The sequence below is a fragment of the Telopea speciosissima genome, chromosome 6 (genome assembly GCF_018873765.1).
Source record: "Telopea speciosissima isolate NSW1024214 ecotype Mountain lineage chromosome 6, Tspe_v1, whole genome shotgun sequence".
NCBI classification, from domain to species: domain Eukaryota; kingdom Viridiplantae; phylum Streptophyta; class Magnoliopsida; order Proteales; family Proteaceae; genus Telopea; species Telopea speciosissima.
In genome coordinates, this window is record NC_057921.1 from 64482815 (window position 1) to 64554351 (window position 71537).

At 39.3% G+C, this 71537-nt stretch overlaps 4 protein-coding genes across 6 annotated transcripts; 3 read left to right on the forward strand and 1 right to left on the reverse strand.

The window, feature by feature from the left end:
* The first annotated feature begins 8202 nt into the window (after nt 1–8202).
* LOC122664664 lies at nt 8203–24076 on the forward strand. The gene is made up of 4 exons (XM_043860594.1): nt 8203–9122; nt 19648–20752; nt 23620–23810; nt 23868–24076. Exons 1-3 carry the CDS (start codon nt 8288–8290, stop codon nt 23801–23803), a joined length of 2124 nt encoding a protein of 707 aa, XP_043716529.1. The 5' UTR covers nt 8203–8287; the 3' UTR covers nt 23804–23810; nt 23868–24076.
* Nucleotides 24077–29288: 5212 nt separating this feature from the next.
* Nucleotides 29289–43406, forward strand: LOC122664912 (protein SPA1-RELATED 2-like). 2 transcript variants are annotated; one of them, XM_043860942.1, is made up of 7 exons: nt 29293–31306; nt 34337–34488; nt 38206–39052; nt 40246–40392; nt 41507–41824; nt 41913–41972; nt 42398–43406. In XM_043860942.1, exons 1-7 carry the CDS (start codon nt 29801–29803, stop codon nt 42587–42589), a joined length of 3222 nt encoding a protein of 1073 aa, XP_043716877.1. In that variant the 5' UTR covers nt 29293–29800; the 3' UTR covers nt 42590–43406. The 2 variants fall into 2 exon arrangements, with proteins under 2 accessions (XP_043716879.1, XP_043716877.1); XM_043860944.1 differs by lacking the exons at nt 41507–41824; nt 41913–41972; nt 42398–43406 and adding an exon at nt 41361–41456 and having other exon boundaries at nt 29289–31306.
* Nucleotides 43407–44246: 840 nt separating this feature from the next.
* LOC122664913 (cyclin-dependent kinase 8-like) lies at nt 44247–47539 on the reverse strand. The gene is made up of 2 exons (XM_043860945.1): nt 45611–47539; nt 44247–44685 (listed from the first exon to the last, which is right to left on the reverse strand). The coding sequence occupies exons 1-2, from the start codon at nt 47508–47510 to the stop codon at nt 44534–44536; spliced, it is 2052 nt and encodes a 683-aa protein (XP_043716880.1). The 5' UTR covers nt 47511–47539; the 3' UTR covers nt 44247–44533.
* A 13969-nt stretch (nt 47540–61508) lies between these two features.
* On the forward strand, nt 61509–71335 carry LOC122664914 (CMP-sialic acid transporter 1-like). Of its 2 annotated transcripts, XM_043860946.1 has the most exons (8): nt 61509–61635; nt 63460–63543; nt 63898–64112; nt 64273–64351; nt 65910–66079; nt 67066–67252; nt 70805–70882; nt 71147–71335. In XM_043860946.1, exons 1-8 carry the CDS (start codon nt 61585–61587, stop codon nt 71288–71290), a joined length of 1008 nt encoding a protein of 335 aa, XP_043716881.1. In that variant the 5' UTR covers nt 61509–61584; the 3' UTR covers nt 71291–71335. The 2 variants fall into 2 exon arrangements, with proteins under 2 accessions (XP_043716881.1, XP_043716882.1); XM_043860947.1 differs by lacking the exons at nt 70805–70882; nt 71147–71335 and adding an exon at nt 70446–70538 and having other exon boundaries at nt 61561–61635.
* The last annotated feature ends 202 nt before the right edge of the window (nt 71336–71537 follow it).

Below are 71537 nucleotides of genomic sequence, written 5' to 3' on the forward strand. Positions count from 1 at the left end.
ATCATTTCCCAATTCCCAAATTGGACGATATGCTCAATATGATGGCTGGCTCAGAGATATTTTCCAAAATAGATTAGAGAAGTGGGTATCATCGGCCTGGGGATGAATGGAAAACTGCCTTCAAAACAAAGGACGGTTTATATGAGTGGCTAGTCATGCCATTTGGCCTTACGAATGCACCAAGTACATTTATGAGACATATGACTCAGGTGCCAAGGACTTTCATCGAGAGGTTTCTGATAGTCTATTTTGATGACATTCTCATAGAAGAAGCTGGATGCAAGAAGTGTTGATCGCCAAAAGATTAAAAAATAACTTAGTGCCAATGCCCTATCATTTGGAGATGTCACCAGATATGGGCATCAGCCCCATTTTTTATGTTGAAGACCTTGTGCCTTACAAAGGATCAACCACCATTCCAAACCCCTTCGAGTCTTCCACTTCAACTACCCAGACCACACCCATACCTGCCACGTCATTTTCTCGTGGATCAGTCCCTATTTCTAGCCCAAACCCAAGAGGCATTCGTATTTCTCATCTTCTGCCCCTCCTTTGCCACCATTACCAACTATGCCAAGAAGAAGAGAAGTAGAGGACACTTTAGATGAGAAGACAGTGTCAACTCGTGCAGGGGGATATAACAAGTTCCTAGTCAACTGGAGAGACGGACCTAGAACAGATTGCACATGGATCATTGAAGACGAGCTTCAGGGTTAGTTCAGTTAGTCACTTCGTTTCTTCAGTTATTAAATATTTTATAAGAAGTACATATTGAAAAACTGTTAATATGGCCATGTTCAACGGTGGCCTGAGGATACCCTAGTACGGAAGAGTGATCTGATCTCTGATTGAAGGAGCTAAAAGAGCTAGGGGCAGGCCAAAAATGACCATAGGAGAGGTTGTGAGGAATGACATGAGTAGTCTGGGTCTTGTACCAAGTATGACCTCGGATAGAGCCTATTGGAGGGCAAGGAGCCATGTTGCCAACCCCATCTAGCTGAGATTTTCCTGACTTCTGGGCTGTGCTTCTTTCCTCTTACTTTCTTCTCTCATTTCGCACTTCTCATCTCTTTTGTCTTCATATCTTCATTCATCTTACTTTCAGTCAGTTTCCCCTACTTTGTTTTGAAAGGACCCATGTAACTGACCCCATTCGGTTGGGATAAGGCTGAGTTTGTTGTTATTGTTGTAACTGTTTTTTTTTTTTTTTGGTAATGTTATGAGGCCCTTTGTACTCATTATGGGAAGACAATGAATGAAAGTATTTAGAATTTGTGAGATTACTCTCTGCAGCATGAATAACTCTATACAATTCATGGAGTAAATCCAAGATACAAATATTTCTTCTGCTTCTATGTACTCCCTGTAGAGTTAAGATGGTGGAGAAGAGTGCTTTCCCCCCTTATTTTATCGGGAACAATTTCCTTCAAATTATTTCAGAAAACAAAAAACAAAAAACTAGTCATTACTTGTCATTCCAAATCCGTTCTCTGACCCATAACTAATAAAATTGCCAAATTTAGTTTTTGTTTCAAAAAACAATTATCAAACACTTTTTTTTGGATATTAAAAATAAACGAAAAACCCTCTGAGTAGTTCTTGATCAGCTCCTGCCAGTCCATACTACGTATTGTAGACTATTTTCCTTCCATTATGCTTATGTGCTTTTCTTTCTTTAGGATGTTTCAAATTTTAGTGTTTCTTGTTTTTTTTTTCATCAACTATGTACTTTGTTAAACTTTCAGTTTACCAATGAAACTTATGTAGTGGCTTGGTCACAGTTATCTTTTATTTAATGGAAATTATGCACCTTTTATTTAATTATAACTACCTCCCCTGTAGCTTTTAATTATTAAATATTTATTATTTCAAACTTGTTAGTCCTAGTCTGCACTCCATGAATGTAAGAAGAGTTTCACGCTCTGATACCAAGCTCTGTTACACCCCAAACCACCCCCTAGGAGGATTGGGTAGGTGACCCGAATTAAATAACGACAATCCACCAAATCCCACTGATCTAGAAGCTGTGCTTACATTCACGGAACCACATTTATCTTATTACCATAAGTAAGATCAGAGTGCTACAGATAAACTATAATTTCAATAAGAAAAAAGAAGCATAGCGATACGGGGAAATAATGATAATATAAACATAAGATAGTTTGTACATTTCCCACCACCCACAAACAAAGGAACCAAACTGATAAGTACAGAACTACATACATAGAAATATACAAGGTGAGCATACTCAACCCCAAAAAGAATTAAAAAGAAACTACAACTGATCCACAGTTAAAACGGGAAAAACTCCTAGCAAAACAAAAAGGAGTTCCCACAACAAAACATCAGAAGCACTCTTCAACGGTCTTCATCCACGACCATTGAGAAGGTATGCATGATCGGTATGGCCTCCGTCGGAGTTCACACCGACATCATCGTAACAACCAAGATTCTCCTCCTCGAGATAAGCCTACATGCCACACTGGCATCGATCTGCAAAATCATCTAAGAAAACATTGTACAACAGAGTGTGAGCCCCACCGAGCTCGTGAGCAAATAACATCATCATGCATGTACATGCAATCACAATTCCCAGTTCATATGATCCTACATGATATGCAAGTCCAATTTATTATTAGCCACCTAACAATACAACTAAATCATGTTAGTGCTACTACAATCCCCAATACATGTATCCCTGGTGCGGACTTCTAACCCCTTCCCGTGATACACCCATTGAGTTGTCGAAGAGGACTAGTCAGCTCCCACATCAGTCACCAAGGTCAGCCCGACCAGCCCTCTGTGACTAACCCGTGGGACAATCCATTTCTTTTCTAGCTTATAGCCCTGCATATAGCTCAATATCACCATTTCGGTGTTCTTTCATTCATTTTTCTCTTTTCTCATTTTCTGATGGTCGCCCCCACAGGCATCCAACACCTAAACCCCTGTTGGCAAGAGTGCGTAGCACAGGTGATGAAACTCTAGCCCCATGTCTATATGGCATCGTATGAGTCAGGTGGTGTCAACCGTATCCCATACTACGGGCTACCACGGGCCTCATTTTCAAGCTGACTACGGTATCTAGTTTAACACTCACAATCATTATATAAGAATTCACAGTGTTGATCAATAGACAGTTACTATGCAGTGATTTGAGTAATTTGAACAAGAATAAATAACACAACATATATGATTCAAGTTTTAACTTCTTCAACCATTTCAGTTTGATCTACAACTAATTATGGGACCTAAACTTTATATGACTTGTAGGTCTCATTATTAATATGTTAATGTAGAAACCCTTTTACCCGAAAAAAAAAAAAACCTCACCTCTCTTACGAATTTTTATCACCTCCAATTCGTTGCCCGCTCCAATTCCCTCCAATTCCTCACATAGGAGCTGAAATGACCACCCTACCTCACCTTGGGCAGTGTGCTCGGATAGGGGGTAGGGTGGTCATTTCTGCTCCTATGTGAGGAATTGGAGGGAATTGGAGCGGGCAGGAATTGGAGGTGATAACGATTCCCTCTCTTAACCTACCATAACCTAATTTAGGTGTGCATTAGTTCAAAGCTCCCCCTGGTTAAAAAAAAATGTAATAGGGTATTTAATACAATGGTGGAGAGTTTGATCACCACATGATATTAAACCGTTGTATGCAGCCTTACATATTTGAATTTAGAGTCTTCAACGTGGCAAGACAATGTAAGATAATGTGAGCTAGTTCTAACTCATATAAAGTTGTGTTTGGTATGCATTCTCATAATAGATTATAGGTCTAAGACGCATTTTGCAACCAATTCTTCTCTATTTTCTAGCTCCAGCATGCATTCTAGACTCGAAGTCTATTCTAAGAATGCATACAAAACACAACTTAAATATTCATTTGTTTCGTTTCAAATTAATATTCATATTTTGGCATCTTCCCTCCCCCTCCATTCTAACCTACAAAAAAGAAGAAGATGGATCTCTCTAAACATGTGCATTCGCATCACATCTACAATTTTCCCAATTATAAGTATATAAATGGCAGTAACTAAAGCATATTCTTGGCAATCACTCGAGTCTGCTTTCATTCCGACTAAATATTTGGAATTTGTGGTCATCTTTTAGTTTTTTATCATTTTATTTGGGAAAACAATTGCCATGACACCAATGTGTAGATTCATGTGCATGCCCTCTCACATCCCACTCGTGGACCCCACCCTCTCTCTCATCGTTGAAACCCATATTTAACGATTTGATTTCCCACCCCCTTTTTGGGTGGGAAACTACATTCTGCCATCGTAGCAATCCCTCTCCCTTTTCTTTTATACCTAGAAACACATACTTAGGAAGTACATAGCCTGGCAAATTGATTATTGGGAACAAGCTGGGATTATGTACCCCCAATGGTGTCTATCCTAGTTGGCTAAACCAATCTTATTTTGATTCAATTTGAGTAAAGTTGAATGGATATTACATACATTGTCTAATAGCGATGAAAGAAATATGACAATCGTTTCTTTATCCCCCCACCCCTAAAAAAAAGGCAGAATAGAATGAACATGCGGCGATTCCATAACTCAAATAGGATCTATAATGCATTAGTTATCATTGCCTTTCAAACAAACAATGTACACAAATTTCCAAATCTCCAAACAAACAATGTACCAAAAAAAAAGATTGTTTTGAGTTTCCTCACGACTCAAGTCCACATAATAGCATACATAAAATTTGGTTGTAGAGCTTTACATCCAATCCTCGATGCCATTTAGATGACCATCTTCTTATGGCATATAGATATGTACTATTTCTCTTAATACGAAATATAAAATCATACAATAATTATAAAATAAATGTAGGATATTAACGCAAAATTTTTTTTCTTCTCTATAGGACTGTTAAAATTATTTTGAGACTAAAGGCAAAAGAAAAGAAACAAGACGGCGATGCAAAGTTTTCTATGAAGTATTGAAAGAAGTACATTGCTCCTTGCTCTCTGTGTGCTCCTCTCCTCCTTTGATTTAGTTGCTATCAATTGACATTCTTTCTCACATTCTTCTACAATGCCTGGCATTATTGATGGGAATCCATATTGATCTTCAATTAGTTTCTACAAAATCTATTGAAAATAAATAAAATAAAAATCATTATACTAAAAGAATAAAAAAAAGTTATCATCATTAGGAAGAAAAAATATATATTAAATAAAAAAAATAAAAAAATAAAGTTATAAATTATTCGACACCTTAAGTATATCCTGTATGTAGAAGAAAACTTTTAAGTAAAATCTATAGAATAAAATTTGTTTAAAATTATTCTTTTGCATTTTACAAAGGAGAAAAGGAAACGTACTCCATGTTTTTCATTCTAGGTTGAAACCTTGGCCTTCTTTGTCCAACAACTTTAAATTCTTTTTTCTCTCGCCTTCGAGTGGTTGTTCTTTCTATTGAAGCATTTCCTTCGCATCTACCACTGCCTCTTGTCTCCTCGTTCTTCTCATCAAATTGTAAGAATTCTCCCGAGGATGATGAAACAGCATAAAGAACCATAAGTAAATTTAGTTCAGGAAGAACAGGATGAACATGCGACGATCTACGAGTGTCATCACCACTTCCCTCTTCCTCTTCTTCCTCTTTATTTGTATTTTCAATTTCTTCTTTTGTTTCTATTGCCTTTGTACCACCATCTGCAACAAGAAAAAAACATTAATTGACCTTCACTAATATTCTGTTCTTGAGATCATTCAAATGGGAAATTTATTTGAATCTTAAATATATAGATCTATACAAATAAAACTCTAGTGATCATCATATATAATACTGCAATATAATCTCAATAAATTAATCAAAACCAGAAAAATTTTAGGAGGAGAAGAATACACGGATAATAGAATGAGGAAACTCACCCATTGAATTAACACCCACGGATGGATTTGCCATAGCAACAACTTCAACTTAGAAATTTTATAATGGAAAATTGCAAAAAAAAAACTAACATTTCCGAGTAATGATTTAATATATCTGTAAATTTATTTATTTTTTGGTTGTTGATTCAGGTTCAGCCGTTAAGTTAGTTTCTATTGTGTTGCATTGACAAAGTCATCAATCATTGGATTGGGCTTTGGATGGTACTCCATGGCCCAAACTCAACAAGCGGACGCGGTTGATATTAAAAGTAGGGCAAGAGATCGCTATTTGGTTGTGTAGCATTTGCACCAGTGTGTATTTAGGGAGGGGTCAATAAAAGCGCATGTAGTAACATTTGACTGAATGGGATTTTGTAGATTTACTGGGGCCTGGGGGTTAAGCGATAATTTTGTGCCATCCTGTGTCTAGCCATAGGAACCATGTGATATGTTAGTGTTATTTTTTCCTTAACAATACAAAGAAAATAAATAATTAAACTAAATATATATGTTTAAAATGAGATTGGACCAATTGAACTGATTGAATTCCTTCTCAGTTCGGTAACAGTTTTAGTTTTTAGAAACCGTTATAAGACTGAAATAGTCCAGACCGACCGATAAGACCATTGAAACCTAGAGAATGTGATAAAACTAATAAAATTCAAGGAAAAAAGAATGATAACCGGTTGTGTGGTTCTTGCACCCAGACACAGGACCGCATAAAATTACTACTTAGCCCCCAGTGAACTAAAAAATCTCATCCAATCAATTAAATGCTCTTGCACACACTCTTATTGGCCACCACACTAGTGTAGGAGTTACACAACCAGACAACGATCTCTTGCCCATAATTTAATATCTTTAATATTTTGTTTTTAGGGGAGAGAACGCTATTTGGTCGCATAGTCCTGTGCCAGCATGGGGACCAATGAGAGTGCATGCCCCAACATCAAATATGGGGGTAGGATAGTCATTTCACCAGTCATGTGTCTGGGCGTAGGGCTACGACCAAGTAGCCTTCTTTTTCCCTTTTTTTTTTTTTATATATATGAAAAACTCAGATCACACAGATAATAGACCGACAAGGGACCATTAAAATAAACTAGGGAAGTAGTTTTCTGTACAGGGGTGTGGCCTACGCCAGCTCTCCCATTTTTCTTTCTCTCTCCTCCTTAAAACAAGGGAGCAGAGGTGTCTTTTCACATGGAAAGGAGAGAGATAGACTCATGGGAGTGCTGGCGTAGGCCACACTCCCGGACTGAGAACTTTTTCCCAATAAACTAATAATGAGCCAATTGCTATCAATTTCGGTTTACTTTTTGTAGATCAAACAATGTATCGATCCGGTTTCAGTCTGATATGGTTATGTAAAAATCCAAAAAGTCGGCCAAGCCAATCTTTTGTCACTCATAGGGAAACCTGTTCATAATAAAATCCAAATCATTTGAAATACCATGGACCCGTATGCGAAATCACGACCCTGCCCCTTTTGAAATAAAATAATTTCATTGGCTCTGCTCTAGTGTTGATACCCTTACGTGCTATCTCATTGACTCTGCTCTAGTGCAGGGCTAAAAATATGGGAAGTGATTTTCTGTCTGGTAGTGTACTCCCATGTGTGTCTCTCTCTCTTCTCCTCAAAACAAGGGGTGGAGGTATCTTTTCATCTAGAAATTAACGGTTCAACTAACTGGAATCCATTCAATGGACCCACCCAATGGACCCAGTGTTTTTGTTTTCCAGAACTCGGAACTCGGAACTCGGAAGGACTAATAGGGTAATAGCCGTTTCCGGGAGCGGGGTAGTATAGTAGTAGTCTTTGGTGGCATTCGACCGTTCCTCTATGGTTTTCGCGCTAAATGGTCGACCGTTCTTCTTCTGTGTCTCCAAGTAATTCCATTAAATGTTCAATCCATGAGAGTTGAGGAGGTTCTACCGTGATTCTGTTGACTAGGTACGATGAATTTTCACAGAGTGGTGTTGGTAAGAAAGTCCCTTCTCCCAAGCATTTTTTTGGTTCTTTTCTTCCTGTATTTTAGCCGAATGGTAGAAGCTGTGTAATCCAAGTGTGAGTTTTCTCATATTCGATTCTATTAGCCTGTGAAGAAAAGATATGGTGTTAGGGTATGCTTGTTCTTCTTGCTCGCTTTGATTTTCCTTGTTTTGCTTCTATTTATGTTTGTTTCTTATTGAATTTCTAAGGAAATCTGTTTCCGTGAAATGGTTGAAACTAGGGTTTTAGAACCTGGAACTCCCGTCGGAGCTGATGAGAATGTGGGGAAGAACAAAGATTGGTGTATCTAATTTCGTTTTTGAAGACGGCTTTCCGACCTGTCCATGAAGTTTTGAAAAATCGAAACATCTTAGATTTTGATGAGTTGGAACGGAACTTGATGTTGAGAGAGCAAACGTTGAAACTTGATATGGAAGCTTTGGAGGCCAAGATGGAACATGCAGTTAAACGTGAGGTTGAACTAGAAGAAGAGTTGAAGGCTTGTCGAACTAGGTGTATGGAGTTGGAAGAGAAAAGTAGGATAGCTGAACAAGGCAGCAGGGTTTTGTTAGTTGAACTTGAGTGTGTGAAGAAAGATTGCATCTCTTTTGAAGATAAGTTAGGTGCGTTAGAAATCGATAAAATCTCCATTGAAGATGACCTCAAGAAACACAAGAGATTGTGCGATGAGCTCAAAGAGAAGTTCACTTGTCTCCAAGAAGATTGTAAAGTTGTATGTGAAAGAGAGAAAAGGGCACAGGAAAGGGTCTCCATTTTGTCAGAAGAGCTTAAGAAGGTGGAGAATGAAACAAGAGAGAAGTATGTTCAGCTGAAGGTCGAGAATATAGATTTAATGCGCGCAAAGAAGAAAGCTGAGGATGAGATTGAGACTTGGAAGAAGAGGTTTGTGGAGTTAGAGTCTCGAGTCATTAGGTTGGAAGAAGATACCTTGGTCTTAACAGTGAAGGATCCACCGTTGTCCTTGTCCATGAAGCTAGATGCAGAGTCCAGAGATATGTTGAACACCATTTCTCATGTTGACAAAGAGAAGAACGAAGCAAGTAATGCAACCAAAAGTCCAGAAGAAGCAAATGGCTTGGGCAACTGTGCCAGTTTGGTCCATCCAAAAGTCAAAAACAAAAGGTTGAATTGTGATGCAGGGGCAAATTTACATGCGAATGTGGGGTCTCCTTGCCTTTCACTGGACAAAGAAAGCAGAGATGTGCAGGCCACAGGTATTAAATAAATCATTTTCGTTCTTTACTTTGTAGTAAAATTAGTTTCTATCTATTGATTTTCCCTGGACATTGAATAATCTTTAGTTGGATTAGACAGACTTAATAGTAATATATTAGTATTGGTAGGAATAACAGTTGCCATTGTTGTTTTCTCAAGATGGTTAATATTAGGGGTTTAGTAATGCGCCAGGGTTTCTTTGTTGTGTGCTTACATGTGATCTCTACTTGCATACATGCCATTCAATATGAAACTGTGGGCCACCAATTCAAAGAATTTTGTTTAGCTTATCTCCTAACTTAAAGAAACCAGTCCATCTGGTAGTAATATTATGATGGTTGGTGATACATGTGGTAGTAATATTAGCTTATCTCCTAACCTAAAGAAACCAGTCCAACCAGATGGTTATAACAATCCAATCAATTCTGTCTTTATTCTCTACCTCCACATAAAGAATGGGCAATATGAAATCCTACGATCGGATGATATAAAATCCTATGATTTCTTTAACACTTGGGCTGGAAAAGATTCTATATAGGTAATGCTGATTGGATGGCTGGTTTGTTTTAGGTTGGTATATCCTGTTGGTGCTTATTATTTAAACCTAATTTTGTAAATTTGTAGTACAATTATTACATAGATTGAAGTGGAAGCAGGAGGGGGTGGAGAGCCTCCTAGCAATGACATTTTACTGAGGGTAGGTATTGAGCTGGTGCCTTTGTGCCATTTAATCAGTATTTCCTAAATTTCAATGATATATGCTATTTCTTTCACAGTTGCAAAAATAGAAGGAAGTCGTGACGATGGTCCCATTAACTGCATTAAGGAAAAGATAGGACTGTGACCTTTGGTAAAGGAGAAATAAAGTACCGAGGGTTTTACACTTGTAGACAGTCTTAACTTATATGTAACTGAAAGATATTTAAATATGCAAATATATAATCCTTACAACAACAACAACTCAGCCTTATCCCAACTAGATGGTGTCAGCTAAATGAATCCTTGCCCTTCAATCAGTTCTATAACTCTCATAAGCCCAGCCTCTTCTTTCCCATTCATATGAAAAAGACCAGCTATGTTAATCTCATTAGGCCACCCGAACCCATCGCACCTTTGGCAAGAGGAGTTAGAAAGGTGAAAAGAGAACAAGATAAGACCTGCGGCTATCGCCCCTATCTAAGTGAGCGAGACTTTATCCATTAAACTTTCTATTTCAAGCTCGACTTGTAGCGAGATTCAACTTTAGATCCTGCAAGCTTCGGGTTTATGAAGAAAATCTTGATACAAGGCCTAAGCTTTGCATGTCTTTCCTCACCCATTCTCCTAGTGTCATTTTAGGTCTGCCCCTTACTCTTTTAGTTCCTTCAATCTGAATCAAATCACTCCTCTGTACTAGAGCATCCAAAGGCCTCCATTGAACATGGCCATGCCACCTCAAACAACTCTCTCGTAGCTTATCATTTATCGGAGCTACTCCTAAATCAGCTCTAATATGATCATTCCTTGCTTTATCCTTCCTAGTTCTAAGTGAGCGAGACTTTATCCATTAAACTTTCCATTTCAAGCTCGACTTGTAGTGAGACTCAACTTTAGATCCTACAAGCTTCGTTTATGAAGAAAATCTTGATACAAGGCCTAAGCTTTGCATGTCTTTCCTCACCCCTTCTCCTAGTGTAATTTTAGGTCTGCCCTACTCTTTTAGTTCCTTCAATCTGAATCAAATCACTCCATACCGGAGCATCCAAAGGCCTCCGTTGAACATGGCCATGCCACCTCAAACAACTCTCTCGTAGCTCCTCATTTATCAGAGCTACTCCCAAATCAGCTCTAATATGATCATTCCTTACTTTATCCTTCCTAGTTTTGCCACACATCCATCTCAACATTCTCATCTTCGCTACATTGAGTTTATCTACATGATGCTTCTTAACTGCCCAACATTCTGCACCATACATCATAGCTGATCGTATGACTAGTGTATAAAATTTTCGTTTAAGTTTTAAAGGAATACGTCGATCACACAACACTCTAGACGCACCTCTCTACTTCATCCATCCTATTTTAAATCTCTGTGAAGCATCATCTTCTATATCACATTCGTCATTTATGATTGAGCCCAGATATCTTAAAATAATTACTTTGCGGAATTTCCCTCTCATCAATTTTCACCATCTCTAAAGTTACACACCACATACTTCGTCTTTGTTCTACTAATCTTAAAGCCTATGATTCCAAGGTTGATCTCCATAACTCCAACTTGGTGTTAATCTCTCCTTATGTCTCGTCCACCTAAACAATATCATCAACAAAAGCATATACCAAAGAACCTCACCCTTGAATGTCTCTGGTTAAAGCATCCATGATAAGCGCAATCAAATAAGGGCTTAAAGCTGATCCTTGATGTAATCCAATTGTAATTGGGAATTCACTACCTTGACCCCCACAGTTCCTACATTAGTCACCACACCATCATACAAATCTTTGATTATGTCCACATATTTACTTGAAACACTTCTCTTCTCCAGTACTTGCCAGATTAACTCTCTAGGGTCTCTATCATAAGCTTTTTCTAGGTCAATAAATATCATATGGTGTTGAGATAAGGCTACGTTACTCACTAGCGGTAACCTAGTCCTAGTTGGCTTTCATTACTTATTTTATTATGATTAGTTTTTAATTGTTTTATTCCTGTTTTTCCCCCCTATACGATTCCTATTTGGGATTCCTAGTTATAGTGGGAATTCCTAGTAGGAATAGGATTGGGGGGGGGGATTCATATCTTTGCTGTAATTTGTTTTTTATTATAAATAAGAGGCTGGGATGATCGATCAGATCATCTAAGCATTAGTCCAAGGCTGTTTACATGGTATCAAAGCCTAATCTGATCTAGGAACAGCTACTCCCGATTTCTAGTTCTCTCCTCTCTCTTATTTCTCAGTTTTTTCTTTTTTTTTCTCTCCACTACTCTCGGCCTCTTTCTCTCCATCAGGGCAGCAACTATGAGGTGATATAATGCAAATTTAGTTGCTGCCCTCAATGTCACCTCATTGAAGATCGAAGAACAGAGGTGTGACCTATTTCTGCCGGCAGGTTTTTTCCATCCTTGGAGATCGAGCTATTTTTCAACTGGGGTTTGATTTCTGCACTTATGGAGATTGGTTCCTGCTATTATTGGTCTGCACCAGTCCTTGTTTGAAGATTGCAACATTGGTTTAGATCCAATTCTGCATTTTTTTCTGTATCCTTTTCCTGCAATCAGATTTTATTCCTAAATTTGTCAAAAATTTAGGGCTTTTTATTGGCTCATTAGAAAGAGCTAATTTTTGGAAGATATCTTCCCTGCTATTAGAGGGAAACTCGACCTCAGTTTCAGCCCATTCTGCAGGCTGAAAATTCTGCAATTTCAAAACCCATTATTCACACTTGAATCAGGCTTTTTGAAGATCTGACTTTTCCTCCGCTTGGCTGAATCATGGGTGACTCAGAGATGACTACTGCTACTTCTGGAGGAGATCAAACTAGGTCTGATTTTCTCCCTTATGCTGCTGCCATCAAGCTTGATGGTACAAACTACTTAATTTGGGCCACATCATTGTCCCTAACAGTGGCTGGAAGGGGACTCACTGGCCATCTTACTGGCACCACCAAACAACCTACTGAAGAAGGGGCTGTTCGTACTAAATGGGCTGCCAATGATGCAATGGTCATGTCCTTTATTCTAAACTCTATGACCACTGACCTCTCTAGTCAGTATCTTCTCCTTGACACTGCTACACAGATATGGACAGTTGTCAAGGGCACTTATGGTCGTTCAGGTAGTGGTGCTCAGGTTTATGAAATTAAGAAGACACTCCAAAACACTACTCAGAAGGAGATGTCTGTCACCAAATACTATGCTGCCCTCAAGTGTTTATGGCAACAATTGGATCACTATGCTCGGTTTCAGCCTACTACTACTGCTGATATTACTACCTACCACACCTATGTAGACCAATTCCGTGTCTATGATTTCCTGGCTGGCCTCAATGATGACTATGACCCTATTCGGGTGCAAGTCCTTGGACGGGTTCCTTTCCCTACTCTAGAGGAGACCTTTTCTTATGTTCACAGTGAAGAGACACGAAGGGCTGCCATAGTGCCATGATGTTTACTCCCAAAGTTGAGAGATCAGCCTTACCGACTGCTGGTTCCACTCCTGTTGCTTCTGCTGACAGTGTTGGTACTACTACCAAAGAGCCTGTTAAGTGTGAGCATTGTCACAAACCATATCACACTAAGGCTCAGTGTTGGAAATTACATGGGAAGCCAGCTGATTTTGAGGCTAAACGTGGTCGTGCTAAGTCTAAAAACAAAGCCAATCACACTGAAAGTGTAGCACCAACTCCCACTACTGACATCGGGTTCTCCCTGGAAGAACTCCAGGCTCTACGTCGTATGCTGAACACATTTGCTGCCTCTACTACGTCTGTTGCCAATTCAGGTTCCTTCTTTGCCCGTGCAGGTATTTCCTTTGCTGGTCATTGTGCATCAGTAGCATCCACTCCATGGATCATTGATTCTGGTGCTACTGATCCCATGACAGGTTCTTCCAGTCTTTTTAATACATATTCTCTTGGTTCTGGTAAGGATAAAGTCAAAATTGCTGATGGGTCCCTCTCCTCCATCTCAGGGAAAGGATCCATCGGTTGTTCTCATTCTCTTACACTGTCATCTGTGTTGCATACTCCCAAATTTACAACTAACCTTCTTTCCATTAGCAATATCACTAAATCCCTGAATTATAAAGTGATTTTTTTTCCCACTCACTGTGTCTTTCAGGAACTGGACTCGGGGAAGACGATTGGATCGGGTAAAGTGCATGGTGGATTGTACCTACTTGATGGCGATCCTAAACATACTCAGACTTTACCTTGGGCATCTTTCTCCTCTGACTTACATAAATGGCACTTTAGACTAGGCCATCCCCCCTTAGGTACTTTATCAAATTTATTTCCTACATTAGTTAAAGACTGTAATAAAGAAGACTTTTTTTGTGAGCCTTGTGTCTTGGCTAAACAGACACGTTCAACTTATCCTATTTCTAATAAAAGATCCTCTTCCTTATTCCATATTGTTCATATTGATGTGTGGGGGCCTAGTAGGAAAGCTTCCCTGACTGGCAATCGGTGGTATGTCACTTTCATTGACTGTTATTCTAGGTTCACTTGGGTATACCTTATGCACACAAAAAGTGAAGTTTTTTTATGTTTTCAGCACTTTCATCAAATGATTAAGACCCAATTTAATGCCACTCTTCAAATTTTAAGGAGTGACAATGGGAAAGAGTATATGGAAGGTCAGTTCCACAAATACCTTGCTGCACATGGAATCCTCCATCAGACCAGTTGTGTCAATACTCCAGCCCAAAATGGTGTGGCTGAGAGAAAAAACCGCCACCTCTTGGAGGTGGCTAGGGCTCTTATGTTTGCTCGCAATGTCCCTTCCCTTTGTTGGGGGGATGCTGTCCTTATTGCAGCCTATTTAATTAATAGGCTGCCCAGTCGGGTTCTTCTTTCGAAAGCCCCTATTGAGCTATTACTTGGCTCTTTTTCCTTTATAGTCCCACCTAAGGTATTTGGCTGCGTTTGTTATGCCAGGGATACAAGGTCCCCTGGTAAACTTGACCCACCTAGCCTCCGCTGCATTTTCTTGGGATACTCTGCTACCCAAAAGGGGTACAAATGTTACTACCCGCCATCTCGCAGGACTTTTGTTAGCATGGATGTTGTCTTTCATGAAATGTTCCATATTATGTGTCCCCACCTCTTCAGGGGGAGAGTGTTAGTGAAGATGTGCTGACTATTGACTCTCCACCTCCACTTCAGTCTGTTTACCATGAGTCTGAACCAGTTTGGCCTGCCCCTGGTACTCCCCGAGTCGGGGAGAGGTTCCTATACGGGGAGACCATTTCTATTTAGGGAAGCAAGCTACCCGGTCGGACTCTGTCAGAGGACTATTAGTAAATTTAGAGGAGGATTGATGCGTAATATGAAGACCTATGCAAGGAAACATAAGCGAGTTCAATCAACTGTTGCTCCAGTACCCATCCAATTGCCGAACCCGGATCCAGAACCTGCCTCTCCACCTGGTAATGTTCCTGATTTACCTATTGCTCTTCGCAAAGGTGTCAGATCTTGCACTCAACATCCAATATCTCATGTTGTTTCTTATGATTCCCTTTCCCCATCCTTTCGTGCCTTTGTTTCTTCTCTTTCTTCTGTTCGTATTCCTAACAATTGGCAGGAAGCTTTATCAGACGGAAAGTGGAAGGCAGCTATGATGGCAGAAATGGAAGCCCTGAAAAAAAATAACACATGGGAGCTTGTGGTTCTTCCACCTGGGAAGAAAATCGTTGGATGCAAATGGGTGTTTGTGGTGAAACAGATGGTGGATGGTACTGTGGATAGGTATAAGGCACGACTCGTGGCCAAAGGGTTCACTCAGACATACGGCATTGATTACTAGGAAACTTTTGCACCTGTTGCCAAGTTAAATACTGTTCGTGTGTTATTATCTTGTACAGTCAACCTTGGATGGGATTTGCGGCAGCTAGATGTAAAAAATGTCTTCCTAAGTGGAGCACTAGATGAGGAGGTGTATATGGACATTCCACTAGGGTTCTCTTGTGACAGAAACAAAGGAAAAGTATGTAAACTGCAGTGTGCACTTTATGGGCTGAAGCAGTTACCTCGAGCATGGTTTGGGCGGTTCCACAAGGCCATGATTTCTGTGGGCTCTAAGCAGAGTAGTGCTGATCACACACTCTTTATAAAGAGGGTTCCTGAAAAACTCACTGTTCTTATAGTCTACGTTGATGATATAGTGGTTACTGGCAATGATGGTGATGAGATCAGACGGTTGAAGACCTTCCTTGGACAAGAATGTGAGATTAAGGATCTAGGGAAACTACGATACTTTCTTGGGATTGAAGTAGCCAGATCTTCTAAAGGCATTTTTCTCTCCCAGAGGAAGTATATCCTAGATTTATTGGCTGAGACCGGGTTACTTGGCTGTCATCCTTCAGATACTCCTATGGACCCTACTGTTCGACTCAAGGAGAAAGAGGGTGAGCTTGTTGATAAAGGCCGGTACCAAAGACTTGTAGGGAAGCTGATTTATCTTTCACACACTCGTCCTGACATTGCTGTCGCCATGAGTACTGTGAGCCAGTTTATGCATGATCCCTACTCTTCACATATGGAGGCTGTTCTTCGTATCTTGCACTATTTGAAGTCAGTTCCTGGAAAATGAATTCTTTTGTCTACGCATGGTCTTCTACGGATAGAAGCATACACTGATGCTGATTGGGCTGATTTTGCAGATCGCAAGTCTATTTCTGGGTATTGCTCCTTTGTAGGTGGAAATCTTGTCACGTGGCGTAGTAAGAAGCAAAATGTTGTTGCGTGTTCTAGTGCCGAAGCTGAGTTTCGAGCTATGGCACAGGGTATTTGTGAGTTACTCTGGCTTAAAGGGTTGCTACAAGATCTTGGTGTTCCTATTCGTCTTCCTATGATGTTGTACTGTGACAACAAGGCTGCAATCAGCATAGCACACAACCTAGTACAGCATGATCGTACCAAGCATGTTGAGGTGGATAGGCATTTCATCAAAGAGAAGTTAGAAGAAGGGTTGATTTGCATTCCCTTTGTGTCGTCTACTGATCAACTTGCAGATATCTTCACTAAGGGATTGTCTGGGAAGCTGTTTCATCCCAATCTAGTCAAGTTGGGCATGATCGACATCTTTGCTCCAACTTGAGGGGGAGTGTTGAGAAAAGGCTACGTTACCCACTAGGGGTAACCTAGTCCTAGTTGGCTTTCATTACTTATTTTATTATGATTAGTTTTTAATTGTTTTATTCCTGTTTTTCCCCCACTATACGATTCCTAGTTATAGTGGGAATTCCTAGTAAGAATAGGATTGGGGGGGATTCATATCTTTGCTGTAATTTGTTTTTTATTATAAACTAGAGGCTGGGGTGATCGATCAGATCATCTAAGCATTATTCCAAGGCTGTTTACATATGGAGATCCTTCTTGCAATCTCTAAATCTTTCCACGAGTCTAAGTAAGTAAATAGCCTTTGTTGTGGATTTTCCTGGCATAAAACCAAATTGGTTTTCTGTAATAGTAGTTTCTTGTCTCAGGTGGGTATCCTCTCCATAATTTCATAGTATGATTCATTAATTTTATGCCTCTATAATTGTTATAGCTATAAATATCATCCTTATTTTTGTAAATTGGAGCCACAATCCTTCTCATCCATTCATCTGACATTTTCCTTGGCTCATAATCTTATTAAGCAGCTTGGTTAGCCAAGATAAACAACAGATTCCTAAGCTCTTCCACACTTATATTGGGACCTCATCTGGGCCTTGCTTTACCTACTGATGTAATCCTTCCTGACGTGTAATTCTTAACCTCTTTCCACTCCCCAAACAGTTTTAAAATTTCTTAGTTCTTCTTTCTTTTCCTATTCCAAATTCTTTGAAAATTTTTTACATTCTTTTTAGTCATAATAATGGGCAACATAGAGTTTGGGCTAATTAGGCAATTCATTACGTTAAGATGATATTTAAAGCAATTAGACGCTAGTATGGATTATCATGCCCCCTTTTTTTTAATCCTTCTAATGTTGTTTAATATGCATTAGCTACTATAACCTATAGCTGTATCCCCCTTATTTTTCACTATATCTAAATGAATGAAGTGGGGAATCTGCTCCATCACTAGAACCCTTTTCCTTCTTTCTTTCATTTTATTTTTTATTTTTTTGTTGGGTGGGGAGGGGGGTTGTGATGTGGGTACGTCAAGTTGTGCCTCCTCCTTGTACTATTGCAAATTGCAATACATAAACTAAAAATATTGCAAAAGAGAAGGTTCCAAATGTTGGTCTTTAGGAACATGTATCCAATACTGAGACAGTGGTATGACACTATCTTAGTTCGTTTATGGAATTTCCCTTTCCTGTAAGGTACTTAAGGGAGCTGCAGATAGATAAACTTTGGTTCAATTCATCTAGACCTGGTAGAAACTTCAAGGTATCAAAAAAACTGAATTATGGGCTCCCTTGCTTGTTAAGTTTTACTTTACTGAACTAATGATTCTTGATTGAAGGCATCTGTATAGGTCATGTTTTGATTGCTCTCAGTGGTTGATGACATACTGAAATTGCATGTTAAGTCACACCATTGGATTGACTACATTCATCAATCACCACTGATTATTGGTTCCTAACTTAAATAGTACTTACCCTTATTAAACTGCCAAAATCTGCTTCCTTCCCTGATCCCAATGGAAACTTTGCAATTGTTTTGACAAATTGTAGCCCTCGTCTTAATTTAGGATTCAGCTGGTGGTAAAACTCAAGAACTGTTCCAACTTTTGTGTGGTTTGGTGTTTTATATCCAAAATTGACTCCATTCAGTTTATCACATAGAGTGTACTCAATGACTTGTTGGTGGACCTTGGCTAACAACTCAACGCAATTCAATCAAGCTGTTTCTCCCAAACTAAACAGGGTTTTCATGAATCCTCTTTCACCATTTTTCTGAAGTAATATCTGTTGTGAACCCAAAGGTATCAGTATCTGTTTTTACCACTTCTCACCAGGCCATTTTCAATCTTCCCCTTGTTATTCTAGCTGTATTATGCTCCATCTAACTCCTCAGTGGTACATTCAATGGCCTTTATTGAACCTGCCTTAAGCCCTTAATTACCTCATCCAATTTCTCTCAGCCATCCTTCTGACTGGGTAAAGGACGAGGTTTAATGCATCATGTTGGCAGCCCACAACTTTTTAACCCATGGCCAATCTTTTTAGCATGAATTCTAAAAGTGGAGCAAACACCCTTGAAATCCCACTTGGCCATGTCATTAGTTCACAATTTAAAGATGATTGCCAACTGCCACAGATTTTGTAACGCTATCCATGTTTTCTTGGTGAGGATTACACCAGGTTTATGATGACATGTTAATAAGATATTGATCTTTGCTTAGTGAATTCCTCACCATTGATGATTCTATTGTTTTAGTTTCCTAATCAAAATTGATTCCATATCTCGACTGCCAATGTCCCACACATTGTATCAGTTTTAATCTGACACAATTATTAGCTGGACTTGGTGTGTCAGGATTTACTGCTATCAAACCAGGCAAACCCAATGCCGTGAAGGATGGACAACCTAAGGTCATTCATAAAAAACCAATTCATGCATCATTTGCAGTGATAATTATCTTTAGTGAATTTAATTCCTATTTTGCAGTTAATTTGGTATATTCATACAACATGCATTCATTTTTACTGGTAAAGCTGTATGCCATTTTGGTCTTGTTTGGTTCTTGCGATGCATTATAGTTTACTACTGTTGAACTGATTCCAGTGCAAAGCAAATGAGTAACTCCTTTGCATGATTTCACATATATCAATTGAATGAAGACAATGTGCTAAAGTCTCTTTCCTTCATTGTTCTATAATCATGTAAAGGTCTTCCTTGTATTTGCATGCCACATGAGCCTTTGGTCAAAGTTAAGGAAGAGGACAACATCTCTTCAGAAACTGAGTTGCAACATGGGTTGGGAGTTAGAAGGCAGTTGGAGTTTGGACAAGAAGGGAGCACCAACAAAAAAATGGTTGGATCCAACCCTGGTAGTGGAAGGCCTGTGTCTGGAGGTGTCATCGAGATTGTTGATAGTGATGATGAAACTAGTGTAATGAACATTGTTGCAGTGGCTACTCCTAACATTAGGGACAAGGGGAAGGCACCAGTTTCAGTTGACAATTCCTTGAAAGGTGTTTTGAAAGATGAAAAGGAAGTGACTTCTGAGAATTGTTTGAAGAGATTAGATACCAACCAGAGAGGGGAGGAAAATTGGAACAGCTCCAAGGAGCCTTATGAATTGACTTCAACTCCCAAAAGAAAACGTGCTTCCAATATAATTACTAGTGGCAGTGAGAGTGACAATGATGAAGATAAAATTCCAATTAGTAAACTAAAGTTGAAGAAGCTCCAAGATTTAACTCATGAACCCACGAGCTCTCCTGTGAATCGGTGTTCTATGACTCCTATTGTGTCTTCTGGGGATGGCAATGTTGAAGAATCCTTTACTCCTTCAAAGCGGCGTCTGGTGACACTAAGGCAATGTGAAGAAAGGAAGAACGGGTTGGAAAGAATCTCTCAAGGTCATTTGGGGAGGAATGAGAGTGATGGTGAGTATCAAGTAATGGCTGGCCCAGCTGCTGACAACACTCAAGATCATGAGTGCGAAGATGTTGGTTCTGATACTGAGGGTGAAAGTTTGGATGGGTTCATTGTAGATGGTGAAGATGGCGAAGATACTACTTCTGAATCAGAAGATGTAGGGGATGATGATTTGAACTATGATCAGGTAATATCAATGATTCGAAGGGACAGAAAAAATAAATCAGGATGGACCTTTGAAGCAGATATGCTCTCTTCCTTTCAGAAGGATCCTGAACTCTGCATGAAGGCTGTCTGTGCTCTCTATAGGCAGCAAACTGCTGAGGAGAAATCAGTGAAGGGTTCATTGTATATGAACAACCGGGGATTTAGCAAATTTGATGCAATCAGGTATGGATTAGGAATGTTTGATTTAATATCTCTACTGACTTACGTATTTGACTTTACTTATTCTGGAGCTTTATAATCTAGCATGCTAAATTATTGTTGAACCACTAGGGTTGGAAACATTATTCAAGTCCCATCTGGGAGATATCTTATGTTTTAGTTGGGCATCTTATATCATTTCTGTCCCATCCACATTGGTTGAATAGTTGAAATACACTTGGCAATTTTTGTTCAACTTTTTGTTTGATTTCTTCCTTTTCTACTCCTCCCGACTTATCATTATGCTCCTTAAAATCCATGTAATTTACCTTATCTTTTTATAAGCTCTGGTGCCTGCATGGCCCGCCTAGGAAGGGATTCCTGCGCCTCACAAATATCTGCCATGTAACAGCTCAGATGGGACCAAATTTTCTGGACAGGTAGACCCAAGGTTGCCTGGCACATATCAAATTTCAGCACAAACGGTGTTTGCCAAGTAGCAAATTAGAACTTTGAAAAATAAGGACTATTATAATACGCAGTTGTGGTCGGAGACTCGGAGTACCAGTAAGCATGCATGGACATACACGGATTGGTATTTGATTGAGTTGGGCTCTGAAATATGACATGTGGCTTATCCAGACCATGTTCTCTCTGTCCAATGGTTGGATAGCCACCTCACTTGTCCATGTGACACAGAGAGTGGGACCCTTCCTAAGTAGCACAAAAAACCTTTTTTCCTTTTTTCAATATATGAAAACGAATGATAGCCCATCCCAGGTAATATTCGGGTTAAAAAAAATAAAAAAAATTTCATAGCCCATACCATGTACTGCACATTTTAATGCCACGCCTATTTTCTTTTATTCTTAGGTACCAAAAGAGTGTCCCAGTGCACAAGGCTCCTGCTACTGCAGGGTCTGGGAGGGGCAAATGTACGCAGCCTTACCCAGCTTCGCAGAGAGGCTGTTTCCATGTTTTGAGCCCACAACCTGATGGTTGCAATAGCACAACTTAACTGTTGGGCCAAGGCTCGCCCACTTCCTACGTTACCCTTCATCCTAAATGCAACTACAACAACAACTCAGCCTTATCCCAACTAAATGGGGTCGGCTACATGGATCCCAGTAGAAACAAAAAATTAATAATAAGTAGAAAGAGAACACAACAAAGACACAAACTCTAGGGCATTGACCCAACTTAGCTACAAACTACATCATAGTTGCTCAACATTCCGCTCTTGTCCTCGAGAAAGGTGTGTAATACAACAACGTCCCGACAACAAAGTCCAACTCCAATCAGCTCTGTTTGAAGTCATAGAGGGAGCGAGGCCTAAGCTAAGCATGTCTTTCTTCACCACTTCTCCCATGGTTATCCTAGGCCTGTCTCTAGCTCTATTGGTTCCCTCAATCTGAATCAGGCACTCCTTCGAATTGGGGCATTCGAGGCCTCCGTTGAACATGGCCATGCCACCTCAAGCGACTCTCTCTAAGTTGATCATGGATCGGAGCTACTCCCAATCCAACTCTAATATGGTCATTTCTTACTTTATCCTTCCTAGTTTTCGCACACATCCATCTCAACATTCCCATCTCTGCAACTCCAAGTTTATTTATATAACACTTCTTCACAGCCTAACATTCCGCATCGTATATCATAGCTAGTCTAGTGACAGTCCTATAAAATTCTACTTCAAGTTTTAAAGGAATACACCGATCACACAGAACTCCGAACGCACTTCTTCATTTCATCCACCCTACTTTAATCCTCTGGGCGACATTGTCTTCTATGTCACCCTCCTTATTTATGATTGATCCCAGGTATCCAAATAGTGACTTTGTGAGATCTCCCTCTAACCAATAAAAAACCCTTCATCCTAAATATATTACCATATTTGCACTTATGATTACTCTTATATCTGTCCCATTTTTATGCGTCCTAATGTCCTCTTGTTTCTTTTTTCTACCTAGACTGCTTTCATCCAAAATATATTACCATTTTGCCCCTTAATTAGGTATGAGTGATGCCTTAGCCATACAATATAGTGGATTCCACTGCTGTACACGAACTGACAGAAGGGCCCGCTAGGTCAAACAGTTGAGGCACTGATGGTATCTTATGAGCTCATAGGCTAGCATTTTCCATTATCCTCTTAGGATCCTTGCTGGAGTATATTGAAATAAATTTACGAAAATGCCTCTACATTTTATTACACTGAATGGAATTTTTGTAAGGATCGAGTTTTCCCATATCCACGGTTAAGGGAGAATCCCTTTACAGATGGGTTCGGATGGTGTAAATAGGGTATAACCATGTAAGGGAACAATGGGGGTAAAATCGACTTCATACTATTGGGGGGTTTGGGAAGAACATTTATAACCCTTGATGGGTATACTTTTTCTGCACCCGCCACGGTGCAGGAAAATTTTTGCCTTTTTGTAATTTTATGAAATTTTAAACTCAGTTTTTAACAACTTCTGGTGCTTGTTTTTGTCTGATTAATACTAAGATAGGTGTACAGTCCTCCATCACATAGATCCACAAATGCCTCTTCACGTATACCATATGGCAAGAGGAGATGGTAGCTAGTGTAACGACACCTATAATGATCATCTTAGAAATAGTAAGACTACCCTTACCTCTTACATAATAATAGTAAGAATATCATTATCAATTGTCTTATAACTCTGAGACTACTATATATCCTATAATACTGATTAGGTTATATTTAATATTAAATATATGGCATACACTCCTGCTGCACGTGCCCTTAATTTCTTAGTTAAAGAGAGCCTGTGCATCAAGATTTATATGCATTACATAATTTCTCATCGGGCTTTGCTGTATTTACCATGTTCGTTTATATGTCTTCTGATATATGTTTGCTCTAGAGGAACTAATTTGGCCGAGTTTCTGCTGGATGGGGACCCAATGGGGGAGCTCAAGAAGACTGTTGAGGAGCTGGAGAAGCACATGTCAGGAGGACTAGATGAGTGCAGAAGACTAGCTAGCCACTACTCCAAGCAATTGTTCAAGATTTACCAGAACAAAGAGGACCCTTTCTTCCATAGTTGACAGTCCAACAAAGCTTGAATGAGAGAGCTTGGGAAGCATATCATGCTGGCTTTGAATTGTTCCCCTCTTTCATGTTGCTGTAAGTCTTTCCCTATAAATGCTCATGGATAGTTTATATGTAATGGTACATCCTATGTTAAATGATCCCGTCCCTAGTTTTCTGTTGTGATGTACAGGGGGAATTCAGATGGCTTCTTTTTGCTGTTATCACCCATTGTATAGTGGGTTGCCTTTCAGTTTTTGGTGCCGGAATTAGTAGATGTTCTTTTTGCCATATGTGCCTCTGTGGTAACTCTGTGGTATAGTGGATGTTCTGTTGCTATTTATTGTGGGGGGCTGCGTTTTGTTTCACCCACGGCGAAATAGTGAATCTCTCAATCCATGAGTTCCAGTAGTTGGAATGGATTCCTGGAATAGGGCTAGGATATTACAGACTCCGTACAATAGAGGGGCAGAGTGAATAATGACTCTCAATGGTGGCTGAGAACAACTATCTAGCGCAGTTGGTAGCAGTGTGGAGTGTAAAAGCCCATTCTACCGGGAGGTCTTGGGTTCAAGCCTCTTGGTTCTCATCTTCCCTTCCCCCACCTCCCCCACCCACCCATAGAATAGGTACCTATCAAGACTCTCAATGGCAGTTAGATTCTCTTCACGTTGGTGAAGACAAAACTTTAGCCTTATTTGAATAGCTTGGTTTCCTTGGCTTCTTGCATTATGTACAAATATGAATATTAAACCAAACCCAAACCGGACAGAAATCAAAGCTGTTCCTGATGACAAACTGATTCAACCTGAAACCGAACTTTTCTTATTAGTTTGGTTTCGTATCCTCTATTTCCACACCGAAAGCGACTCAATCCAAACCCAAACTAGCTTAAACTGACCGATTGACACCCTAGTTGCAGCATTTGAGAAACAACAATAAAATTTTTTGTTTATTTTTTGTGTGTTAGTGGGGGGGGTGGTTTGGTTTGGGGTGGGGAAGAAAATTATAGAAATAAGCGTTGTATCTAGTGTAAAGGTTTAACTACAAAAATATTATTGATGCTTTTCTTTATGATGCATATGAATCATCAATCATGCCTTCCTTATTAAGGGAACCAGGCCACCTGCCTACTCATCTTGTGTTATTGGCTTTCTAACCGTTAATTAAAAAAATGCTCACTTATCTTTTCCTTGTGTATGTTAGAATGCTGACTTTCCACCATTTTCAGTGGGGAAATCTTGTTGGCATCTTAGAATATTCTATTTCTAAGTAAATATTTTAAGACCCAGTTTTCCAAACCCTGGTCAAGGGGAGACGACCGATGGGTTGCGATGGTATCCATAGGGTATAGGGAAACACTATGAGGGATATTATTAATTTCATAGTAATGGTCATTCAATAACATTTTAAAAAGAATCCAACGACCCAAAGTCATGTCTTCTCCCAATCCGAATCAATCACAATCATTCATTTTGTTATCTGTCAATTTTTATGGGGTTTGAAGTTTTGTGGATAAGTGAGCCCCAAGATCTCGTACTCACATGTTTCAAATTAATTAGAATTGGCCATGTGACAAAATAAGCCATTAAAAATATTTAACAATACGTTTAGGAGGCACATGACTATGAGGGTATGCATGGACATATATAAAGATAGTAGACATTATATGAAAGGATGGTTAATTGAATTTGAGCTGAAATTCGACACATTATCAGTTCAAACCATTCCCTACATATTTGATGGATCGATTCACTATGGTGGCAGAGCAAGTGTTATGGTTGCAAGTCATTTGTCACCATTTTTTCTGTTATAATTGAGATTTTGTCGCAAAATTAAGGATTTGTTTTTGGTAAACATTACAAAACTAAACTTAATATCCCTGGAGGTTTAAAATTAGGAAATCAAGATCTGGATCGGTCCCAACAAGGATCGATTCATAATTGATAGAAATCGCCAAAAAAAAACCCCCTTTAAACCCTAATTTTCATACAGAATCAGACTGATCTGCTTCAATTAGAAGTTTCAGAACCAGCCTTTGCTAGTTTTGATCCGAATTCGCTAGAATCCGATTTGATTTTTCAAACCCTGATACTGAAAGAGCGTATCCAATGTATGAGGCCCCGCCATTATAGGGTTTGAGAAGAGTTATAAGTCACTTACCTTCACTTTGTAAAGAAGCTATTTCTTGACTTGAACACGCACTCACTACGTCACAATGGAACAATCATATTGTTGTGCCTGAGGTCCACCTCTAATCCCTCTTTCTATCTCCCATACTTTGTACAAGGCTGCCATTATGGGAGCACTGCCGTCTGGAATTTGGGTAAAGTGAAGTTTTTTTTTTTTTTTTTTTTGGTTAAAAAAAATTTAATAGGTTATGTGAAGTTGTGACATCAAACAGATATGAGTTGCAAGGGGATTTGTGAACATGGAGTAGTTAAAAGGAATTTGGATTCCAGTTCGAGAATTAGACTTCCAACATCCAATGTTAATTTTTAATCATATCTCTTTGATTTGTTAATTAAACTACTACCAATTAGATTTGTAACCTTAAATCTTCTTCATTACTTTTTAATTTTTAAATTAGTAGCAATCGTTTTAATTAATTGAATGTGGTAAATTTGGTGACCTGTTTCATAATTTGAAACATGAAGCCCTAGTTTATTGCCCTCTAGTGGTCCTCTTTATCTAGTTGATTCCCATATTTCATTATCTAATAATTTTAACTATTGGATATCAAGGGAGTAGTCTCGAACATAGTTAAAAAGTGAATAACCAAGAAGTTTAGTTAGGGTTGTAAATGAATAGTCAAAATTCGTTTTCGTATCCATTTTGCATTATTCGAATCCGTCCAAAAGCTAAATGGATGCGGATACGGATAGACTATAGTTATCCGAAAAGCTATATTTACATGTAAACGGATAAAATATTCGATCTATATCCGTGTCCTTATCCGTTTAGCACTATTAGAATTCGTCCGAAAACTAATTGGATGCGGATACGAATATAGCACTATCCGAGCCGAATCCGATCCATTTATATCCCTAAGCTTAGTTCGATTGGATATATTTAAGGCAACGTTTGATTGCAAGGGAAATTAAAAAGAGAAATAAAATCAAAAAATTTCAAACCTAAAGATCGAAATTTTTATAATCATTACCCCATGTGAGATAGTTATTTAATTGTGATTTTTTTAAGTCCATTAAATAAATGGGCCAGAACTTAGCCAATCCATGGATTTAGTTCATGGCATTGGTCTGCGATACCCATACATATCAGCCTAATTCCAGATCAAAACATCATTTTTTATTAAAAAAAATTATATTTATATCGTATAAGTTAGGTATCAATATGGTTCACCAATAATACCGCTACAAAGTGACCAATACCATTGATCCAATATTGATTCCTAAAACCTTCCTATAAACCGTGGGCCCAGCACAAGAGAGAGCTGTGGGCCATGAGTCAAAAGTCTTTTAATTGGTCCACGGACCATGGTTCCAAGAATCAGTATCGGATTATATAAATCGGACGATCCCAGGCTGGGGATCAGTATCTCCTAGTTTGAATATATTTTTTTTTATTTATTATTTTTCCGCTAATACTGGGACGATCCAAGGCCCAATACAAAAAAGTAGGATTTTCTAGCCTTACATGCCAATCCAGACCAATAGAGGTCGATCTAGATGAGCATCAGATCGGTATCTTTCTCGATGCCCGATTACTAAAACCATGTTTGTACCACATAGTGGGGGCTGAATATTGTAGATAGGCCCATTTATTGTGCCATGTGGACAAATGAATAGTCCATTTTAACAGTTGGATAGAGAAGGCTTGGCCTAGATTAGGGTTGTCAATCGATCAACCTAGATCGGTTTCGATCATGCTTAATTGATCCTCATCAATTTAAGGCCCCGTACTATTTAATAATCAGAACTCGTAAGCCAAGGCATGGACATTTTTTTCTCCGGTCACTTGGTTACTAGTCCATAAATGGACCAATCGACTCATCGAGTTATAAACAAGTCATAAATAGACTATAATCGAGATTAATGGGCTTAAATGGGTTAATTGGGCTATAAAATGGTCGATTATCGATCAGTCATAATATTCAATCATTCCCGATTGAGTGGCCGTCGGGTTTTACGTATGAACTTTGTACACCTTCAGTCTAGATTAGTCATGTCAACTTTTTGACACCTTTAGTCGAGATTAATTTTGTGTCAATTATTGACACCTTTAGTCTAGATTAATCATGTGTCAAATTTTTTTTATACGTATGACCAATTCTCAACACCTATTCCTTTTTACTTCAAGAAATGCCCCTTTGTGTGCCCTAAATGACACTCGATGAGTGATGTATTGAGAACTCTCATCAAGTTTTTAAATCAAGGTATCAATAATGGTATCCGTCTCAATCGATACTCATATCAATACGGTTCAATCATATCAAGCCAAATCAGGCGATTTTAAATAAGAAAACATCATTTTGGACCATTTTGTCCTTGATACATACCATTCCATTGATCCCATATTGGTCAAAACACGATATCGTCAACAATCGATGTCGACACAAATCAACCGATACAAACGATTCAATACCACTACATTTTTTTTTTTTTTTGGGGAAGAATTCAATACCACTGCATGTATCATGTATGTGCAGCAAGTAAGAAATCGTTTGTGTCCATGTATGTGTATGAACACTTGAGATCTAAGCACGATTTAATAAAGAAATATCATAAAAATAAACGATTGAGATCTATGATGTGATTTTGATTTGGAAACGTCATTAATAAATGTGACATGGATATCAACCCATAAAATAAAATAAAATGTCTGGTTACTCTTTCTCTTTCTCCGCGATTCAAGATTCCAGATATCTGGCCGGCATAGAGAGAAAGAGGGGGCCCTCAGCCCAGAGCAAACCAAGGTACTGTTTTCGAATCTTATATTACATCTATCTCCAAAAATATATATATAGAGAGAGATTTTTTTTGTTGGTAGAAGAGATTTTTCTTATTTAATGGTTAAGGTTACGGTACCACCGAAATTCCTTTATCTGTGTACGATAGGAACATTCATACATACATGTAGAAGAAGAACAACAATTCAAGCGGTTGTTATGTAAAAATCTGAATCCTCGATGAGGCGATGAGACATTTTATACTCTTGTTATTTTGTTTTCAAATTCTCATCATCCCTTCTTTCTTACCGATTTTTCGCCTTCATTCTCGTTTTTTTTTTTGTGTGTTTTCTGATGGATAAAATGCTAACGAGGGAGCGAGAGAGGAAGAGATATCTTTCAGTTCAAGTAAGTTTGTGAGTTTTGCGACCTCATCTTTCTTGATACTCTACTTCTTTCAAGCTTTTAGGGTTTTCGTGGTTGTATTTGAGTTTCTTGATTGGGCGATTAATCTGTGTGGCCACCATATATGGTAGATTTTTCTCATTGCGGTTGCGTTTTCGGTTTGAATTTTTATGGAATTGAATTGCTTATTCATTAACTTTTTTGGGTTTGTGCAAGCTGGTTTTGCGGATAGGGATTCGTTGTGTTGTTGCTCTGGTGTTGGTTTCCCTATATCTCGTTTCTTTAAAAACTTATATTTTGTAAAGTTTTGATGAATTATTGTTTGCTATGAATATGAGCTTTGTAGATTATGTGGTTCTTTTAGTTAGTTTCGAACTTCTAATGATTTTGCTTACTGGACGGTCGGATTGATTTTTTATCTTTGTCATTTATTTTTCTATTTCTCGTTGGGTATTATTATTTTTGTTAGCCGTTGATGGTCGTTTGAGTGGTGTTGAGACTGCGATTTCGAGCAGATTTTGATTGTTTCTACGTCGTTAGTTATGGGGTTTATTTTATTTTACCCCAAATGTACTCAGCTTATTCAAGAGGTCGATGCCATTGTTTTTGTCGTCAATGGTTACTGCAGGGTTCGATGAAACCAGTCAATTGGAAGGTCACATCATCCTGTTTGATGATTGAATGAAGTACATCTGCATGCATGGAGAGAGCTGGTGAAGAAGTGACCGCAAATGATGCGGCAGAGGGTGAACATCTCAGAAGGAAATACAACAATCAACCCTTGAAACCAGACGGCTGGAATATGTTGGAATCTTCGACTATGTTTTTACCTCCTGGTAGTGATTGGCCTGGAGCCTCACCTCAAGTGTATAGAGATGCCTTAGAGGGTCAGAGTCTGAAACGATTTGTAAACTCTGTAGCTGGATCTGAACCTGCTACTTCTAGCCCTTCTTCTATGAATGATGCTGGGGTCAGGGTTGAAGAGTTAACGGTGAAAAATTACAAGAATCCAAACCTAGCGACGGTTGGCAGCTCAAACAGTAGAGAAGAAATGCAGCGTTGGGACCAGGAATGGGAAGTTTTTTATCAGTTGGCAGGTGGCCTTGGAAGTGAGAGTTTGCATGGTGACATGGCTACCAGGGACAAGGACCCACCAATGGCAAGCAACAGAGATGAGGTAAGGAGCATGTTTCCCCCTGGGGCTTCGGTTCAAAAGCCTTCACCCAGTAAGCATTCTAATCAGGAACATGCTGAAATCTCCAAACAATTAACCACTACTAACAGAGATACTATCTCAAGCAATGCATTATCAACTGGAGGTGTTAGGAGTAAGGTTCTATCGTCATCCGGCTTTTCTCAGTTTTTTCTGAAGAATACATTAAAAGGGAAGGGAGTTCTATCTAGATATACGGGAGCTCAAGATGGCATTGATGTTGCAGACACAGGCAAGAATAATGGGAAGACTACATGTGTCACTGGGGTGGCTTTTGATGCATCTCTTGCTGCAAGTGCAAAAGCAGAAGATCCTCCCACACAGACTGTGGCTGGCATGGGTCCCGCTATGATTCATGGTGAAATCAGTTTAAGGGAGTGGATGAAATCTAGGAGTCATAAAATAAATAAAGTTGAGAGCATCCATATATTTAGGCAGATTGTGGAGCTGGTGAATCTGTCACATTCTCAAGGAGTTGCTTTGCCAGATGTTTATCCATCTTGTTTCGTGTTGTTGCCATCAAATCAGGTTAAGTATATTGGTTCACTGGCTCAAAGATTAGAGAGTGTCATAAATCAAGATATTCCCTACTTGGAACATCATTTGAGTAGGAAGAGGCCCTTTGGACAGGGTATGCATGGTTATAATTCCACAATACATAACAAATATAGCAAGCAGATGATGTTTATTGGACAACAGCCTCAATTTCCGGCTAGATCTGGCTTCAGGTATAAAACATTAAAAGAGAGTGATATTAGTAATATGGCTGTACAGGAGTTGGGGTATGGTCTTAGTGACCGATACAACTCAAATATAGAATGCAATACTGTAAATAAGTATGGAGCACCGGTTGTATCTAATACCACTCGACAACTGATGACATCTAGGCATGTTCAGTTGGAAGAGAAGTGGTACGCTAGTCCAGAGGAACTGAATGACAGGGAGTGCACCTTTTCGTCAAATATATACAGTCTGGGCATTCTTCTATTTGAGGTGCAAATATAATCTAATTTGGCTCTCTTTATGCATTTAAGTTTTATGTTAAATTGACTGCTTATTGTCTTATCTTTGATTTTTAATTAGTTACTACCTCATTTTTTATATAATAATATAACTATGACATGGTCTGAAATCTAGGACTTGGACACACTGTTTTATGTTTGGTCTTAAGAAAATGGATACATGTCACTTGTCAGACATGGGGACATAAAAAACATGATGCCATTATGCATTGTCACTGTTACACCCTTGTGAAGAATAATATGTTACTGTACAAGTATTCATTGAAGATGTCAGTCCTTGGATCTTACATATATGGCACATATCCCCATAGTTGTCAAGGCGTCGCCTAGGCGTCCAGGCGGATTTTTTGGGGTCTAGGTGGCTGTCGCCTTAGTGATATCAAATGCCTTGACCCTTATTTATGCCAAGTAAATGTTTTTATATTTGTTATTTCATTTACTTAGATATTATTCATAAATAAGCAAATGCCCCCTATTTGAATCCAATAAAAATAGTTAAAAAAATCAAATTCCAAAAAGATAAAAAGTCAACCCCCCATAATGTAGATGCCAGTTCAACTAAGAACCAACACTGCAGCAGGATCAATGTACTGATACTCTCAGGCCTTCATGTAACAATCGAGCATCAATTCCAGTGGCTGATTCCGTCTTTCAAATGGTCTTCAACAGATCAGTAACTTCAGGGCAGAACCTCACTGAAATCAATTAGAATAGAAGTTTTTTTAAAAAAAAAAAAAAAAAAAAAAAGGAGATAGAAGAAGGATAGGTTTGGATTGAGTCTCTCACCATATAGCTTGCATCTCACAGCCATCTGAGTCTCACAAAAGAAAAGAAAAGGCTCAAGCCAAAATATCATTAATCAAATTCGTGTACAAGGCTGTGGCCCCTTATTAACTTATATAGAAGACTTAAAAATAGAGTCATATTAAAAAGGAAAGGTTTAACCCAATCCTTAACTAATAAGGTAACATAAATTGACTAGGAAACTAAAATAATGAAAGAAACCGACTCAAAACAGGACTCTAACTAAACTAATGAAGTAAATCCTGTTTTCCTACTTTCTACCCATATTTTAGGCTCATTAAATTGACCAAATACAAAGTAAACCCATGGGATAAAAAACCCAACACCTACATAACCCAACCCAACCCAAAGCTTATTTTCAATAAAATAAGCCCTTTTGGTGACTTATCAGCAGTAGCTGAAATTTTCAACTTTCTAATGCTGCTAGGGTTTTTCTCAATTCTAAAAATGCCATAAATCTTAATATGGTAAAACATTGCTAAAAACCAAAAGATTGGTAAAATATTCATTTGTTTTGATATCAAAAAATATAAATCAGAAAGAAATCTTGGATTTGTTGGACTGGTTTTGTGCTTTACCTAATACAAAAAGTCATGTAAAAATAAAATCATTTGACTAGTCAAACTTCTTAGAGAACAAGAGCATTTTTCGAAATCGATAAGATCATATTTTCTAAGAACAGTATAAACCAATTGTGAGACTAGGTATACCATGACAATGACAAATTCCAAGAACAATATAATCCAATTGTATGTTTTGATTGTTTTAAACTTCCAATAGCTTGCTTCTTCAGTTCTGTTGTCTTATAGTTCTATGCTGATTTTTGATGACTTGATGTGGCTTAATATTGATTTTTGATGACTTGATGTGACTTAATGTTGATTTTTGATGACTTGATGTGGCATAATGTTGATTTTTGATGACTTTATGTGGCTTAATGTTGATTTTTGATGATATAAGGTATATATTGTAACATACTAAATAATGTTAGAAAAGAGGGAAAATAAAATATAACACTTGGGCGCCTTGGTTGCCTAGGCAATGCCTAGTCGGGCGCTTTGTTGCCTAAGCGCTTAGGCACCGCCTTGACAACAATGCATATCTCATATATGTGAAGCTGAAAACAGAAAATGTGAATGTTCCTTGATATTGGCTTCAATTTGTGTTTGGGCCGTGAATCTGCTACTGACACATTTTTAGGAAATGAAAGGTTCTTTAGTATACTCTATTGTCAGTTGATGAGTTCCTGAAACTTGTGAAATATAATGAAGGGTAGTATCCATAATCTCTATCCGTGTACAATTTAGGATGACTCATAACCATATTTTTTGGGATTACATGATTTTTTGAGAGTGAGGGCGGGCCTCGGCGCAACAGGAAGGTTGCTTCATTGCGACCTAGTGGTCGTGGGTTTGAGTCAGGAAGGGAGCCTTGTGCACTGGGTAAGCGCTTGTACTTGATTTTTTGAGACTATGATCTGTGGAATCATATGGAAGTGTCATTTATCAAGATGGATATAGTATGTTAGACATGACAACCTCCAGAATCCTGAAATTGGGACGTGCTATATGTTTGAAGAAGTTCCAGTTGGAAGGGAAAAGGATCTGTGGCTTTTCAGGACTATTTTTCTTAGATTATGAAAGGGTACTTTTTGTGATTTTCTTATTTCTGGTCGGTGTATTATGTGTTGAAGGTTGAAAAGCAAGTCAATATTAAGGAAAATTAATGGTAATACCTAGTATATGCATATTTTTAGGTGTATTATAGTAATGCTAGTAAAGCAAGTAAAAGGGAAGTAATTAAAAGAACTTGAGGACAAAAAGTAAACATTGAACTGGAACCACAGTGAAATGCACAGCATAACAAAAAAGACATCCATCTATTATCTCTATGCAAGACATCAATTTTCTTCAATTGAGTATCCAACTGTGTCACATATGTCTGACTTGACATGTTTGGATCTGTGAATAACCTACAACTGTTGCATGAACCATATGTTCCAGTAGCCGAACTGGCAATAGACAATTTCATGTACAGTAGCCAGCAAAACATCCTTCTGGTGCTTCTGCTTGTCACTTAGCCTATTAACTCATTATTGAATTAATTAATTGATTACTTGTTTATTTATTTTTTGTTTCTTTTAAGATTTGGGTTGGAAGCATGATCTTTGTGACTAATTTGGGGCAGTTTTAATCAGTTACTTAGCTGCTTTGAATCATGGGAAGTTCATGCGGCAGCAATGTCGGGCATACGCAATCGAATTCTCCCTCCAAGTTTTTTGTCAGGAAACTCCATGGAGGCTGGTTTCTGTCTGTGGCTTCTTCATCCTTCTTCAAGGCCAACAACAAGGTAGTCACAGTCCACTTCGGCCAATTGCTCCATTTATGTTGTAAATTTCGAAATCTATGTATCCTTGATTCATTTGTGGTGGCACCCAAAAGCATGGCACGTATGGTTATGCATGCAGTTATAAAAATTTGTTGGAAGATAGTATTATTACACCTCACCACCAAATAACTGTTCAAAAAATGCATGGATATTACTGAAAATAAAGTGATTACTGAGAACTACTGACTATGTAGACTTAATGCAATTACAATCAAGCAACAATGAAGATTTCAATATTAAAGTTTGACTATCCATTGTTTAATAAAAAGGAAAAACGAGGATCTAACTTTTATCTCAAATAAGACATCAACAACTACCTAACTACCATTTCTGACAGTCTTATGTTTTAGAAGATTAAATTCTCTTTTCCCTAGGCATACCTGCCTTCCGGGAGGGAAACATGCATCAAAGCCTTGTATATGATTGTTGAGATGTGTTACCCGATATTATAAGGGTATTTTGGGTTTTTTATTTATGATTTATTTATGTACTTTTGAACAAGGGTAGGATTGTAATTTGGTCACGACACTGTTCACGTGAACAGTGTCGTGAATAGTATCGTGAACAGTGTTTCCCTTTGTAATCTCTTTTATTATTACTACTATAAATAGGGAGCTTGACTGATCTCATTGATCATTCAAGCCATTCACGAAATTCCTGTTTTGTTAACATGGTATCAGAGCCAAATACACTCTGATCTAGGTTTTCAAAACCCACCTCCCTCCCTTCGATTTTTTTCTCCTTCCCTCCATCGAGCTTCTTCCCTTCTTCTTTCTTCCTTTCTTTTGGTTCTTCTTCTCCCATTAGGGCAGCCCTATTGAGGTGATCGTAATGATCTAGCTGCTGCCCCAATATACCTCCTTTTTTATGCCTCTGTTTTGGATCGAGTGGAGCTGAAGCACTGTCTGCGATTTGAAGATTCCTATTTTTTTTGGAGATCAGGCCTCTACATCTGTTTCGGCTGCATCTTCTATTGTGGGATCTTTATTTGATATTGTTCTCGCCCTATTCACTTCATCAGATTGGTTGAAGACCTGACCCCTTATCGATCTCTCTTCTCGGTTTTTTCAAAACCACGACATTAATCGATCTTGGGGTTGGGCTGCTGGTTCCTGCTGCATCTGATTGGCACCCTTGCTGCCTTCATTCGACATCATTCCCAGCCTACATATCTGAGATTTTTTTACTCCAATACAGCCCTTTTCTATTGGGGGTCGATTCCAGAATTTTTTTTGGATATTTTTTGGCTGTTTGCTGCTTCATTGAAGATTGGTTACCTGCTGCAATGACTGGTTCAGATTCTTCTTCGGCCTCTTCTGGCATTGATGGCCAGCCCCGGACTGATTTTCTTCCCCTTGCTTCCCCAATCAAACTTGATGGCTCCAACTACCTGAAGTGGTCTCGGTCTACCTATTTGACAGTAGTTGGCCGTTGGAAGAGGAGGTTTATATGGATGTTCCTCCGGGTTTTTCCTCTGACAAGACCCATGGGAAAGTTTGTAGGCTCAAAAGGGCACTCTATGGGTTGAAGCAATCTCCACGGGCATGGTTTGGTAGGTTTCATAAAGCCATGGTCTCCTGTGGATACAAACAGAGTCATGCTGATCACACTCTGTTCATCAAGCGAAAGGGAGAAAAGGTCACTCTTCTCATAGTTTATGTTGATGACATAGTTGTGACTGGTAATGATACAGATGAAGTTTCTCACCTGAAGGCTTTCTTGGGACAGGAATTTGACATAAAAGATCTAGGACAGCTAAGATATTTTCTTGGGATTGAAGTTACCCGTTCTCTAAAAGGCATCTTTCTCTCCCAAAGAAAGTATGTTCTAGATTTACTATCAGAGACTGGTTTGCTTGGTTGTCATCCTTGTGACACTCCCTTGGAAGCTACTACCCGTCTGCAAGAGAAGGATGGTGAACCTGTTGATAAGGGCAGATATCAACGATTGGTGGGCAAGCTAATTTATCTCTCCCACACCAGACCAGATATTGCCATTGTTGTGAGTCTTGTAAGCCAATTCATGCATGATCCTTATTCCACTCACATGGCTGCTGTTCTTCGTATTCTCCATTACTTGAAGTCAGCTCCAGGAAAGGGGATCCTTTTGTCTCCTCATGACCATCTTCGCATTGAGGCTTACACGGATCTTGACGGGGTGGTAACCCCGACGGAAAATCTACCTCCGGCTATTGTACTTTTGTTGGAGGAAATCTAGTCACATGGCGGAGTAAAAAGCAAAATGTTGTGGCAAGATCTAGTCTTGAAGCTGAATTCCGTGCTATGGCCCGGGGCATATGTGAGTTACTGTGGCTTCAGAGTTTACTCCTTGATATTCGTGGTTCTGTTCATCTTCCAATGATGTTGTACTGTGATAACAAAGCAACAATTAGCATTGCCCACAATCCAGTGCAGCATGACCGTACCAAACATGTGGAGATTGACAGACACTTCATCAAGGAGAAGTTAGAGAGTGGGCAGATTTGTATTCCTTTTGTGAAGTCTGGAGATCAACTAGCTGATGTCTTCACCAAAGGGTTGAGTGGGAAGTTGTTTTATCCTAGTCTAGTCAAGTTGGGCATGTGTGATATCTATGCCCCAACTTGAGGGGGAGTGTTGAGATGTGTTACCCGATATTATAAGGGTATTTTGGGTTTTTTATTTATGATTTAATTATGTACTTTTGAACAAGGGTAGGATTGTAATTTGGGATGTGACACTGTTCACGTGAACAGTGTTTCCCTTTGTAATCTCTTTTATTATTATTATTATAAATAGGGAGCTTGACTGATCTCATTGATCATTCAAGCCATTCACGAAATTCCTGTTTTGTTAACAATGATGAATGTCCCCTCCCTTTATATTTGCCATTTTTTTAGAATCCAAAAAAGAAATATAAATTGCTAGTCACCCCTACTGTTTTGGCAATAGGCAGATTATCCCTGTGTTTTCTGAATACCACTCCCCAGCCATCTAAAGATGGGCCCACAGACCCTGCCATTAGCCATCATCATTTAATTTCACTTACTTAGCCCCAAGGGTGCACATGGCCCTTTTCTTCTTTATTGTTTTATTGGAAAACAAAAATTGCCCTTTTTTACCTCAATTTATTTTGTAGGATGAAACTCATTATTTCCCACAACTAAATCCAATTGTGATGAGATCTACTCTTTTAGCAGTTGCAGTGACACTCAATCGCCTTTCCTTTAGAACCCTGTGGGCATTTTAAGGACATCCACCCATCAGATGTTTGTGGTGAGAGTGACTCAGTACTTACCACTACGTGATCTAATGCTAGAGATGAGATATTATCATCTATTGTTTATAGTGATCTATCCACCTTTTACCCTTGAAATTTAACAGCTGAGATTAGATCCACCCACATTTTTTTTATCACGCTAATCTCTCTAATCTACCCATACCCTCCATCGATCACAATCTTATTCTATATTATTGTAGTCAATGTCGGATCTGGCAGTTGTTTTAATTGTGCTTGCTCTTCAAGTTCCAACTTTTGTATATAGTCTGTTTCTTAATATTTATCTTTTGCAAACTTGTCAAGTTTATCGGAATAGTTGTCCTGTATTTTTAGAGATTAGACAGCGAATTCAATCTCATTGTGTTCTCCCCCCCCCCTCCCCGGAAATTGTTGAAAATCTGTTATATTTTGTGCTGACAGGGATATCTTGCAACATGAATTGGTACGTGAATCTCGAGAATTGTCATATGGAGGTGATTTGACATCATCTGTTGAGGAAGATGATGCTGACTCAGAGCTGTTACTGCATTTTCTTATATCTCTGAAGGAACAAAAGCAGAATCAGGCATCCAAGTTAGGTGAAGGCATTGGATCCTTAGAAGCAGATATACATGAGATTGAGAAGAGGAACTTATCAAAAACAACAAATGCTCTATCTCAAATGCTCAAGGAGTCCACCACTGCTAGAGAATTAGGTTTCCTTAAGGAACCTTTACGCTCAGATGCACTTTATAGGTTATCTCCCACGTCTAATAAGAAGGAAGAGAGGTTGATGAAGAATATAAGCCAGCTTGAAAATGTTTATTTCTCTATGAGGTCTCAAGTCCAGATTCAAGATACTGATGCTATAACACGCTCAGATAAAGAGTTGTTGAAGAACCGAGATAGATGGATCCCAATTCAAAATGAAAGTGAAGTGGGGGGCCTTAACCAAATTAATGATCCCCTTGGAGCATTTTTTAGTGGCTTATGCAAGTATGCTCGCTATAGTAAGTTTGAAGTTCGCGGGACATTAAGAAATGGGGATCTTCTCCACCCAGCAAATGTGATTTGCTCATTGAGTTTTGATCGGGATGAGGACTACTTTGCTACTGCTGGGGTATCAAAAAAAATTAAGATATTTGAGTTCAATGCACTCCTCAATGATTATGTTGATATCCATTACCCAGTTATTGAGATGGCAAGCAAATCTAAGCTGAGTTGTGTTTGCTGGAACAACTATATTAAGAATTATTTGGCCTCGACTGATTATGAAGGTGTGGTTCAGGTGTGTATTTCTTTTGCATTAAATGGTTTTTCCTAAGGCAAAGTACTTCAGTCAGGATGGGTAGGCCTTTCGGGTCCCCATTAATCCTACCCTTCTCATAACATGTTAGAGATGCTGAGTGGCATTACATATTTCTATCAGTTCCAACTTGGAGGCATTATTCATTGTTTAAAATTAATTGGATTGAGTAGTGTGCTCCTGCTGGTAACAATTGGTCAATTTGCATCTCTATTCATGTATGTATAGAGAAGGGTGGGATTAATGGGGACCTGATAGGCCTACCCATCCTGGAATTCTGTATGTCCTGAAATAAGTGCATATCTTAAATTATTTCTACTTTCTACACATTAAAGATAAATAATGAATCAAAGAACAAGGATACAGTTCATTGGCCACACTTTTGCATATTAACTGCATGTTTTAGAGAGCTTCCCCAGCTTCTATTTTCGGATTCTAGAAGCCAGATTCTGATGAAAATGGAGGGTTAAGAAAGAGGTCATTCAATAAGATTTTTTTGATTGGAATCTTTAGCATTAGAAGCTGGAGAAATGGCCTGTCCCCTGCATCTGGAGAAAATGGCATTCAATGCGCCCAAGATACGAAATGAAATAATCTTATTGGGCGTACCATTTTTTACCCATAATCTGTATTCTGAGAATTGCAGAAGCAGAAGCACTACTCCTGGAGCAGCTTCTGCTCATAATCTGGGTGTGAGAAGCTCCCCCCAATATACCATAAGTACCTGGGTGATGCCTAGTTTTTGCCTGGCAGATGCTTCCCCTCCCCCCCCCCCCCCCCCTCACACACACATACACACACAAAAAGAAAAAAAAAAAATCACTTCCTTCCAAACCCAACTGCAAATAGAAAAGTTCAAGAGCTTTGGAGAATGACTTAGAGGAGGATCTGTTTGGTTTAGGAACTCACCATTGGAATTTAAAGCCTTGGACAGGTAAACTGGATAAAGCGGTTCTAATGAGCATACAGTTCTCCATACTGACGAGAAGTGTTTTTTTCAATAACTTAGATAATCTCTTGGTGAACTTCTTTGCCTTGGATGCCAAAATAGCATCTACTATATTTATTAATCGTTTTGTCTTTTATTCAAACAACTGTTACTCTTAATAGTTTTGTTATTTAAGCATTTGCCTTTTTCATGTATCATAATTTTGATTCACATGGATGGAGTGCAGTTATGGGATGCAAGCACTGGTCAAGGTTTTTCTCAATTTATAGATCATGAAAAGAGAGCTTGGGCTGTTGACTTCTCTCGGATGGACCCCACCAAATTAGCCAGTGGAAGTGATGACTTTTCTGTGAAAATATGGAGCATAAATGAGGCATGCTTTTCCTCCTCTTCAATCATTTATTTTTTGTCTTTACAAGTAAGAAAATCGGTAAACGAAAACCTGTGTTGAAATCAGTGTGAGTTCTCCATTTTCTTTGTTTTTTATGGAAGAAGGTGAAAGAATGCATGGAGATTCAGTTCAGCTAAGCCTTATGCGAACTACAAAAACACATGGAAACTCTAGAAGGGAAAAAAGGGGAAAGCAACTAATTATGTGAAAAACTTATATGCAAGGAAGAAATTTAAGAACCATAAACGTTCAAGCAGACAGATGGGTCAACTAATTCTTTTTGGGCTTTGAATATCAAAGAGTGAGAGCAGCAGGAATGCTCCTATTGTAGTCCCGACTCTCTCTTTCTTGTTTTTGATTACTTGTGGTTAATTGTACATCCTTGTGTATAGCTGAGCTGTATGGTTCTCCTTTAAACTTCTGGATTGACACCTTGCCCATCTTTCTCTTTTCTTAAATTCAGTTAACATCACCCCACCCAAAACATTTTTTTTGGTATTTTAGATGATTAACATCCCCAAATTCCACATTTTTGGATCCTCTTGTGGTCCTGTAACTTCTGATATGCTATTTGGACCGAGGAAACAGAGAGAGAATTTTTTTCATACATGTAATACTTTTATTTCTGGAAATTTATGTATCTGCCTTGTGAAATGTTCATGTTTGGATAGGCTGGTGGGAATAAGTCATCCTCCTGCCTGTATCTATATTTAAATTGCGGCCTGTATGTTATCACAATTCCCTGGATCCCTCCACGAGGGATCCATGGTCAAATTGGCTGGATTGGATGATCAAATCATAATCTTCCTTTTTCATTCCATTAGATGCAGGTAAGGTAATTCAGGTTTAACCTCCTGATATGCCAAAGATTTGAGGTTAATAATAGGATTTGCCCTTGCCCTAGTCTTTAGTTTTGGGGAGGCCCATCGATGGTGGGTCATGTTGCACAGGCAGGTGGGATAACTCTGTGTACTTTCCGGATTCCCTGTATTTATTTATTTATTTTTTTTCAAACTCAAGTTATGCCTTAAGTGAATTCTGTTGTTTTCCTCATAAAAGTTTAAGATGTATGCTGAATTCAAAATCCTTTTTACAGAAAAACTGTATTGGGACGATTAAAAATGCTGCTAATGTCTGCTGCGTTCAGTTCTCTGCTCATTCCACCCATTTGCTGGCCTTTGGTTGTGCTGATTACAAGACCTTCTGCTATGATCTTCGGAATACAAGAATTCCGTGGTGTACATTGGCTGGGCATGGGAAGGCTGTTAGCTTTGTGAAGTTCTTAGATTCGGAAACCCTTATTTCTGCGTCCACTGACAACACCCTAAAGCTTTGGGATCTCAAAGAGACAAGTTCTAGTGGGTTATCGACAACTGCTTGCCGCCTAACTTTTAGAGGTCATACTAATGGAAAGGTTAGTTTCTCTATTTTAGATATTACTTGCATTTGTCCCTTTAAAAAAGCTGAATTATCTATTGACTTTTTTTCTGTTGTTTCCTCAGAACTTTGTGGGCTTAACCGTATCAGATGGATATATAGCATGCGGTTCAGAAACAAATGAGGTATATTAGTTTAAATCTCAGTTTCAAGTTCAATGTTTGGTATTTAAATTTTAGGGGCCCTCATGTGGCCCACAGCTAAAAAAGCTTGCCGCCAGAGTGAAGTCGCGGGTTTGAGTTGAGCGGCCACTTCATGCAAAAAAATGCTGAAGGTTCGGACCGACCACAGTCCGCTCTTCAGAGAACTCTGTGAAAGTGGGACTTGCACTGGGTAAGCCATGTGAAGTATTGATCCTCCTTGCTATGGGTCCTGACTTTGAGTATTGTAAGCCAAGAAGGTTGCTTGATTGGATAATCCAAACAGAGAATTCCTAAGTGTGTTTTATTTATTTTTTTGGTGTGGAGGAGGAGGAGGAGAGGGGGGGGGGAGGTGACAATTCAAATTTTGAGGACTTTGACTCTTTCATTTTTTTCTTGTTTATCCTTAGGTATATGCTTATTATAGATCTTTGCCTATGCCCATCACTTCTCACAAGTTTGGCTCCTTTGATTCTGTTACTGGGAAAGAGACTGGTGATGATAATGGACAATTTGTTTCCAGCGTCTGTTGGAGAGGAAAGTCAAATACGGTTGTAGCTGCCAATTCTAGTGGAAGTATTAAACTGTTACAAATGGTGTGAGAAGTGGTTAACAATGTATGTTCAACCAAGGAAAGATGGACAGTTCTGAAGCTGAAGGTGCACAGCTTTGTGGTCCCAAAGATTCATTGAATCCTTGAGTGGGTGTAAATATTAGGGGTCTGAAAGAAGTCACTGTAAGATGAAGACCCCAACCAGAAGAGAAATTGAGCCATCAAATTCATTCAAATTTCAGTTGAACTGGGATTTGTGTCTCTGACTTTACTCGAAAGGGGCTGTGCCACCAGAAGCCACAGACAGGGTTGAATAGCTCCAACAATTACACAGTGTCAATGCTATGAGGTGTCAGGCCTTTTCTTCCTCATCATGCAAAAAATGCAGTTGATTCAGTTGAACACCTCTTGACGCTCTTTGTAAGAATGTGAAGAATTTGAAGGGACTACGATGAGCAATGTGTGACTGATTATGTATCTTCAACCACCAGTAAGTGCTTGAGGCTTACATACCAAAAACAATTGCTACCCTAACCAGAGAGGATGCCCAAGATGCAGAAGATTCTTTTGCTGAACCACTTGTTTATGAACCGAGGTTTGAGGCTTGGAAAACAGGTGAGGTGGTGGAAACAAGGAAAAGATTACTACAGAATCCCAATTTTTATTGTTTCTGTACTTCTGCTCACCAGTAAAGGCATAGTTGGAATTTAAGGTGTTGTGATGGGTACATGGCCAATCTTTTTAACCAGTATTCTGAAGGCAGTCCATGTTTTCAAGGAAGGAAATGCATATTTAACAAGTTTTCACATATTCCGAAATGTCCCAATTTGAATTATAGCGATGTAAATTATTGCCAAATTAAGTATTTGTATTATAAAATCAGATTTTCTTTTTGAGGAGAGAAGAGGGGGGGGGGAGTGTTGAAAGAAGAAAAGGGAGGGGGTTAGTAGATACTTGATTCTTCATATTGTACATTGTACTTCATTATTATTGTTTTCTTCAGATCTTACTGCTTATTGTCAGTGTTTCCAATTTTAAGATTCTTTTTCATGTAAATGTATGTTCACTTGATCCATAAGATTATTATGCACGTATCTTAAGATGGTTAAATCATCCAAATGTGTACTTCCATGCACAGATGATTGTTATAGGCTAAGGAAACATACAGGTAGACTCTTGGGTTTGCATTTGGTCGATACTATTATGGGCATCTATTTTGTGGGACTAATCAAATGCATAGTCACATGTGCCTACTTGTATGCCACACCAGGCTTCAGTTGGTTCTGGGCAAAATCCATGTAGAAAGAATTTTATAATGTAAAATCGATATGAAAGAAGGGATATGACTTGAAAAATTTTCCTTTTACATGGTCTTACTTGGAAACAAGCAGAGCATTTGGAAATATGGTGCATATTACATCTGATTTTACAAATTACAATCAATATGCCTACCTCAAATTTTGATCTTCTCAACGAAGAGTGATAGGATATATGTCTTGCTCGTATGTATTGTGGATCTGGCTACAAAATACAACTTCTCTTGCTAACTGATCAGTAACACAGTTTCAGGCCAAAATCTAATCAGTCAGATGGTGAGGAGGAAATCAAGGCTCGGATGAAATCAGTCTAGGGCTAAAAGATTCAAGAACATTGACAATTTCAAATTGATTACTGTCTCCTCTCCCCTTTTCTTTTGGTGTTGGGGGAGCAATTGTCCACTCATGGGTGCAAAACAACCCAGAATCTAGGCCTTGCAAAAGGAAATCCCTTCCTCTTTCAGGTACAGTAATGTGGTCATATGAGACTTTTTGCCAGGAATACTGATGTTAGCAGCCAGCCTTGGCAAGTTACACCACTCTCAGCGCCTCATTTAAGTCAAAAAGTTTGGATAGAAGATGATGGGAAAAATTGTGACGCTCACTTGTGGACTTTGGCAAACTACCACCTTGTGTTGAGATGTCCTCTAGGGGGAAGGATGGTGCCGTTTATGGACCTAAGCTAACTCAGAATCTGAGGCATGACCAGATGTTCTCTGCCTGAGTGGGTTCATCACTGCTGAAAGCTGGCTCTCAGAATTCAGCCTCATACTGCGACTAAATTGGGTCAGTTGTGGAGGTGGTCTTGATGCTCGTCCTTTTGGTGTTCCTGATAGAAAATAAAATACACAAAGTATGGTGTTAGAGAAAATGGTAATTAAATTCGGTATCTAAATTAATTCTCTGGAATTTAGAAATATGTAGAGAAATTCCTTCCCTGTCTGTTTAATTAATAATTTGCTTAAATATACTTGGCCTATATATAGATTACTAGCGTCATCGTTATTATTTCATTACTCTCTGCATTATAATGGGCCTATCAGTATAATGCTCGGAAGAGTTCCTTCTATCTCTACTTAAGTCTGTTACGGGTGCAAACTCTAACAGAGACAAGACAAGGTGGAATAGTAACTTTGTTTCTAATCATCTACCTTTCATGTTGTAAATGCAGAACTTAAAAATAATAACAACTTAGCTGGTTCATCTGAGATTATATTTCTTAACATCATACATTTTGATTTATGATGTAATTTCTTCATTCCCATTCAATGATTAAATGTGTACATGTTAGTTCCACTACCACATACCAAAAAGAAATTGCTGATCGGTAATGAATAGTATATAGTGATGGTTCCAGGACCATCAGAATTCAGACCCAAAATTAAATATTTTGCAATTTCCTTTCTTCTTTGGTATGAGACATGTTATGCATTCAAGTCACTGACATATTTACCTCCAAATCCAATCAATTGTTTCCATTCTGTGACTTCGAGACCTAAGTGCAGATCATGTAATACAGGACTTGAGTCCATGTCCAACAAAGTATTTGAGAAAACAAGGATGGCAAAAATGTGAGTAGTTTGGATGTATTGGTTATCAACAACCTAAGTTTCTTTCTGGAATGAAACCTGTATTGGTACTGTTGATTTTAGAGAATTGTCTCAGCATAATTGGAGAAAACCAGTTATACTAAAGATTGTTTGGAGAGAAAGGAAGCAAATTGAAGAAGAAAATTAAGCAAGGCTAAAGATGACCTGTTTGTTTGTTGGCCTTTGCATCGGTAGTCTTCTTTACCAGTGAAAGTTTCTTGTTGGTATGCTCGGAACCAACTGGATTTTTTTTCTCGGGTGCTACAGGGAATGGATCATCCACCAGAGCTGCATTCTCATCCCCACAACCCGAAGTGCCATCACTGCCAGATTCCGAACTTCTGTCTCTAAAATTCACACTGATCCTCTCCTTCTCCATTGCCTTATACGCAAACATCTCAAACGGGATATGTGATACCGGTGCTGGGTCAGGACTCCCTTCTACAGAGAACTTCTTGGAGAACCATGCCTCTATATCACAGAAATCAACAGGCGGCATTGGAGGATCAGGCTGGCTATGGTCTGGGTTCAGCACTAGGAACCGCTTGATGTAGCGGAGGATCCTACAGATGGATGAGAAACTTGGACGCTGAGTTGGGTCAGTATGCCAACATTTTTTGGTCAAGTTGGTAAGGTATTTTGGTGAAGGGAATGGGAAGAGTGGCCTCTCCCCTGCCCTAATGTTTCTGCTCATCTTGTCTCCCTGGAGATGTGCATCCTCAAATGGAACCTTCCCTGTCAAAAGCTCAAAGCAAATCATCCCAAAGCTATAAATATCTGCCTTCTCAGCGTACTTGCAACTGGAGGTACTCTCTGGCTGTTCTTGGTCCGATAGAACCTCTGGAGCATACCAGATGAATGGTGCCTCATTTTGATTTGAGGAGGATCGATGGCTGAATTTCTTAATAGAGGATAGGCCAAATCCTGATATTTTCACTTGCAAGTATCCATCAGAGGAATTCCTTGATCGAACTAGGATGTTATTTGGATTTAATTCTCCGTGGTATATCTTGTGGGAGTGGAGATACTCCATCCCTCTAGCAATCTGAAGCATTAGATCGACTGCTACGGGAACAGAAAATGGAACCATCCTCCTCGGGCTGCAAAGCTCTTTGATATAGCCATTGAGGTCCTTATTCATCAGCTCCATAACTAGGAAACACTCTTTCTTTTCTTCATCTGAGAACCCACAAAGGTATTGCAATATGTTAGGGTGAGAGAGGGATGAGAGAAGAGATATCTCAGGAATTGCAGGCTCAATCTCTCCGAAGAAATGTCTTACAACGAAGCTTTCACCTAACCAATGGACTTCCTTGAATTGGCTCCCACTCCCTAGTCGCCTCCTAACATGGTAGTCTTTTGAACCCACCAATATTGAGCTTGGGTAGAGCTTCCCATCGGAGGGTTTGTTGGTGTCAAGGTTCTTGAGTAGGAGCTCCATGAGACGTTGCTCTTGTTTGGTTACAGGCACTGAACTCCTCCTTTCTCTGATTGCCTCTAGAAGAAGCCACCTATCGTCCTTCCAAACGGCATCCAATCTGTTGCAGATATCTTGAGAAACCAGGTAAAGCTTCCCGAAATTCCATTGGAAGAGTTTTGGGTCCATCCACTCCCTCTCATACTTCCTTGACAAGACTACCCTCTTCTTCAGGATCTCATCCTGGTCACACCCTGAGATTTCTCCTGCTGTCTCTATAGCTTCAATGACGATTGGGATGCAAGAGAGCAAGTTGTGGATGTGGAATTCGACGCATTCTGTGTTCCGTGACAGGGAAATGACTTTGGACAGCCAATCCTTGTTGTCCATGCACTGCTGAACATAGATTTCCCCTTCTTTGAAGACACGGTGAAGCTCTCTCAATGGGTACTCAAGTGCCTTCCATTTGGTGTGCTTCTCTTCAAATCTCAGATTTTGCTTGAGCTCCTCTGCGATGCCTTGAAACGCGAGAGTGAAGACATCAGACAGCAAACAGCACTGGCGCTGGTTAATCCGGATGTCGTGTTGAAATACCATGAGAGCATTTAAACTCCCTAAAACCTTCCCTATCTGCCTGAATTGATCCATACCCAGATTAGGCAAACCAGAGAAAAATGTGAATTTCTTATTTATCTATGCCAATCCAGATTAGATATCAATCGTTATTGGAACATAGAGTGGAGAAGATAAATGAGATGTTAGGGAAGAGGACCGTGGAAGCGAAGAAAACACCGAGGATTCAATTCGATCCGATCATGTAATTGTCATGGTGATCTTCCAAAATAGAAAACAAAAAAAAGGAACCCACCACCAAATTCTTGAGAAGACTATTGGAAGACTATCTAAAATCCATCAGTGAGACCAAAAGACGAGAAAGAGAGAGACTCCTGAAGCAATCAACATGAGGAGGAAGATGAGTAGTTTGACCTCTTCCAGTTGATCAAGAAACAGCAGAAACCGATAGAACCAAAAAGATTTCCCGATGAGGATTGTCTCTCCCTTGTTCTGGGAATTAAAGTTCCGAGAATCTGATAAACACGTGTCAGTTTCATTACATTGCAGGCATGAGCGTTGAACTAGTCCCTATTTTTTCTTCGGTTTTGGTCTTTGAAGAAGTTCCCGCGAGTTCCGAGTATGAAATTTCGGTTTTAACAGACTCAGAGTACGCGTTTGTGACATCATTCTTAAGATATTTTCAAATTGGTCAGTTATTCCGTTTTTGCAATATAATACTGTAATAAATTGGTCTTTAATTGATTTTTGTTTGGTTCACTTTCAGGTTTTATTGGGTTGGTTCAACTGGTCCTTATCGAGTTTTTACCCGTTTGTTTTGTTTTATATATATATATCTATATATATATATATTAAAAATTTAATGGGCAAGAGATTGCTGCTTCATCGTGTAACCCTTGCACTAGCACAGGGGTCAATGAGACATGGATGAGATTTTCTTTTATTGCAATAGAAGTTTAGTGGTAATTTCACTCACTCATATAGCTAACCAGACCAATATAGCTAATCGGTATTGGTTGGTTTTGGTCCGGATCGATATGTGCTTAAGGGGCCGGCCGAAACAAACCAATTGACAAAGCCCTGCAGTAAGAATTGTTAAAGCAAGAAACTGGTTTGTGTTAGTTTTTAATTTCTTTATGGGGTGCTTAGCTATGAAACGATGAAGCCATGAATCTGATTGGTCCTTAGTGATACGTGGCAGAATCCATACATTACGCGTTGTTAAGCATGAAATTGGGAATCCAGATCAACTACCCACATGGGGACGGGTGGGGACAGATCTGACCCCTCCATGGGGCATGGGTCCCACACCCTAGAAGCAGGTCCCACACCCCCACGGAGGGTGGTTCACATCTGTCCCCACCCGTCCCCATGTGGGTAGCAGATCTGAACTCTGAAAGTGGTTTAGTTTATTTAATTTCTTTTTGGGTGGTTAGCCATGAAATCATAAAAGCCAGCATGAAGGAGGTTTGCCGTTTTGACTAGTTTAACTACTTGGAGACATGGTTCTAGTGCACGGTATCGGAACGGGTATCAGTAACTCAGAAAATGATATAGTATTAGACTGGTATCGATCGTATCGGATTGCTATCAACTAAAATGCTGAGTCAGCATATCTTTATGGTATCGAACTAGGTACTGGATTGGTATCGGTCGATTTTTTTTTATTTATAAAAAAAGTTCCAAAAAATCCATAAATAAAAAAATGTATTTGTGTGAAATATTTAAAATAAAATGCAACAAATATTGCAATAAGTTTGTAAAAAAAAATATAAAAAATTGGTTAAATTCCAAAAAATCTAGTCAATATGAAAATTAAATTGATTTAAGATAAAATATATTTTTCTTAACATTTTCTAAGAGGTTCACACTGTGAGTCACACATCAATACATTTTTACTGTTTAAATTTATTCGTACTCATGAGTATTTTACATTATCACATGATATGATTAAAAAAAAAATAAAAATGACACATGTCAACTTGTCAAGACTCACGAGAAAACTGAATAAGAAACTTGGGAATTGGGATTTCATTTTGGGTTGGGATTTATTGGGAATCGTGTTTGAGAATTGAGATAGAGTATCATTGGAACGGGCGATACCATGTTACAATCCGATACCAGACCCGATCCGTGCAACTGCACCAGTATATTATGGGGGTTCTATATTCTGGGATATGGGTGGAATGGTATTAGTGCTGGATGGTGGTTTTAGGGACTTCCTGTTATACCCGTACCCCGGGATATAATTAAATATTATTTCTTCTCGTGACGTGTAGATACTGCTGCCATGTATGCTGGTGACCTGTTCTCCATGAAGGTCAAACCTAGCTACAAAATCGTTGACCATAGTACGGGTTTGCCTGTGGAGGAAAGATTCTTCAACCGCCAGTGGGGAAAGTTTGTTGACGGCGACTTCGTTGACTACCCTCCAAGTATCAGCCCGGGAAGCGAGGAGTTCAGGAGAGAGCATCCTGGACCGTCACCTCAGTTGGATAATTCGTTCAGTGATGAGCTTAGCATTGCCGTGGCGAAGCTGTTCGGGGTCATGGGTGATAAACCATGACAGGAAAAAAGTAAGTTCTAGCCCTCAAGTCTTATTATTTATTCTTCCCTTGGTGACCTCGAAGTGCGGATCCAGGCCTGAACCGCTCGAGCTAATTCATGAGAGAAGGGAATGTTTTAAGTTCAGGTCCCACTTACCTTGGGAAGTACATTGGGGACTTATACCCATCTCATATGAACCCATCTAAGAATGGGCTTTTCCCTAATTAAAGTTGTGGGCAGGCCCATTTAACCTATTGACCCAATGATGGGTTATTCCATCCACTTACCCACATAGAACTAATGGGTCGACCCATTAAGCCTCATGACCCATTTGACTAGAGGTACCCAAATACCCATTTATTATAAATGAGTCCAAGAGGGAGAGAGAGAACATTACTTCTCCTTCATCATTCTCATCTACCCTAAATCGTGGAGGAGAGAAAGAGGAGAGAAAGAGGAGGAGGAAGGTGGAGAGGCTTGGTGGAAGGTAGAGACCCCATCTCTTAGGCCATAAATCGTGGAGCTCTCTCATCTTGGGGGTAGGTAAGCTATTGAAGCTTCTTCCTTCTTCTATTTCGGATTTTTAAAAGGGGTTGGGTAATGGGAGAGATTGACCTAGATCTCTCTTGGAACCTAGGAAGTCGATGGAGCCTTAAAGCCTAAGCTATGGTGGAGTTATTTCACTCCATTATGAGCTCTAATGTAGGGGTTCTCATTTCCATTAGAGAGATTTGAGGTTTGGACCCTATTATGCTTAGGTTAGGTTCTTCTCGGTTCCTTTTCTTGAACCTATTGTGATTGGTTGGACCTAGAGAGGTCTTAGGACCCTAATGAGCTTAGGATGGAGTTTCCTAGAAGTTCTTGTGCTTTAAAACCACTTGAAAATGGAGTCCTTGGAGGGGGATCCTTCGGATTTTGGACCTGAAGGTGTGAGGATTTACATGTGGTTTCAGACCTGCAAGAAACCAACCTGAAATTACCTTCCTGAGAAGGCCCCTGTGAAGCTCGGATTTACACTCGGTTTCAGTTTTCTGAAATCACATCTGCAACCGACCTTGACTAAAACTGTCCTGAACCCCTGGTTTCTTAGGATTTACATGTGGTTGCAGAATTTGGGCATGAAACCACTCCTGCAACCACTTTGTTTCTGAAACCTTATACTTAAGTGATTATGGGAGACCTTTTGGGGATCCTTTCCCTTCGCTCGTTTAACCTTATTTCACTCTTTGTTTAGGTTAATATATTCATCTTGTGGCTTATTGCTTGATCGAGGCGACAACTGATAATCTTGGTGCTTGGCGTATACGTTGTGAGTGGGTTTGGTTGTTTGGGCTTGTTATTATTATAGCATTATATATTATGTAATCATTATAATTAATAAGCATGTTTGCGCATATTGCATACTTTTATATATAATTGTTATAATGTTGATTGGAAATGTTATACCTTGATGGGTCTCGGTGCGGTGGGTACGTCTGGAACCCGAACACTATATACATTTATGAAGAAATTATGTTGAATGTCATGTTGAATGTATGCGCGCGTGCCGTCTTGTGGTTAGGACACTAAACCGGATGAAAAGTTGATGCGCCCGGATTACCTCTCGGGACGATAGGACTTGCATGTAGTATATTTGTGGCTAGGATTTCACACCCTTATGCTACGACCCTTACCAACAGGGGTTTAGGTGTTGGGTGATCAGTACACCGGATTCTGTGGAGGTGGGAGAGGCCAGTCATGGTAGTATTGGTTATCAGGGGTCTGCCACTGAGTGGTCTTGGAGGCTTCGATCGACGTAGGTCCCACGTGACAATTGAGGTTTCATTGTGGCGATAAGTTAAGTGACCCACAGTGTCTCCCGAGTTGTCACAGTAGCATATGCCATTGACTTAGTTGTTTGTTAGGTGGAAAAATGGACTTAACATGTGCATGCATCATTGGACTATGTGAATAGCGTGTTTGTGCATCCCCATCCCCTCACTGGCTCAGTGGAGCTAACCCCCTCGTGCGCACATTTTTTTTAGATTATGATGCAGGTGACGGATATCTCGCGGGACTTGGAGTTCAGCCCTCGGGATACGATGAGATTGGTGAGGAGGAACCGGAGGCCGTGTTTGAGGAACATGGCGACGGGTGTCCTTGAGATGATTGTGCCTACGGGCTGTGATGGTATTCGGGACTTGATCCCTTTTCGACTTACTTTTGAGGCTAAGGCCTATGTCGAAATATTTACTGTTATACCATTTTTTGATAGTTATTAGATGGTCATTGGAAATGTAACTAAATACTGTATTTATCATCTAGCCTTTGAACATCTTGTAACTATTCGATTTATACGCTTCCGCAATACTACTGATCCTTGGAATGTAATATTCCCTTTTTCCGCATTCTAATAATATATTGTGTTAATATTGGTTATGACTGTGCGTTGGGACACTGTGTCTGTGATCCGGGCGGTTTAGTAGGATGACACGCGTCGTCCTAGTCACCCTTTATATGATATTATATTCCTTGTCTGGAATAGGGGAGTGACACTTCCTGCGGTCAAGTCTACTCTGGCTTTGGCGTAAATCCTGCAGTTCTTTGAATAGGTCTATTGGAAAGCTATGGTGTGTAGGGGACACATCATATTCAACTGCTGGAGGGAAATTTGGGTAAAATCGAGGGAGAGATGGCGAGGGAGAAGGTTGTATCGGGGCTTGGATCCAGCTGAGCTGATCTTCAAGTCTCTGCTTTTCTCGTTCTCGAGTAGAGATGAGAGAAGAGGCATAAGCAACATCTTTAACTGTAGTGGCTATGTGCATGAGTTCCTTATGTAGAGCTTCAATTCGTTCTTTGAGATAACGAACATCGATCTCTTGTTGACTTAAGTGAAGAGTAGTGTGTTCTTGATAGGATACAATCTTCTGAAGGTACTGATTTTGCACAATAGCATTCTCGGCTTGCCAATTGAGCTGTGCTTCAACTGCAGTGTTGTCGGGGAGATGTCCGTCTGGTTGGACTGAATTGGAAGGTGTGACTTTCCATTTATGTAGGTGTCGATCTTGATCTTTATAGTCAGTTGCGCCTGGGAAATTCTTGCTGATGCCAGAACTGTTGCCACTACCACTTAAAGGGTAACAAGGTGGAGGAGGAGGAGGAGGAGCTGAAGCTGGGGAAGAACAACCTAAAGTACAAGATTTGTTGCTTCCATATTCCACAATAAACTGGTATTTGCCAGGGTCGTCGCCAAGGGGGCCGACATTAGGACAACCTTGTTGATAACGAATCCATAATGGATCCTTCTGTCGTTTCTTTCGTCGGGGTTTCCTGTAGGAAACAGGAGGAGGTTCATCAGAATCAGAGGAGAGGTAGTCGGGACATTCACAGACATCAAAGAATTTATGTCCAGTGGGGCTTTGGAAGCTGTAGATCGGGTTGCCTCGAGCATCGAAAGACGCTATAGGAACATCCAATCTTGAATCAAGCTGCGGGAGCTGCAGGGGTGAAGATGGAAGAACTGGACCCATGGTGACGGGTTTCGGGAAAGTAATCTCTATTTTTCCATTGCTGAGCCGCTTATAAGTTGGGTCAGTTGCCACCAAAGGAGGTGTGGGTTGGACTTCATGTGTTGATTCGTAGGCTGAAACCCAAGAATCTGGGACCAACTTGAAGAGGTCCATCCGACTAAGTTGCCGTGGAACATGAGTGACCATGGGGGTTTAATCTGAACCAATATGAAGGAATAGAGTCGAATCATTTGAGGTATGACCGGTGTTAAGGCCAAAAGCATGATTCTGTAGGCGGTAACATATCTGATAGTGCAAGGTTGCAACTATTGCTGACACCTGGGGTGCTCCTGTAATTTGGATCAGAAATTTCTAAGCTGTGGGAAGATTAGGATCCAACAAAGAAAGGTTGTAGCTGGGATATAGGGTATAGAATACTGTGCCGTTGTTCAAAGTGGACTGAACATTGGTTAAAACAGCATGTTGATACAGTTTGAATCGGGTATCCAACAGATCCATACGCATAATGACTGGAAGACCTTTCCGTCCATACAAGGTAAGTGTCATCTTGACTACACCAAGATAAAGATGGGTATAACCCAAAGTGAGCCATTGTCTGATCAGGTCTGGAGGGATCTCAATGGGAAAATATTGCTTAGATCCTAAGGCTGTAACCTGATTTTAAGAAAAAGGAGAGGCTAGCACATACTCCTTAAGACCTGGGGACTTCTTAGGAGCAAGAAGAGTCTGTATAGTCTTTGAGAGAGTCGAGGTGTGTCGGGGAAAAACATCATAAGGGTTGATAACCAAAAAATTTGTAGGATGAACTTGTTGATCAGAGGGAGTATAATTTAACTTGTAAAGATAATCAATTTAGAAGCATGGGTTTGCGAAAATGTTACGAATGAAGTACCGGGAGCCGATTGCATTATATTGAGAAAAGAGATTTCACCTGCCAAAAGAGGGATGACTATCTGTGTATGATGGACTGAGGTTTGTGAGTGTAAGCACAAGGTACCTGGAAAGAGCTAATGTTCATGCCAGAGATTTTTTGAGCATTATAGGGCTAAAAGGGGCCTTCTGCCACGATCCCACGTGCTCAAGGACTATTACTGACATAACCATGCTCTCTAACCAGAAAACCTGAGATGATAAAAGAGTAACCAGAGACCCATCATAAACAAATAGGCAAGAACCCCCGCCGGGCAAATGAAATATCCTCACAACAAATAAAAACAGTAAAACACAATAATGGCCTAAATACAATGATCGACAAAAGCAATACAATTATTTAAAGCAGAGCAAAAATCTCGAGCGGAGATGGCGGAGGATAGCGACAGAGATCCTAGTCGGTTTCATTGCCAGAAGAGGTATCTGGGGCAAAAAGCAAATAGTTATCTACTTCATGCTCAGCGTGCGCCATCATGATGCAATGTATTAGAGGGTGATGGAGGGTTGAGTGATTGATGTCCCAAGCAGAGTAGGTGGAATTGATGAGTGCCTCCGGTATAGTGGAGGGATCCATAGCATTTTCTTGGCACATAGTTTGCATGAATGCAATCCAGCTGTTGCGTGACTCATCATCCTAATCTCGGTGATCCCAGATGTTGACAGATCCAGTATACATAAGGGAGAAGGAGGGGTCATAGATGATGAGATGATGATCTAGGAAGGGAGGTTCAACCAGAGCAGGGTGGATGTGTGCTACAGGTTGGTGGAAGAGGATAGTGACATAGTATTGGTCTCTGGGTAAGGCTGAGAGGGTGGAGATCTAGTGGTGGATAGGGGCAAAAAGCTGGAGAAATCGAGCAAAATGGGATGGGACAGCTGGTCGGAGAAATCTGTGGGATTGGGATCTGGAAGGAAGTCTGTAGGTGATGGTGGTCTGTCTTAGGTAATGAAGAAGGGCATGAGTAGAAAAACACATAGCAATCTTGTGAACAACGAGGAGATGCCAAAAGAAGACTACATATTCCTTGGTGAAATTGTGGTAATAGGTCAAGGTAAAAAGGGTAAGGAAGGGATGGTCTGGATGGCAAGTTTGCCAATCATATAGGAGTCCATGACGAGAGACAAGGACTTTGAGCATGTCTTGGTAGGTTTGGGTGCTGTAACTGGCCATGGTTCGTCCAGAGATGTCGCAATAAATTTTAGGGGGTAAGGTAGGTATCAAGGATGTAAGGTCATCCGGGGTGGAGGAGTTGGTGGTTGGGAAGGTCCAGGGTCTGGAGGAGGCTGAGAAGGTCCTGGGTCTGTAGGCCAGAGAGGCATGCAGAGGATGGGAATGGTGGATGAGATTGGGTTCTTGGACCTGGATAAGAAATCTGCCAACACATTATCTTTGCCTTGTGGTTCAGGGAGAATCTTTTGTTTGAACTACAACATCCGTGGGAAAGAAGACATCCATTTCGACCTGGAAAGTGTGTCCGATGAGATAGAATTAGAATTTTTCAGTTCCTCGTTTAACTGCAAGGATTTCTTTGAAGGTAGAATAATAGTGTTGCTCAGATGGTCTGAACTGTGCACTGCGGTAGCCACAAATCTACCTTTTACCATTGGTGTGTTCAAGAAGTATTGCCGCCCATTGATCATTGTTTGAGTTAAAATAAAACCGCAAGCGTACGGGTCAATCGTAGCTACGGGTCGAACACTAGGAGATATACGCCACTCTATTTAACTAACTTAAAAGTATTGCAAAGTGAACCAAATTAAAGTGTTAAATTAAACTAATAAAACTAATGAAAATTAATGCATCCTAACTCATAAGCATCTAACAAAATTAAGGGATTAAGTTGGTGTCCTAACACATGAGCATCTAACCTATCAAACTAACGTAAATTGGAAGGAATAACAAAAATGCAGCCACACTTCATAATCACATAAAAATAAATAAGGGAATAAAAGTGCATCCACATACCACAACCATATAAAAAAAATAAAAGAAATAGAGGGATAAGAAGAAGAAGATAGAGAGAGATAGAGGAGAGGGAGAATGAGTTTGAGAGTTTAGATAGTAAAACCTAGATGTGCTTACATGAATATAACTGAAAAGCTTGAATACTTCATAAACTTACCTTGGCCTCCTCTTCTAAGTCTTCAAGTCTTGTCATCAACTTAAGAACTTAGACTAAAAGGCTTAAAACCTAAACTAGAATTAAGAAATTACAACCCAATTGAAGACTTAAATTGAAATTAAAGCATAAACTAAACCTATTACAACCATTAAATGAAAATAAAAAAGCAAACTAGAACTTAGAAAAGCCAAAAATCACAACTTAGAAAGAGAAGAAGAAAAAAAATTTTACTAAGTGAATGAACTAAAAATTACACTAAAAATTGAATTAAAATTGAACTAGAAACTAACTAAAAACTAACTTGTTACAACCCAAAGGGCAAGGGGTATTTATAGGGGGAAGAGAGGAGAAGAGAGAAGAGGGAAGTGTAGGAGAAATATTCCCTAAGAAAAGAGAATATTCTGTTCTCCTTCCTCTTTTACAATGCCTTGAATCCTAAGAAAAAAGAAAAAAAATTGAAAGAAGAAGAAGAGAAGATTGTTTACATAAACCTTCTATTTCTAGAAAAGTAAACTTCCAATTCTAAGAAGTTCTTCCTTTTCTTTGTAGATATCTTCTCCAAGCAATAAAATCAAAGCATATTTGACTTTTCAACTTTCCATAGGTGAGAGAATATCTTTCAAAATAAATCTATCCCAAGTAGAATTTCAGAAGTACCCTTGAGAAGTTGGTGGAGAGAGAGAGTAAGGGTGATGACTAGGATTCCTTCAAGAATAAATAAAATACTCATTCTGTCCTTCAGAAAACGTGGAGCATGGGGTGCTTATATAGGCTTCATCATTGTGTTCCTTGCGAAAAATCACCCAAATAGACCCAAATTTCGTCCAATTTGGAGTTGGGGAGCCCAAGATATCTCAAGTTGAAGTTGGACTGTCCAGAGCCCTCCAAATGGAATCTTTCGGGTACAGGAAATATAACTTCTAGTTATTTCATTAAGGCCCCTAGAATCCGAATTTTTGCTTCACTTTGTCCTCGGCCGACTGTCAATAATTACAAATAAACCCCTATAGACCATTTTCGCGCTTTGTTACGGAAACAGCCGTAACTTCTTCGTTTCAACTCAGAATCAAGTGTCGTTTGAACCATTAAGAAGCTGACTCGATGGGCTACGCATCCATGCCATTAACAGCTCTAAATAGCTTAAAAATATTTTCTTAGCATCATCTCCTCCATTTTTATAAGAATTCACCTAAAACCTGAAAAGCACAAGAAAGCACCGAGTAACTCTGTCCAATGTGGTAAAATGTATGTTTTATGCCCTAAGATTTCACACATAAATGTGCTCATCAATCATCACTGACATCTGTTTGAAGAATGCGTAAGCCACTGGTGGGAATATGAAGAGGTGGTAGCTTAACTGCAATCTGTTTAAGAGTTTGAATTGCCTTGTTATGCTCTGCATTCCATGGGGGAGGATTCTTCTTGAGGAGTTTGTATAATGGTCCTGTATAAGTGGTCTGGTGGGGAAGGGACTCTGTCATGTAATTGATGATGCCAAGAAATTGTTGGAGCTGGGTAACAGTGAGAGGTCCATCTGAGAACTGAAGCAAAGATTTTCCAATATGAGGTTGAAGTTGATACTGTCCTTTATGAATGGTGACACCTAGAAAATCCACTGTGGTAACGTCAACTTCCATCTTTGTGGAGGAGAGCATTATACCATGCTGAAGAGTAAGATCATAGAACTGGGATAAGAGCTTCTCATGATCAACAATATTCTTTGAGAACAGTAAGATGTCATCAATGTAAATGAGAGCTTGCCGTTGGATTGGAGCATAAATTCGCATCATAGCCTTCTGAAATAAGGAAGGAGCCACTTAAGTCCAAATGGCATAACTGTCCATTGGAAGTGCGAACCAGGGATGCAGAAACCTGTTTTAGGCCTGTCATCGGGATGGATCCCAAGTTGCCAAAAACCTGCTTTGAGATCAAATTTGCTGAAGATGGTTGCATCTGAAAGTCGGAGCATTAAAGCTGATCAAGTAGGCAAAGGAAATTTGTCGTCTGCCAGAAATACATTGAGAGGCTGATAGTTGATAACCAATCGAAGCTTGCCGCGTGTTTGTTCTGCACGCTTGTTGACATAAAAAGCTTCACATGCCCATGCAGATGAAATGGGCTCAATAAGACCTTGGGTTTGTAAAAGAGCAACTTCATCTTGGGCCAAAACCAATTGGGCCAGGTTTAGACCAGAATGGCTAGCTTTAGTTGGATTGGCATCTTCATTCTTCTTGAAAGGGAGCCTGATGAAGAACTGGGAATTTGTCTAGAGGGTATGATCACACTTTGTGAGAAAATCGGTGTGAGAGTCTGCATAACATTGAGAAATTAGCTTTTGCTTAATATCACCCATTGGAGAAGTGAGGGAGAGAAGGGTAGGAGTAATGGTCCATGGTAAGGTTTGCTTCTTGTAAGTGAGACCATGGGAACTCCATTGGAGGCCGGGGAACTTGGTTAAAAGATCAAATCCAATAAGGGCATCTCGACCGGGTAAGGAGGATCCTAGAACTCTATGACTGACTGTTAATAAGGGAAAAATCTTGAATTTGACCGGATCCTTGGATATCAAATCTACGGAAGAGGTTTTTCCATCTGCAGCAGTAAAGAACTGCTTATGGGGCTTCCAACAGCAGGGGGTAAAACATGAGGAGCAAGTATGGTCATAGTTGCACCAGTGTCAAAATAACCAATAACTTGGTATCACCTGATACGGGCGATCCGATACCGATACTTAGAACCATGCTTGGAGACGTTATTCCAACAAAACATAAGTGCAAGAATGACAGATAGCAGTGGAGGTCAAGATAAGGTTGTCAAAAGCTGGCCTGTATCAATCGGTCAGCAAGAGCTGACGGGTCAAAATCTGAAATTGGACTAAAGGGTGTATCCAGTGCACGAGGCTCCCGCTACTATGGTGTCTCAGGAAGGTCATAATGTAGGCAACCTTACCCCTGCTTTTGCAGATAGGCTGTTTCCAGTTAGGAACCCGTAACCACTTGGTCACATGAACAACCAAGGACCAACTGATTAGTAAATGGTCCGCCAAACATCGGTTATGTCCATGGTGTTTTGTTGTAGTCTGATGGATGTCTAATCAAGATTGATCAACACTTGTAACTGATCAGGGCTATCGTTTATAGCTTGATCAACTCGTTTATGACTTATTTGTAACTCAATTAACTCGTTTAAAGACCAATTATAGTTCATAAGTCCAATTAACTTGATCTCGATTACAGACCGATGATCAACTGTACGAAAATATGTGTCCATGCCTAGTTTATGAGGTCTCTATTTCTTTGGGAAAGGGTGATTTCAATTTTTGTAAACATGTCAAATGACACATTTACCTTTGATATTAACACATGGCTCCATTAAAATGGAGCGTCAAATAGAATTGAAATTGATTTCAATTTCAATATTGAAATAGGTCATCAATTATTTAACTATTTCAGATGAAGTTGATTTCAATTTCTCATAAATAAAGTAAAAAAAAATCATACCAAATAATACAAATTCAATTTATGAACCCATGAAATTGAAATAGAAATCATACAAAACAACCCTTAACAATCACTCCTCAAAACCAAAATTGAGACCTGCTACTAATTAGTGATTTACGTTCAATCTTTATGGTTAAGTTAATCCTTAATCCAGTTGGGCTGATAGCAAGCGATTATTCAAAAATATTGCATACCCCATAACTGAAACTGAACTATTTCTTAAATGGGAGAGGGATAGGGCCTGCGTGACGTACGTTAGCTGGCGGCACCAATGGGGGTGCAGAACGGGGCATCATACAAGAAGGACACTGGGTCATTTCAAAGAGGGCGAAGATAGAGAGATAGATACAGATTGGGAACGCTGGCAGTGTGCCCAACTTTTACCCTTATTTAATAGTCAACTTAATTTCGGGCTTAATTGATCGAGTTTGGTCGGGCTTGTAGGTTCAAGCCTGATTTTTGACACCCTTAGTTTGGACTCCTCTGCTCCCCTAGTATAACAGCTGATTGAATGAGTGGATCGCTTTCTTTTACACTGCTTCACTGCATAAAGTGCAAATCGATTATCTACCATCTTAATCAAAATTGGTCAAGTAGCAAAATCAAATATTGACAAATTAAGGACTACAAAATGGGTGCACGTTTAAAAAATGGACTAACTAACAAATACAAGGATTCATGGACATAAAAGGAGAGTATTTTGATTGAGGGGAAAAGATCGGATCCAGATCCTCTACTGCCAAGCTGCCCGGCAAGACCGTGCTGCCCAGGCACGGTGCTGCTCACAAAGACCGCCTTACCCCCACTCGGGCAAGGCATTTGGGCAGGGGTGAGGTGGACATTGCATGCAGTACTGTGTCTGGGCGGCACGGTCTTGCCAGGCAGCTCAGCAATAGATGATCCAAATTCGAAAAGATCCCTGCATGGGACATAGGGGCTAAGCCCACACATTTTGGGGGGGGGGGGGGAACAGAAATGACCGCCCCGCCCCCAATATGCCAGTGCCTGCTCTCATTGGCTGCCGCACGTGCAGGACCCCTGCACTCCCATGCAGAGAATGGTTCCCCTTTGATTGAATATGAGTTTAAAATTGCCAGACGACCAATTCAGACCAGTACTCCCTCGATATCCTGTAGTTTGAGACTTGTAGTTACCAAATCATGTATAATAATGCGATCTGATGCGTGCCCAGACATGCACTTTTATGATTGGATCAGCCCACAATCTCGCAAAATGGGCATTCAATTTTCTCATAGTGTGGGTTCTTGGAATTACAAGCCCATGGGCCTCCTTTTTGTTTTTGGGGGACAATGATGATTAGCCCACCCCATAATACCCCACATGAGCTTAGAGTTGATACTGGGTATCCGTTATCAGCAGTAAGAGTCTAAGAGAGACCTTGCCACCAAACCAAGGGTATTTTAGTCATTTAAGGCAAACGATAATAAATTTTTTCTTTTTTTATAAGCGCAAACAATAATAAATCGGAAATGTTTTTCTCCCCTGAGAGGCAGTATGAGCAAGCAAGAAGCGAAGCAAGATGCACTGGTACTTCGTAGCTGCGCTTCTCACCATTCTTACCAGTTCTCAGGTCAGTGACACACTTCACGACAGTTCTGATATCTGTTAGCACTGGAAATTTTTTACGGCCTTTACCTGATCAGGATTTTTGTTTACTTTAGATTCCTGTTGTCCTCTTTTCACTGCTTTTGTAACTGTTCAGATCGCCCTCATTTTCGTAAATTTTTCTGGAATAATTCTGTGTTTCATTTAATTTAGGGCTTTTTAGAGTGCAAATTGAAGTTGCAGTGCTTTCTTAATTTCGAAGTAACTGTATACGTGAAAGTTGTTGATGTTTTTCTATTCGATCTATCTTGCTGTGTATATGAAGACAAATATACGAGAGTTGGGCGCTCGAACTTTAATCTGAAAATGTAATCTTTGTTTTCTTAACCAATTTCCCATTAAATCGAATGATTAAATCGAATACAAACCTCTAATGGAATAAAACAGTCCGTCTAATGTAATTTATCATGTGCACACATGGCGGTTCGTAATTATCACTTGACAGCAAGAGTCAGTTTAGGTGTTCTCCTAATTCAATGGGGAATATCTTTCGTTAACTTAGTTCCTAAAATGACCAGATTATTACTGGGTACTTCGTTGGAGTTGCTTTTGGTTTGCCTCATTAATCTTGTCCTGGGTTGATAGGCTAAGGAGACAATCCCAAACTTCTTGTCTCCAGATTGATTAAAGTAGCTATTATGTATCTTAAATGTAAAGGTGATGGACCTACATGAAATATGGGAGTTCAAAGTTGATCTAGGTTGTGTCCCTGCAGAGTTTGCTGTGTTTTAGTAGGTTAGTGTTAGTGTTCCTCATCTACATTAATTAGGAAGCAACTTAGGGTGTGAACTGAGCAACTTCATCTATGCTTTTGAAATGGACATTTTCAACAAAGTCCATAGTTAAATCCGTGAGAAGTCTGAACTTATTCTTGGTTGTGAGTAGCACAGACTATATTGTTGAGCTCGGTGTATTTGATTAGCGAGAGCACAAAGTTTGGCAAACTGATTAACATTCCATAGTTTTGCAGTACATTCCAGGATAAGAACGAGAATAAAGAACCTCTTTTTCTTCTTGGGATCCAGATGCTGAGCATCTGCTGAAATTTGCTCCAAAATTTTGGTCATAGTTAAAAAGAAAAATACACGGAACTTTAAGTATTGATTACTATTCCAGTTCAATTCTGTAATTAATAATTGTCTTCAGTTGATTATGACTGAAATCACTGAAATGTTTGCCCCCGTTTAAAAAACATATATGTCAGCGATTGTGACCAGAATAGTTGACTTTCGGTTCCATGACAGCTGTGGTGAGCTTGGAAGTTCTTCAAATTGAATTGATACCATACTGCCACCATTTCCAGGTGTGCAGTTGATGCTATAAGTGCAGTTATTAGCCTGTACATTACCAAGAGATGTGCAGTAATCACATGTAAGAGGAGGCTTGTAGTCCAACCAGTTGTCCTAGTATATATTGGACACTAGCTACAGAATTTGGAAACCAGAATTTATTTTTCTAGGAGGTAACTGTCAGTCAATTTGATTGAAACAAGATTGCCATTGATTGAGAAATGAAAGTAAGAGAAGATGGATATGAGTAAAGAGATAAAAGATAGGTAACATTAAGAGCTGCGAGTGGGATAAAAGAACTAGAACTGGATACCCAGAAAAGAATAAAGAGATCTTCTGCGAAGAAACAATATAAAGTCTCAAATTCTCTATGATGGGCATTTTGAGATTGGTGGTATAGATAGGGGGAAAGGAAAAATCAATTTGAGTATTTCTTTTCCACTTTGACATTACTGCCAATGTATAGATTTACTCTGTTTTTCCCCCCTGGCTTGTGGCAGGGAATTTTGACAACACTCTCACAAAGTGATGGGGGATACAAGTATGACTATGCGACTGTTCCTTTTCTTGCTGAAGTTTTTAAGGTACATCTCCTGTCATGCATTATTTAGGTAAATCGGACTGCAATTTCTGTTCTCTGTAGCTTATTTCTGTGCTCACTTGACTTAAGTGCCAAACATGTTTAATAAAAGAGTTGTGTTGTGAGTACTAAAAAGCATAGTTGTCACAGTGTTAGGCAACCCAAGGTGTTGGAAGGGGCCTGGATGCAAGGCGACACCAACAAGATGCCAAGGCGACCAAGGGGCCTGGATGCCTTGACAACTATGCTAGAAAGATCAGTTCTCATACTAAGAAAAGGAGATTCCCGCTTTTAATATAAAATATTACTTTTCCCTCATCCTGGCTGACATTTTTATATTATTGTCAAAAAAATACAGCTGCTGGTATCTTCTTTTCTTCTTTGGCGGGAGTGCAAGTCATCGCCTCTTCCAAGGATGACCACAGAATGGAAAAGCATGCGTTTATACCCAATTCCTTCCATTATATACTTAATCCACAACAATGTTCAATTTGCTACCCTTACATTTGTGGATACATCAACGTATCAAATAATGGGTAATCTGAAGATTGTCACAACTGGCATATTATTCAGGTGCTGCCTTGGTCTTTGGATCGTATTAGATCTGATATTTGTGTTTCTTCATTTTCAAGCACTATATCCAAGATCTCTGTAGTAGTATCTCCATTTTCTTACTTCTTGAAGTTGATCTATGTTTTAATAAACTAGCAGAAATTTTCATTTATTCTTTTAGGCTGTTCCTGAAGAGGAAACTGTCTAATCTGCAGTGGATGGCTATTGTTCTGCTAGCTGTTGGTACAACCACGAGCCAGGTAATAATGCCCCACCTTTTTCTGTATTCAGAAATGGAAGTTAAAGTATACATATTACATATATCCAACGCCTCCTTGATTTGAAGTTGCTGGAAACAGCCTCTCTACAAAGTGGGGGTAAGGTTGCGTACATTATAACCCTCCCATACCCTGCAATGGCAGGAGCCTCGTGCACCGGATTAGAAATGGGAGCTCTGGATCCCTTTTTTGGAAATTAAGAGGAGCAGGGACAATTCAGGAATTAAATTTAAAGGAGAGAGGGCGAATATGGGGATTTCAGAAGAAAATAAAATTAAGTAGAAAAAAGATGAGCAGGGGGGCTTTAGTGTAATACTCAAAAGATAGGTCCTTGGATGTGATTAAGAGGAATGACCACCTTCTTTTTCATGATAGAACTACCAAACCAGCAGTAAACTATTTGATTTTGAAGGTGAGATCTATCTCTTTTGGTGCTCATTCCATCCAGGATTTTGGGGAAAGATCCTCACTACCAGGTCTCTCAAATAAGATAACTATCAAGGGGAAAGAGCAAGGTTTCCAATCCTCTCAAATAAGATAACTAGCAAGGAAACTAAAACTCAATCCAATTGCCTATGTATCTAACCCAAAATAAAATATTACAAAATTAAAAAAATTACAATTTCAACTCAAGTTAATGCCTAAATAACCTACTGGACCAAAACCAGATTTGGACGCAGTTCGCCTTGATCTGGGCTTCCAAATGGGTTCGTGCTGGTCCAAGAAAGCATTACTTCATCAGAGATGTTTATAATGCTTTTAGTTCGTGTATCTTGTATAGGTTTTTTTTTCGGTGGGGGGGGGGGGGAAGGATGGTCCACAATCTGTCATTTTATAAATATTTGGGTTAATTGTTACTCATGCTTAACATTCTGATTCTTCTATGCATGAGTACCATGTGTCAGAAGAATATTTGCACCAGGTCAAGGGGGTTGGAAGGTCCTTATTCCATATTTTCAAGGTCATGGCATGTAAAGGAAAATTTCTAGGTTGAAAACTTGATACATTTAAAAGCGTTCAATTTTACACAGTTTTATACCTTTTTATGTTACGAGGTCTTTCATAAAATTAAAAAGGAATGGCCACTGGTCACACTACTCTCCAATCAATCTGCATGCATGGCAATATGGGGAGTGATGAACCCCAAGGGGCAGCGCAGTTGGCAAGGGACGATGCCTAAGGAAGCTGAAGGTCCTGAGATCGATTCCGCATCCCCGCTTGGGGCCACCTGCCTGAGAGAAAACTTCCTGGTGAACATGGGGGCCCTAGTATCTTCCGGTTCGTGTGTGTTGTGGACTTGCGGGGTAGTGCACGAGTCCTGGGGGAATTAGTCGGCCAAAGCCCGGATACCTCTAGTTCCCAAAAAAAAAAAAAAAATGGGAGTGATGGCTTTTTCAACAAGATTGCCCCATGTCTGGTCCTCCCCCCCCCCCCCCCCCAACCCAAAAAAAAATAATAATAATAATAATAATAAAATTTTCATTTATATTCAGTTGGCATGGAAACTAAAATGCCCCTTATTTTTTTTTTATCAATGCAGGTCAAAGGTTGTGGTGAGAATTCATGTGACTCCTTTTTCTCAGCTCCAATCCAAGGTTACATGTTGGGGATCCTTTCTGCTTGTCTCTCGGCCTTAGCAGGTGTTTATACAGAATATCTGATGAAGAAGAACAATGACAGCCTGTACTGGCAGAATGTACAATTATATACGTAAGTGTCCTCTTCTGGCAAACATAAACAGAACCTTCACTTCTTTATCCGAAAGTAAGGAAGAGAAGAAGTAAAATGGTACCAACTCAACACTGTCCTATCCCAATTACTTGGCTTCAACTAAATGAAAATTTTTTCTACAAGTCCACTCTTTGTACGGTTGTTTTTCTGTTGATTCATAAGCTATTATGTTTTTTTCTCCCAATTTCAACCCAAAGCCCTACCTGGCATCCCCTCTGACATTTCAACTTTCATCATATCATTTCTTCTTATTGATACAGTTAATTTGGTCTCTATTATGCATGATCAAACCCTTTGAGTCTGAAAAGGAAAATTTTAAAGGCCTAGTAAACAAATAAATTTCTTCTAAAAATGTCAGTTATTTAATGAGGTAAATTTTAGTTTCTTCGACAACTATAAAATCTCACAAAAAAATTAAAGTTGTCCTTTTATAATTCATATCTTGAAGCATATTTGTCATGGCGACTAGGCAACCCAAGGCGTTGGAGTGGCGCTAGACGACAAGCACCCCAAGCGTCGCCTAGGTGTGCAGTATATGACTGTGTAATATAGCAATTAATTTTTATATAATTATGCTTATATGCAGCATAGAATCCATATCAATGCAATATGATATAATTGTGGTAGTAATGACCTAAAGAAAACCAACATATAATAAACAAAGCGTAGGATATAATATAAGCATATTCATCAAAAAGCAAAACAATAAACATAAATCAATGTAAACTTTTGAAGTGTCAACAAGGTGTGCTGTCGCCTAGGACCCAAGAAAGAGCCTGGACACCTAAGCGACGCCATGACAATTATATCTTGGAGAACATATTGTTATCTTTGAAACCATAAGAGAGATTTTGTGTTAGTTGGAGCTACTGACTGTGTTTAATGTGACTAGTATGCACATTCTATTATCATATGCTTTGAGTAATTTTGTTGATTCATGAATAAGAAATTACTCTTCCTTCCAGGTTTGGTGCGATCTTCAACATGGCACGGCTTCTCCTGGATGATTTCAAGAGTGAATTTGAGCAGGGACCATGGTGGCAACGCCTGTTTAATGGATACAGTATTACAACTTGGATGGTGGTATTAAATTTGGGATCTACTGGGTTGCTAGTCTCATGGTTAATGAAGTATGCTGACAATATTGTGAAGGTGAGTCCTGCCTTGGCGTTTAATTTTATTTCCTAATATTGTGGCTCATCTGGTCTTGAACATTTTATAGTAGCTTGACCGAGTTAACCAGTCCAAATAGCTTCTGTTTGTCCTTGGGGTATTCTTGGGCATATTTCGGTTTTATTCAGCTTGACATGATTTTTTGTCTTTCTTAAGGCCAGATATCTCATTTTTGGTTTATTTTCCTAAGTTGCTATTGCAAGGCGATATGAAGAGACATGGAGGAGTTTATGATTACTTGCTTGGTTTACAAGATATCTAGCTGAGTATCACAAACAGAGGGAAGTGTCTTTTCTTGCATGGGGATTGTTTGTCCAGAACTTCATTATAAAATTGGAGAGCTTAGAAGGCTTCCTCCCCCCTTTTCTGACCATGGTGCTCTAGGGTTTCTTTACCCTAGTTGTCTGGAATTCCTTAAAAGTATATTTTATTGTCTTTTCTAAAGACTACCACTTAGGAGTGTTGGATATCAAGGCCAAGGTTGATTTGCTAGGGTTTCTTGCTGGTATGGCTCCATATCATGGTTATCGGCCTGCTGAGGTCACAGTTGATCCCTTTCTCGATGCCTGTGGAGATCTTGAACAGGCGGGAAGAGTTCAGATTCTCACCCAATGCTTAGTGCGAATACAACTCTGCTTCCAAATGAAGAGTGGTTGGAGGATGCTTTAAGAACTTTTGAACATCAGTGTTGAGATTCTGAAGTTCTGCGACAATCTGCAAGCTGAAGAGTTCATCAATTGTCTGAACATCATAGAGAAGGGTTTCTGATAACAAGAAAGTACCCAATGATAAGAAGGTGAAGCTACTAGCCATAAGATTGAAAGATACAGGTTGGTGGGAAATGATGTAGAAGAAACTAAAAGAAAGTGTTACTGTTTAATTTTATTAGACTCTCTGTTAACATTTGCATAATTTGTAGCAGGAATAATTTATACAGTGATGTCTACAGCATTGAAGTTTTGGAATATCTAAGGCTGACTGTACTACTTGGAAGGGTGGAATAAGGGTTTAACGAAGGCTATGGGCTGCTGATTTGGGTGTAGTAGAAGGCAAGGAAGAAGAAATTGGTTCTGGTTAACAGAATATAAGTACATGCATGTGAATAAAGTGAGGGAAAATTAAATAAGAAGAGAATGAGCAGTACAGAATATAGACAAGTAGTAGATTGATAAACAAAAATAAATGAGAAAAAGAAGTAGGTAGTTTATGCTTAGGATTTCCTAGTTTTTCAACTATGGCAGTAGCTCCCGAAATTTAAACTTTATTTCTTCAAAATCTAACCTAAATAATTACTATGCAACATGGGGCTCATCTCTACTTTATAATGACCTCATGTTTAGTCTACTTGATTATACAATATAGATATAGAGTCTTCATAACAATACTATGATCTATAACTAATATCTAGGTTAGGGTGTAGGATGGGACCTAACATAGTTGTATAAGAACATCCAGATCAGGGTGTCATGGACGTTTATATTGACCTAATCACCTGGGTGTCTGAACTTCCCCTCATGCTATGATGGTTCCCTTGTTGGCTCAAAGGTGCCTTTGTTGTGGTGGCATGCTTGCTTGGTCTGTGCATGTGTGGCCTATGTGATGGCGGAATGATTTGTGCTTGGCATTGAGACAGAACAGGTATAGTTTGTGTATAAGGCTCCTCGGTGGCTCGAGAGTCGAGGCTCGGGATAAATTGCTGGGATAACCTAGTGCTACAACATTGAGGGGTCTCATTTATCCTGAAATTGTGGGAAAGATTTCCTTGAGGAGTTGTTTCTGGTCCACTCTTGTGGTGAGTGGGTCACATGCAGTTAGTGTCATTTGAGGCAAGTTTGCTTGGCTCTCCTATGCATCGTGGCTTGTTCTCATGTTCACTATTCTGCTGCATCAACGAATGCTTGTTTCAGCACCAATTTGACCACTTCTGTTTTCTTATCTACAAAGACATGTTACCACCAAATTTGGAAGGGAACTTTAATTATACATTTCTTGATTTTTTTCAGTCCAATACATTCTATGTGTAACATCAAATTTGTTCTTCTTTTTCTTTTTAATTGTCTATCACATGGCATCTTCCTCATATGACTAGACTCTTTTGACACCATGCATCAGGCACACTGTTGGACATTCCTTAGTTTCCTGTTTGAGGAAGAAACTTAATTTATCCTTTTCATTTCATCTATTGTTGTTTTGTTACGTGCCATGTGGTAATATTTTTTCATATAAGAGAGGGAGCAATCCCAACAGTATTCTTCAAATCCAATAGACAATATTGAGTACATGTTGTTTCTACCAATTCACGCGGATCAGAAAAATAAATAAATTTTCTAACAACAAAGAAATTCCAATTAAAGCTTTGAATCCCATCTTCCAACCCTCCAAGTACCAAACCAAAGTGAAATCCCCTATGGTAAAAGGAATGGTTGGGAAAAACAAAATCCATCACCTCTATATTGTGAAGTAACTGAACAAGGTTTTCTGAACCAAAAATTTTAGCTTCAAATGTTTTAAAACAATCCAATCACAAGTTCTTAAGATAAACAAAACTGATCAACAACCAAACCGAACACAAAGACCAACATCATGGGCTAACAATTCCCTGCTCTTTTGATGCAGGCACTTCAAAATTTAGGAGAAGTTAATGTGAATGGAAAGAAAGGTGGCTGATGGAAGTTAGCTTTGTCACTGATCAAAACATTAGGGAAGTAATCAAGAGCTCTTCTCTGGGACTTCATCATTGGAAAACAAAGGCCAAAAAAGGCAAAAGATGATTTGTTTCCGGTTATAAGAGGAGTAGGAGTTTTGGCTTTTGAAGAAAGGTCTGCTCCTTGCTTGAAGACGAAAGTCAGAGAGAAGAGAATGAGAAGAAGAGGGTTTGATTTTCTATTGCATAACAGATCAAGTTGGGGATGGAATTTTTTATGATCTAAGGGGCAGACTCAGGCACTTGAAAGTTAGAAATGTAGGACCACAACTCAGTCAGCTATCCCTTCTTATAAAGGATTATAGATAATGAAATCAGCTAGACAGATAGATTAGTGATCAAGATTGCTTTACTCAGTGCTAAACCTTTTCCTAGTTCAATTATATAAGTAATTACTGCCACTTGAAGTTGGTTGTTGATCAATTAAGTAAAATAAAATAAAACATGCATATGTTTGCGGCTCAGCAGATTTTTCTTGAATCACTATGTTTGAACCCTGCATGTCTACAGTACATTGCTACCGAAGAGCTTTGCCCCTTCTGTTGATTCTTTGCTCTTTGTCATGATTTATAACTATTTTTATTTAGTCTTGGCAATACATTTGTTTTGCCATACTGACAAAGTCAATTTCTACTGCTGCTTATTTTTCTTGAGACCCAAATATATCAAATTCATTGTGAATCTAGATAATGATTACAATTTGTTTTTATTTATATATGTTTGGTTTTAGGGAGGTTGTTAATTGATAACCTAGTCACTATTTATTCATGAATGGCTTATGCAATTTTATCTGTCTGTCCATCATAATTTATTTTTGCTCCTTTCAGGTGTATTCCACATCAATGGCCATGCTTTTGACAATGATCTTATCTGCGTACCTCTTTAATTTCAGGCCGACACTGCAGGTGAGTTAAAAAACTGCATTTGAAGCTACATGATTATATTTGATTTTCCTTTCCTTTATGAGTGGATATCAGGTACTACTGCACTTTCATCTCCATAAGGTCGATTGAAACATAATCGGTGTAAGGTGATTATTTATAATAAGCTGCTCAATGCATGCTTTCAATCAATCTATGGGGAAAAGTTGCAAACCTGCAAACACTTTCTCAACCCCTTGTTTATTTAGCAAGTGGTGATCTTGTGTTTTTTCTCTTACCTTGTTGCAGCTTTTCTTGGGGATTATTATCTGTATGATGTCACTACACATGTATTTTGCTCCTCCTAGCATGCTTGTAGAGTTGCCTTTGACAGTAAAAGCAACCCCCAAGAATCTTGCTGAAGTTTCTGTTCATCAAACAACAGATTCCTGATAGAAGTCATCATATTAAATCAACTAATTCATAGTACAGTGTCCACTGAAAGGTGCATTTTGTTGTTTTTTACGAGTGCATAGCAATTTTCTTGCCATATAAAACTTGTTACATGAAAATTACGCCTAGTGGGTAGCATAGGTTCACTGGATGAATTCTTGAATTTAGCATCCCTAACACCTGCAATTGTTTGAACCTGGGCCTTCATGTATCAGTTGCATGGGTCACATGTAATTATCAGCTGCGT

What these genes read in the sequence shown, in the direction of transcription:
- LOC122664664 (XM_043860594.1), top strand. Translation starts at nt 8,288, where the DNA reads ATGTTGAGAGAGCAAACGTTGAAACTTGATATGGAAGCTTTGGAGGCC. An exon ending in CAGAGATGTGCAGGCCACAG is followed by an intron (nt 9,123 to 19,647) that starts GTATTAAATAAA and finishes AATCATGTAAAG; the next exon opens with GTCTTCCTTGTATTTGCATG. An exon ending in AGCAAATTTGATGCAATCAG is followed by an intron (nt 20,753 to 23,619) that starts GTATGGATTAGG and finishes TGTTTGCTCTAG; the next exon opens with AGGAACTAATTTGGCCGAGT.
- LOC122664912 (XM_043860942.1), top strand. Translation starts at nt 29,801, where the DNA reads ATGGAGAGAGCTGGTGAAGAAGTGACCGCAAATGATGCGGCAGAGGGT. An exon ending in GAGGTCATACTAATGGAAAG is followed by an intron (nt 41,825 to 41,912) that starts GTTAGTTTCTCT and finishes TTGTTTCCTCAG; the next exon opens with AACTTTGTGGGCTTAACCGT. An exon ending in GCGGTTCAGAAACAAATGAG is followed by an intron (nt 41,973 to 42,397) that starts GTATATTAGTTT and finishes GTTTATCCTTAG; the next exon opens with GTATATGCTTATTATAGATC.
- LOC122664913 (XM_043860945.1), bottom strand. Translation starts at nt 47,510, where the DNA reads ATGGATCAATTCAGGCAGATAGGGAAGGTTTTAGGGAGTTTAAATGCT. An exon ending in AAAGGCCAACAAACAAACAG is followed by an intron (nt 44,686 to 45,610) that starts GTCATCTTTAGC and finishes ATTTTCTATCAG; the next exon opens with GAACACCAAAAGGACGAGCA.
- LOC122664914 (XM_043860946.1), top strand. Translation starts at nt 61,585, where the DNA reads ATGCACTGGTACTTCGTAGCTGCGCTTCTCACCATTCTTACCAGTTCT. An exon ending in ATGCTGACAATATTGTGAAG is followed by an intron (nt 67,253 to 70,804) that starts GTGAGTCCTGCC and finishes TGCTCCTTTCAG; the next exon opens with GTGTATTCCACATCAATGGC. An exon ending in ATTTCAGGCCGACACTGCAG is followed by an intron (nt 70,883 to 71,146) that starts GTGAGTTAAAAA and finishes ACCTTGTTGCAG; the next exon opens with CTTTTCTTGGGGATTATTAT.